Raw genomic sequence first — 72089 nt, 5'->3', positions numbered from 1 at the left:
AAATTTGTTGTCATTTTACTGACAACAAATTAATTAAAATATTATTAATATTTTTGATCCTTTTCTTTTTCTTAAGTAAGTCCCTTTAACATTTCATATAATAAGTACTTCATGATGATGAACTCTTTTAACTTGACCATCTCTGGGAAGCACTTTATCTGCCCTTCCATTCAAAATGATAGCTGTGCTGGATAGGGTTATTTTGCATGTAGGTCCTTGACTTTCATGAGTTTGAGTACGTCTTTCCAGCCCTTTTATGCCCATAAGATGTCTTTTGAGAAATCAGTTGATAGTCTTACAGGAACTTTTTTGTAGGTAACTGTCTCCTTTTCTCTTGTTGCTTTTAAGATTCTCTCCTTATCTTTAATCTTGGATAATGTAATTATGAGGTACCTTAGTGTGTGTTTCCTTGGGTCCAACTTCTCTGGGACTCTTTGAGTTTCCTGGACTTCCTTCCTGGAAGTCCATTTCCTTTGCGAGATTGGGGAAGTTTTCTTTCATTATTTTTTTCAAATAAGTTTTCAATTTCTTGCTCTTCTTCTTCTCCATCTGGCATCCTTATGATTCAGATGTTAGAACATTTAAAGTTGTCCCAGAGGTTCATAAGCCTCTCCTCATTTTTTTGAATTCTTGTTTCTTCATTCTGTTCTGGCTGAATGTTTACTTCTTCCTTCTGCTCCAACCCATTGATCTGAGTCCTGGTTTCCTTCCCTTCACTGTTGGTTCCGTGTGTGTGTGTGTGTGTGTGTGTGTGTTTAATTTCACTTTGCATAGCCTTCACATCTTCCTCTTTTTTCCAACTATACTGAACCATTTCTGTGAGCATCCTCATTACTAGTATTTTGACCTTTGAATCTGAAAGGTTGCCTATTTCCTCTTTACTTAGTTCTATTTTTGGAGCTTTGATCTATTCTTTCATTTGGGCCATAATTTTTTTGTCTTGGCATACCTGTTACATTCTAAGGTGCAGAGGCTTAGGTATTCACCAGGGCAAGGCAACCCAGTTACTGAGTTGTGGCACTATATGTGGGGAAAGGGTCTGAAAGGAAACAATGACACTTGCTCAGCCCTCAGCTAGTTTTCAGTCACCACCCCCCTTACTACTCACAAGCAAATTGGGCTCTTCTGTTGCTAATTCCCAGCTGGGTGGGCTTGTTTATGCTCTAGGGCCCCATGGATCCATCCAACAGACTCTTCTGTGAGTCTGGGAGTTTCTCCCTCTGCTGCAATTCCCACATGTCTTTACAACCAGAGGATTTTGTTCATTTGTTTACTTGTTTGTTGTTCAATTACAGTTCTCTGTTTTTCCCCCATAGCTCCCCACCTACCCCAGCCAAATCCACCTTCCTCCTGTGCTTCTAACCTCCCCCTGGGTTTTGTCAATGTGTCCTTTGCAGTATAGTTCCTGAAAACCTTTTCCTCCATTGTCCCCTTCTTCCATTGTTAGCAGCCAGAATTTTTGAGGCTTAATTTCCCCATGCTGGAATCCTGGGTTGTGCAGTCTGTCTCACTCCCTAGTTGTTCCTCCTGGTTTGTCCACACATGAATATGGGACTGCTCAGTCCACCAGCTACCACCTCACCCACCCAGTTTTCCAGCCGCTGCTTCGCCACGCATCCTCCCCACCCAAGCTGCCTGTCTCTGCCCCTCCTATATGTCTGAATGAATGTTTCTTCTTTAACTCCTTGGTTGTTGGACTTCCATATAGTTCAATTTTCTGGAAGTTCTGGTTATTTTTTTTTGTTTTCATATTTGCTGTTGTCCTTTGGGTTGCGTAAGGAGACAAAGTTTATCCACCTACTCCTCCATCTTCGGTGGAAGTGAAATACAGGATTTCTTGAGCCCTAAAGCAAATAAGTGGAATGAAATACATGACCATTTTGAGTTTAAAACGTCTTTGTTCCCTAAACTTGTGTTGTGTGTGTGCATGTGCAATGCTGGCACATAAGAAACATAGAGATAGCAATAGCGATAGAGATGATAGATAGATGGTAGAGGTTGTCGGGGGGAACAGGGTAAAAGAAAGAAAGCTCTTACATTTTCATAGACATTTCCTCAGAAGTTAAGATCCTGTCAAGTGCTACAGTAGAAAAATATGAAGACCATAGGGTTGGGATCATAAGTAAGTTACATACAGCTCAAGCTCAACAGTTTTAATATTTGCCATTTTCTTATCTGAGATTCTATTTTTTCTCCCATAAAATGATGACAAGTAATAATTCCTACCTGACAGAATCTTTATGAGAACCAGATGAGATGACGCCGTTGAAAGCATTTTGTAATCTGTAAATCGTTTCACCTAAGGATTTGTGACTTAGTTTGTAGTCCCCTTAACAAATAGCACAAGAGTTAGCACATAGTAATATGAACCATTTTCTCTTTGCTTTTGACAATCCTAAATAATGCCAAAGTCTAACAAATAAAATCATGTAAAATCAAATTCCTAATTTTTCTGTGATAGTTCACTCTCTCACCTCCCTCCCATAGCCAGCCACCACCCTGAGGAAGATTTATTTTGTGGGAGAAGTCATATAACCAGTAAAGAGATGGAGCAACGTGTGCACACTTTTTTAAGTATGAGAGCTAATAGAGTAGCATTTGCTATAAAGAGTAGGTGAAATAAAGCATCTATGTGCCACAAATGATTGGATCACCCTGAATCTATTCCCTTCAATGAATCCATGAATTGCTTTCAATTTTTGGTTCCACTGAGCTACAGAGGTTTCCAGACTAAAATACAGCTACTGCCTTTAATAGGAACAGAAGATGGAAAACCATTTCTTTAATAAGAATGTGGTAGGAAAGAGTTTCTTTGTGGCTCCTCCTCCCACATCAAATAGATTCTAGCATTCAAACAGAAAGTAGACTCACTCCTGCAATTTGTCCAAACCAAGATATCTTGCAATGACAGATAATGCACAATTTGCTTTTCAGATATAGAGTCCAATATCACAAGCTCTGAAGGAGGAATAACTGAATTGACTTGTGAGAAATGAAAAGAGGAATAAGAAAAACTTTCCAATCTTCCAGCAACACAGGAAAAAAATATTTAACTTACTGCAAAATCTGAGTCCTATCACAGGTCATAGCTGAGGCTTTTTTCAAATGAAATTCATAACATTCTAATTTAATTACCTCATCTAAGTGTTTATTTTTTAATATATTTTATTGATTATGCTATTACAGTTGTCCCATTTTCCCCCCTTCACTCCCCTCCACCCTGCACACCCTCTCCCATTCACATTTTCCCCTTAAGTTCATGTCCATGTGTCATAAGTTTTTTAGCTTCTACATTTCCCATACTATTCTTGCCCTCCCCCTGTCTATTTTCTACCTACCATCTATGCTACTTATTCTCTGTACCTTTTCCCCCTCTCTCCTCCCACTCCCCTGTTGCTAACCTTCCAGGTGATCTCTATTTCTGTGGTTCTGTTCCTTTTCTAATTGTTTGCTTCATTTGCTTTTGTTTTAGGTGTGGTTGTTAATAATTGTGAGTTTGCTGACATTTTACTGTACATGTTTTTTATCTTCTTTTTCTTAGATAAGTCCCTCCAACGTTTCATATAATAAGGGCTTGGTGATGATGAACTCCTTTAACTTGACCTTATCTGAGAAGCACTTTATCTGCCCTTCTATTCTAAATGAAAGTTTTGCTGGATAGAACAATATTTGATGTAGGTCCTTGCCTTTCATGAGTTGGAATACTTCTTCCCAGCCCCTTCTTGCCTGCAAGGTCTCTTTTGAGGAATCAGCTGACAGTCTAATAGGAACTCCTTTGTAGGTAACTGTCTCTTTTTCTCTTGCTGCTTCTAGGATTCTCTCCTTCATTTTAATCTTGGCTAATGTAATTATGATGTTCCTTAGTGTGTTCTTCCTTGGGTCTAGCTTCTCTGGGGCTCTCTGAGCATCCTAGACTTACTAGAAGTCTATTTCCTTTGCTGGAATGGGGAAGTTCTCCTTTATTATTTGTTCAAGTAACTTTTCCACTTGTTGTTCTTCCTCTTCCCCTTCTTGTACCCCTATAATTCAGATATTGGAAAGTTTAAAGATGTCGTGGAGGTTCCTAAGCCTTTCCTAATTTTTTTGAATTCTTATTTCTTCATTCTTTTCTGTTTGGTTGTTTCTTTCTTCCTTCTGGTCCACTGCATTGATTTGAGTCCCAGTTTCCTTCCCATCACTGTTGGTTCCCTATACATTTTCCTCCATTTTACTTATTGTAGCCTTCATTTGTTCATCTAATTTGTGACCATATTCAACCAATTCTGTGAGCCTCCTTATCACCAGTGCTTTGAATTGAGCACCTGATAGGTTGGCTATCTCTTCATCACTTAGTTGTATTTGTTCTAAAACTTTGATCTGTTCTTTCATTTGGGCCATTTTTTTTTTTGTCATGACACGCCTGTTACATAATGAGGGGTGGAGCCTTAGGTGTTCACCAGGGCAGGGCAACCCATGTCACTGCGTTGTGATGCTATATGTGAGGGAGGGGTCTGAGAGGGAACAAGGGTGCTTGCTGCCCTCTCTACTGGATTTCAGTCCCTTCCGCTGCTTCCTCCAAACAAACTGGGCCCTTTGGGTGCTGATTTCCATGTGGGTGGCTTGTATATGTTCTAGGACCTTGTGGGTCTCTCCAGTGAATTCTCCTGTGAGGCTGGGAGTCTCTCCTGGCACCTCAACCCTGACAGGTGTTTTCAATTGGTGTTTTGAGGCCTTATTTTCCCATACTGGGACTCTGGGTTGCATGGTCTGTCTTGCTCCCCAGCTTCACCTGGTTTATCTAGGTGCAAATGTAGGACCCTCCGCAATCCACCACTTTGCTGGGTCCACCGGCTGCCACCCCAGGCCCAGGGTCTGCCAGCCACTGCTTTTTTACCACGACCCCTCTCCTCCAGGCTGCCCAACTTTCCCCCTCTTACCAGTCTGGATGAATGTGTCTGTTTTAACTCCTTGGTTGTCGGACTTCCATACAGCTCAATTTTCTGTCAGTACTGGTTGTTTTATTATTTCTAAATTTTTGTTGTCTTTATTTTGGTTGTGTGAGGAGGCACAGTGTGTCTACCTATGCCTCCATCTTGGCTGGAAGGCTCATCTAAGTGTTTAGATATTCAGTTTCATTCTAGGCCTGAATGTGTTCACAGAAATTTTAGAAAATGAACAAGATCATCTCAGCATCTTGTAACTCAGCATCAGTTTTTTTTTCAGTTAAACTTTTTTATTTTTATATAATTAAAGATTTACATGCACTTGTAAGAAAAAATTAGATATATGCCTTCTTTACTTCATTTCCCCAGTGGTAGCATTTTTAAAACTATAGTACAATATCACAACCAGAGTATTCCCACTAATTCAATCTACTTATCTTAGATTTCCCCAGTTTTACTTGTGTGCATGTGTTTTGTTCTATGAGATTTTATCACATGAAAATTCATATATCCACCAGTACATGAAGATAACAAACAGTTATATCACCACAAGTATCCCTTCTGTTCCCTTTTATAGCCCCTCCCATCTTACCCCTTGCCCTTGTGCACCCCAAAATCTTTATGGGCAGATTTTTATCCTACCTCAGAAAAATCCTCTTAAGAATTTTTAAGTTGTTGCATGTATCAATAGTTTTTTTTTTCCTTTTTACTGTTAAGCAGTGTTTTATGGTGCATATGTACTACAGTTTGTTTAACCATTCAGCCACAGTAAAATGACTGTTACCCATTTGAGCTGTTAAAAATAAAGTTAAAGTTATAAACACTCAAGTACAAATTTTTGTGTGAACATAAATTTTTATTTGTCTGGGTTAAATGTCCAAGAGTGCAATTGCTGAGTCACGTGGTAATTGCATGTTGAGTTGTATAAAAAAAACTATGCAACTGTTTTCAGGGTAGGTATACCATTTTACACTCCCACCAATATTGAGTAACCACATTTCTCTGCAACTTCGCTAGCACTTGGTGTTGTCACTAGTTTTATTTGGGGCATTCTGATAAATGTGTATTCATATGACCTTGTGGTTTCCATTTGCATTTCCTCAACAGGTAATGATACTGAATGTTTTACATATGCTTATGTGCTCTTTTTTATATTCCTTTGTTTCTCTTTTCTTGCCTTCCTGTGGGTTGCTTGGGCATTTTTTTAGGATTCCATCTTGACTTATTTATTGCATTTTTACATGTATTGCTGTGTATAGTTTTGTTGCAGTTGCTCTGTGTGTTACAATGCACACCTATAACTTAGTCCACTGTTATCAATGTTATGCCACTTGGATTGAAGTGTGGAAACCTTATTTTCATTTAGGTGACTTTACCTATACCACTTTTAAATACCATGTCTTCAGTATCAGTGTTATAGTTTATTATAGTTTGTGTTTCAGGTATTACCTATGATTTATAATACTCAAGAGAATCTGTTTTATTTACCTATATATTTGTTCTTTCCATTTTTCTTTTTTTCATTCTAATGCTCTGAGACTCCTTTTTTATCCTTTCATTCTGTTTGAAATAAAATGACAGAAACTCTGTTATCCATTTTTTAAGGATCATTTTGCTAGTGACACTTTTTATTAGTTTTCTTTCATCTTGGCATCTTTATTCCCACTTTATTTCTAAAGAATGTTTTTTGTTGGATATAGAATTTTTGTTTAACAATTCTGTTATTTCACCACTTTAATAATGTTACAGTATTTTTTCTAGCCTCCATAGTTTCACATGGAAAATTCAATGTTATTCAAATTGTTTCCTATACAGGTAATGCATCACATCTCTCTACTTTAAAGATTTTTTTTTACCTTTGACTCCTTTCAGCTATTTCTTCCAACCCCCACCTTCTACCACTGGCAACCACCAATCTGTTCCCTATATCGATGAACTTGGCTTTCTGTTTTGTTTTCATTTCTGTTTTATTCCACATATAAGAGAGATCATACGACATTTGTCTTCCTGTGGATGACTCATTTCCCTTTGCAAAATGCCCTCAAACTCCATGTATGTTGTCACAAATAGCAAGATTTTATTTTTATGGCTGAATCATACCATTGTATGTATATATATTTATATATAAATATATGTACATATATTATATAATAGTATGTACATTATATATTATATGTACATATATAATATGTGTGTGTGTATATGTGTATATGTATATATAATATATGCATGCATATATTTATATGTGATATATAAATATATGTGTATATATAATTATGTATATGTGTGTATACATATATATATATATGTATATATACATTTTTATACACCCATCCATCAATAGATACTTAGATTTTTTCAATGTATTGGTGATTGTAAATAATGCTGCAATGGTGCATATATCTTTTTGAGTTGATGTGTCTTTTTTTCAGATAAGTACCCAGAAATGGAATTGCTAGATCATATGGTAGTTCTATTTTTTAATTTTTTGAGGAAATGCCATACTGTTTTCCATAGTGGCTGCACCAATTTCCATCCCCACCAATAGTACACAAGTGTTCCCTTTCTTACACATCCTCACCAACACTTGTTATTTCCTATCTTTTTAATAATAATTGTAGCAGGTATGAGGTGATCTTCTTGTGGTTGCAATTTGCATTTTCATGATTATTAATGATGTTGAACATTTTTTCATATACCCATTGGCCATCTGTATGTCTTCTTTAGAAAAATGTGTACTCAGATCTTATGCCCATCTTAATTGCTTTTTTTCTATAGAGTTATATGACTTCTTTATGTATTTTGGATGTTAACTCCTTTATCAGATATGTTATTTTCAACTATTTTCTCCCACTCAGTATGTTGCCATTTAATTTTGTAGAAGATTTTTGCTCCACAAAAGCTTTTTAGTATGATGTGGCCCTACTTATTTATTTTTTTATTTTGATGCTTTTACTTTTGGTGTCAGATTAAAAAGAAAACATTGCCAAGACCTGTGTAATACAGAAGCTTACAGCCTATGGATTCTTTTAGGAATTTTAGAGTTCCAAGTCTTACATTTAAGTATTTAATGTATTTTGAGTAAATTTTTTGTGTATGATGTAAAATGGTGGTCCAGCCTCATTCCTTTGCATGGGATTTTCAATTTTTCCCATGCTATTTATTGAAGAGATTTTCCTTTTCTCATCACATATTCTTGGCTCTTTTGTCACAGTTCAATTGACTATATATAAACGGGTATTTCTAGGCTTCCTATTTCTATTTGTCTGTTTTTATGCTGATACCATACTGCTTTAATTACTATAGCTTTGTAATAGAGTTTGATATCAGGGAGAATGATGCATTCAGCTTAATTCTCCTTCCAGAAGCTTTGGTTGTTTGCGGTCTTTTGTGTTTCCATATAAATTTCAGTTTTCTGTGTTCCATTTATGTGAAACACACCATTGGAATTTTGATAGATTTTGCATTAAACCCATAGATTACTTAGGGTTGTATGAAGATTTTACCAATATTATTTCTTCCAATATATGAACATGAAATTTCCATTTATTTATGTCCTCTTCAATGTATTTCCTTAATGTCTTGTAATTTTCAGTATTCAGATCCCCCATTTTCTTGGCTAGATTTCTTTCTAGGTATTGCATCTAGCATCTTTTAGATGCAATTGTAGATGGAATTATTTTTTAATTTCTCTTTATGACAATTTGTAATTAATGTATAGAAATGCAAAAGAGTTTTTGTTTCCATTATGTATGATTTTTTAAATTATATTTTATTGATTGTGCTATTACAGTTGTCCTGATTTTTCCCCTTTTCCTCCCCTCCAACCAGCAACCCCCACTCCTTCAGGCAATACCCCAACCATAGTTCATGTCCATGGGTTATGAGTATAAGTTCTTTGGCTATTCTATTTCCTATACTGTACTTTACACTCTCATGGCTATTCTGTAACTACCTATTTGTGCTTCTTAACACCATCACCTCTTCACCCATTCCCCCAAACATGCCTCCCCATCTGGCAATTATCAAAATGTTCTCCATATCCATGATTCTGTCTCTGCACTTTGTGCTTGCTTAGTTGGCTTCTTAGGCTCAACTATTGATAGATTTGTATTTTCTGCCATTTTCTTATTGATAGTTTTCACCTATTTTTTCTTAAATAATTCCCTTTAACATTTCATATAATAATGGTTTGGTGATGATGAACTCCTTTAGTTTTTCTTCTCTGAGAAACTCCTTATCTGCCCTTCAATTCTAAATGTTATCTTTTCTGGGTAGCGCAATCTTGGCTGTAGGTCCCTAATTTTCATGAGTGAATATTTCTTGCCAATCCCTTCTAGCCTGAAAAGTTTCTTTTGAGAAATCAGCTGACAGTCTTATGGGAACTCCCCTGTAGGTCACTAACTTCTTTTCTCTTGATGCTTTTAAGATTCTGTCTTTATCTTTAACCATTAGCATTTTAATTATATTTCTTCAAGTGGGCCTCTATGCAACCATCCTGTTTGGGATTCTCTGTGCTTCCTGGACTTGCATGTCTATTTCCTTCACCAAATTAGGGAAGTTTTCTTTCATTTTTTTTTCCAAAGAGATTTTCAATTTCTTTCTCTTCCTCTTCTCCTTCTGGCATCTCTATGATGCAAATATTGGACCTCTTAAAGTTATCCCTGAGGCTACTTATTATATCCTCATTTTTTTAATTCTTTTTTCTTCTTTGTGTTCTGATTGGTTGTTTTTTGCTTCTTTACTTCCCAATCATTGATTTGATTCTCAGTTCATCCATTCTACTGTTGTTTCCCTGTAAATTGTTCTTTATTACAGTTAGTGTATCCTTTGTTTCTGACTGGATCTTTTTTGTGATGCTGAGGTCCTCAGTAGGTTCCTTGAACATCTTTGTAACCAGTGTTTTGAACTCTGCATCTATTAGATTACTTACCTCCATTTTGTGTAGTTATTTTTCTGGAATTTTGATCTGTTTTTTCACTTGGGCCATGTTTCTTTGTCTCCTCATTTTGGCAGCCTCCCTGTTTTTGTTTCTATGTATTGGGTAGAGCTGCTTTGAATCTGTTGCTTAGTAGTATGGCCTAATACAGTCAGTATCTTAAAGGGTCCAGTGGCACAGCCACCCCTATCACCCAAGCTGGGTACTCAAAGTGCTCCTTTTGTGTGGGTTGAGTATCCCCTCCTCTTGTAGTTGAGCCTTGATTTCTGTTGGCAGGTCAATGGGAGGAATTTACCCAAGCTACTCAGCTGCAAGTATTGGCTGTGAGCATTGACCACCAAACTCCACCCTCTGTGGAGGAGAAGGATGGTGGTGTTCCAATGTGGTCTGTAGCTGAACACTGGGTATGCTGGCGCTGGGGTTTCTCAAGTAGTGCAAGCCAAGTTCAGCCCTCACTTGCATTTTCCTAGGGTCACCTTGATTTATAAAGCAATCTGAGAATGCTTCTATTTGTGCTGGGCTTGGGGATTCCCAGATGATGCTAAGCTGTGACCTACACTGACTGCTGCTAGTGCTGGGCCTGGGGTTCACTAATGCCAGCTTTTCTGTGTTTGAGAGGACTTAGGAAGTTATGAACCATAAGCAAAGACCAGCCATTCATGTGAGAAAGCAACTTCGGTGGGCCTATAAGTTGGGTGCAGAGGAGTCTCTGGGGTCTTCAAGGTAGGTCAAACAGTGTTAGCCAAATTGATGGAATCTCAGGTATGGAACGAGCTTGCTAGCTCTGTGTGGGAAGGGTTTAAAAAAGGGACAATGGCCTCTGCTCTCCTTGATGGCAGACACTTCCATTTCCCTCTGTGTACCACTGGTACCTTTTAAGTTGCTACCCCTGTGCTGGAGCTCAGAGGAAGTAAGTCTGAGTAGGTCAGTCCTTGTGTGAGCTCTTTAAGAGGAACTCCTTAGGGCTCCAGCAGTTTCTTCCACTGACTCAATTCCCACTGTTTTTGACAGCCAGAAGTTGTGGGGACTTAACATCCTGGGCCTGGAACTCTGGGATGGGAGGCCTGGTGTGGACCTGGGATCCACATGTGAATCTACCAGCCTGTGAGTAGGCTGGTAGATTCTACCACATGTGAATGAAGGACCAGCCTATTCTGTCTCTGCACCCCTTCTACCAGCCTGGATGGATGTGGTTTCTTTAATTCCATAGTTGTCAGACTTCCATTCAACTCATTTCCTGATGGTTCTGAGTGGTGGTTCTTCTATGCTTTAGCTATATTTTTTATGTGGTTGTGTGAAGAGACAAATCATGTCTGCCTATGCTTCAATCTTGACTGGAAATTGACCACAAAAGATTCTTTGTATTGATTTTATACCCTGCAACATTACTGAATTTATTCATTCTGACAGTTTTTGATGGAGTCTTTAGGTTTCTCTATATATAAATCATGTCATCTACAAATAGTGACAGTTTAACGCCTTCTTTTCCAATTTGGATTCTTCTCATTGCTTTTTATTGCCTAAATGTTCTGTCTAGGACTTCTAATGCTATGTTGAATAAAAATGGCAAGAGTGAGCATCATTGTTTTTCCTGATTTTAAGAAAAAAAATTTCCATTTTCATCACTACTTTCAAAAATATTTTGTTTTTAAATTTCATAAGTTTAATGAAGATAAGTCTTGGTATGCACTTCTTTGGTTTTATTCTATTTGGGTTTTACCAGCTTCTTAAATCTGTAATTTTGTGTCTTTCACCTAAATTAGAGAAGTTTTTAACCATCATTTCTTCAAATACTCTCTCATTCCCACTGTTTATTGCTCTTCTTCTGGAACTCAAATGATATTAATGTTGACTATTTATTTATTGTTCCTCAGGTCCCTGAGGCTCATTTTTTTTTTCAGTTTATTTGCACTGGGTAAATCCTATCGGTCTTTCCTCAAGTTCACTGATTCTATCTTCTGTTATCTCTGCTCTACTATTGAGATCAGCACTTTGCTAAAGTGCTGATGTGCTCAATAACTAAAGATATTTTTTAGTTATTCTATTTTTATTTCCATAATTTTATTAAGTTCTTTATAAAAATGTTTATTTTTTCTGAAATTTTCTGTGCTTTTCATCTGTTTAAGAAAACTTGTAACTAATCTTTGTCAGATAACCCCAGCATCTGGTTCATTCAGTGTTAGCATCAATTGATTTTATTTTCTCCTTTGAATTGTAACTTTCTTGGTTCCTTGTATGATGGGTAATTTTTATGGTATCCTGAACATTTTGTCTCTTATGTTAGGAGACTATGTTTTCTAATTAAATTAATTACAATCAATCGCCATATAATAATATTTCAGTCAATGGTGGATCATATATATAATGGTGGTCCCATAAGATACAATGGAGCTGAAAAATGCTTATCATCTAATGATGTAGTAACCATCATAAAGTCATTATAATATATTTTTATATTCAGCTAAGTGTTATTATAAAGTTGTTTAAAATTTTAAAGACTTATAAAATAAAAAGTTATACTAAACTAAAGTTAATTTATCATTGAAGATAAACAATTTTATAAATTTAGTGTAGCCTAAGTGTACAGTATTTAAAAATCTACAGTATTATACAGTAATATCTTAGACCTCCACTTTCATTCACCACCTACTCATTGACCCATCTAGAGAAAATTCTAGTCTTACAAGCCCCATTTATGGTAAGTGCCCTATACAGGTACACCATTTTTTACCTTTTATACTATATATTTATCTACCTTTACTATTTTTAGTATGGTTAGATACATAAATACTTACCCTTGTGTTATACTTACCTATAATATTCAATACATTAACATGTTTTAGAGATTTGTAACCTCAGAGCTAAAGGCTATACCATATAGCCTAGGTATATAGTAGGCTATACTATCTAGATTTGTGTAAGAGCACACATGATGTTCATACAATGAGGAGCTTACCCAATGATGCATTTCTTAGAACATATTTCCATGATTAAGCAATAATATATGACTGTATTTTAATATGCTGTCACCCTGTTTCAGGGTCAGCTCATGAATCCTGGCCTCACTTTATGGACTGCAGGTCCAATGACATTTCAATCTTCAGAGGATTTGGGGGTGCTATTTTTGTCTACTTGGTTTATCTGGGGCTGATAGCACTTTCATTGTTCCCTGCTGGTGCTGCCTGAGAAAATGGAAGGAGCTTTCCCAACTTGGGCTACCTAATGCTCATAGGTTGGGGAACAAAGAGTACTTCCTGAGCCAGGAACTTGTTCTGTCAGGATGGCCTCTACCAGAGCCACAATCTGCTTGAAGTCTCTGGCAGGAGGAAAATTTCTACATGTGCAGAATAGAGAAGCTTCTTAGGCCAGCTGCTTATTTTAGCAGGACTCCCCTGCCAAAATGACCAAGCCACTTCATGTCTCTAGGTTAGGAAGGGAAGTGTCAAGTCCAGCATGAATAAAAAGCATTTCCTGGGCCAGCCAATCTGTTGTGGCAGGACTCCTCCACTTGAAGGTACTGCTTGGCCATCCAATGTCTCTAGGTGGGGAGGGAGTTTCAGGTCTAGTAGTAAAGGATCTCTATCAAAGATCCCTGCCGACCTTCGTCAGTGCCACTGGTCTTTCAGGTGGGGACTCCCATTCAGTTCAGGAGAGGAACTAAACTACTTTAGTCAGTCACCTTCTGTTGTTAGGTTGGGGTGGGGGACACCTGACCTGGGTCCCTTTCTGATATTGGATAGAAGTGGTAAGGTGCCCTACCACTATGTTTTCTTTCTGTCTCAATCCACATTCCTCTGGTCAGAGTTCTCTTTTTGTTGCCTTATTTCTAGGGCTTGTAGTTGTACTTATCAGAGAGGAGCAGGAGAAAAATGGTTTCATGCCATCTGTATACCTTCAGCAGCATTTTTGAACTAAATTTTAAATCGGCAGTGTATAAGAGAAAGACAAGTTACAGAAGTATTTGTTTGTTCCAAGCTATGTTTATATATGTGTGTATATTTATTTACTAATTAATAACAACCATTTAAAAATAAGAAAGGTCCATATAATGTGCTGAAGCTCTGGACTCTCTGAGAGAATCAAATCTGGCCACCTAGCCTGAACTTGGCAACAGTCAGCTGCAAATGTGTAAAAATATCCTTCTTTAGACATGGCACTTGTGACATTCCCTCTCTTTTTAGGGTTAGGTTTTTTCAGTGATGTAAACCAACAGTCTGGTCCTTGAATTAACAATCCTGACTTAGCCTATTTAAAGAATCACAAACCTTTATAATTGCATTATATGAACACTTTACCATAAATTCTTTCATTTAAACCTTGCCATAAGAAATTCACACTATTTAAATTATTTTTTAAATAAAGGGTTCTATTACTATCATTTTATAGCTAAAACTATGTTTTAGAATGACAATATGACTTACCAAGGTCAAAGCACTGTTAGGGGGCAGAGTTAGGATTCCACCCTCGTGTACTTTACTTACCCCTTACAGAAGAGAAGGCCATGGAGATGTTTCAGACCCTTGAACAACATGTGTTTGAACTGTGTGCATCTGTTATACACAAATTTTTCCTCATGATTTTCTTAATAGCATTTTCTTTTCTCTAGCTTACTTTTATGTAAGAATACATGTCACATAAAAATTATGTGTTAATAAAATATTTGTGTTATTGGTAAGGCTTTCAGTCAACTGTAAGCTGTTACTAATTTTCAGGGATCCAAAAGTTACATATAGATTTTTGACCATGCAAGGGTATGAGTACCTTTAACACCCCCATTGTTCAGGGCTTAACTGTTGTGCCACAAATCATAAGGCCACATTGCTTTGACACGTGAGTGTCATTTTTGAAAAGAGACTCATGAGGTTCCTCAGCTATCATTATTTTACACATAGGTTTTACATTTACTTCATTAGGCAATTAAACAGACAAACAAAACAAAAATCTAAAACACATTGAAGAAAACTTGAGCATGATCTTTCCAATTAATTGTACTTATTAATATTAATTTCAAGCAGACTGCTTTGCTAGCACTGAGGTTGGTGTGGTGAGTATAAACAAACCACAGTACATTCTTCCAGCCTATAAATTTTAATATAGTATAGGTGGAGCTTAGACAAAGACACATGCAAACTATCAGAAAAAAAATTGTGCCATGTATGATAAAAATCTGTTATTTAGATTTGCATGGAGAAGGGTTATTGGAAAGCAGGAAAGTTGAGATACTTAAGATTTCATGATTTATTCTGTAATCTCTATTTCCTATAAAAGTATGACCTTTGATAATACTACTAGGAGCAGAGGAGGAACCAGAAACATCTTAGAAACACCCTGCAAATAATCTCTCTGGTATCACTGCTGCAAAGTCAGCCAAATGACAGTTTTTCCTAGAGGATAAAGAGTAACCCCATCACTGCAACTATACAGCAAGGACAAACTGTAAAAATGAACAGATAAGCACAGATGACAGACAGTGCTGTCTGAATAGGGAGAGGCCTGCTTAAGCAGAATGAGAGGAAAGCAAGCAAAGTATTAGAAGAAGCAAAAATCAAGCAAATACAAAGTCTAAAGGATATAGTGGTTTTAAATCATGGCCTCAAATTCTGTGATGCTCCTCATGTTCCTTTCCCTTAAAGTTGGCAGACTTGTAGGCACTTCAACCAATAAAGTATGGCAGAAGGCATGTGTGACTTCCAGGGCCATGCTCAGACATTTGTTCCTACAGTCTTGATCCACCATACTAGCTGGGCTTCACATAGGTTCTCTAGATGAGACTGAGCTGGGTCCAGCCTTTCTGCCATTCCAACTCAGGTGGCAGAAATATAAGTGAAAAAGTTTCCAGATAAGTTCAACCCCTAGCCATTTAAATCACCCCAATCCCCAACAAGTCTTCCCAGAAGAGGCCTCAGACATCATGGAGCAAAGAAAACCCCTGCAGGTTACATTCTCTCTAAATTCCCAACCAACAAAATCCAATAGCAAATCAAAATGTTATTGCTTTAAGTCACTCAGTTTTGAGGCTGGTTGTCTTACAGCAATAATCAGAACAGGGAATAAAAATAATAGGCAACATAGGAAAGAAAGAGGTAAGCTTAGAGCAGAGTTAGTGCATGGTAGGAAAATTAAGCCTGACCAGAGAGTGCAGCAGAAATGTAAAAGGAAAAAACAATGGTAAGAAGTATTAGCTTTTAAGGACTTTTAGTCTATGCTGCAAATCCAATTTCGGATGCCAGCAACACATAATGCTATAATTGCATTTGTTTGTGACAGTATGAGATTATTCTCCAGGAAAATGACAACTGGCCTTCTATGTTTTTCATTCTGTATAAAAAAGACAGCTTCCTATTTTGCCAGATCCATCCTGCTCAGCCCCTCTTCAGCTTGCTGCTCCAGGTTCACAAAATCTCATGGCAAATGCTACCCAAGGCATTAGCTTATTAGGAACCTGGAATTCACCAGTAATGAGGGGGGCCCTTAGTTCTAGTGAGCCTTTGTGTCCCAAAGCTAATCTATACCTTGAGGTCTCAGTCAGTCTAATATCTTGTCTAGCACTCCAGCTTCAAACAACTATTCTTGTGTCTTAGCTCCCTGCTGAGATATTGGCCCCTACTTCACCTGCCTGGGCTGGACTCCAGCTCACTGCAAACCTCAGCGAGCATCCTGCATGCACCAGGCACACAGCCTGACTCTATGCTTCCACAGTCAGACCACAGTCCTCATGTCCTGTTAAATGTCTGCATAGTGAAAACCTGGTGACCCTGCTTTGGGGAATTGACCTGAAGCTCAGTTAGTTCTCCAAGCCCCAGGACCAGTTTCCTATATCTCCAGAGTGACCTAGCCTGCCCTGCAGCTAAGCCCACCTGAGCTGTGATAACTCTAGCAGAAAGTGCAGAATTCTTACCATTGACCAAACAGCACCCACCTGGATTCATTGTGAAATGGATCCTTTTCTTTTAAACACTTCCTCCTGTGATTCCCAAACACTGTTGAGGAAAGTCAAAGATGTATGTCAGCTCAGGGCTTCTTTGATTCAACCATATTTTGTTATGTATAACACACACTTTTTGCCCAGGTTTCTGAGGGAAAAATGAGGATGTGCATTATACATGGGTAATACTAATCCTGTATATATATAAATGTTTGTGATTATTTTATTTATGCTTATTCATTAAAAGTATAACTCTAGAAAGCAATAATAATATCTGTTTTCAAAATAATACTCTGGAATATGATCATTGGCTTTGTTTCTAAGTATAAACAAATTAAAAATTGAATTAAAAAGTTAAAACAAAAGATTTTTTCCTGAAAGTTTGGAGCAAAAACGGGGGTGCGCATTATACACAGCAAAATACAGTACTTGTGACTGCCTACAGAGCAAGATCTCCTCTGTAGAGCTGTTTGCCTAAATGGGACATAGAAGTTCAGATTGCCCGTTAATACCAGTGGGGCCAAACCCCTCTTACTCAGCTCTGAAACTAGAGGAAATATTTTATGAACCTCAAAGTCTCACAGGTTGGCAGTTTAAGCAGAAATTTTCCAAAGGAACAGCTTTCTTGCTTCAATTACTAGAAGGTAGAACAGAGCCAGAGAATGTGACAACCTAATGAGCCCCTCCCCCCACCATCCGATGCCAAGGAAACTTGGTTGCAAGGTTACAGAGCACCACCTCAATGGTCACAAGCATCAGCAAATACCTCCTGTCAGTCAATGATAGGCATCAGAGAAACACCCAACAATTGGCTCATTCTTTCTTCCAGAAAGAGTAAAGCAGGGGCAGGTCTGAGTGGATGGGAGGAGAAGTTCTGAGCCTTGATTGAGTCTCATTGTTGAGTTGTCTGGGAAGATTGCACAGTTGGACTAAAGTGTTGTATTCAGCAAAGCACATGATGGACAGTGCTTTTGTGCCAGGGACACTGCAGTCAGCATGGAGCCTTAGATGGCTGAGAAAATTAAAGCTTTTTCAGGCCCTTTCACAACATGCCTGATTTCTGTATTAAATTTGAGGGTAGATGGGCATTGTGTTGGGTAATTGCCCGCCCTAAATGTCATGATAGGCAATGGGCTGGCTCTAATCTTCTCAGACAGTGGAGGAAAGACAGCTCCCTGATATTTAGGCAGCCCCAGGCATTAGTAGTAGCATGTGAGCCTTAGAAGAGAGATGACTGGCTTCTGGCCTCAATTTACAGCCCCACTTCACCTAGTATTGAAGAGTAGAAGCCATACATTTTTTACTCCAAGTCACAGAACCTGTCAGGGAAGCCTCCTGATTTGACAGGAGGCCTCCTCCTAGGCAGCAAACATTAAGCACCAGGCAAGAAAATGGAAAGTTGAGTCTGTTATTACATCTGGGAAACAGCCAGGGTGGCCCTAGAGGCCATCATCATAGCTACAGGATATATATTATTTATATTCTGATCAGGTTAATGGTTCTTTTGTGGGAAACTGGAGACATTCTCAACAGTTAGCAGGGTAGCTTGGGTGTTATAGCAGTGGCCTGCCCATGGCAGGTGAAGTTATGTCTAGTCACAGCAGATGTGTGTGCTAGGCATGGCACTAGGTGGCTCACACACATTAGGTAACTCAGTTCCTTGAAATCCTCACAGTAATCCAATTTACAGAGAAATACACTGAGGTTCTGAGAAGTTCAGTTACATGTTCAATGTCACACAGCTACTTTCAAGGATGATACTCAGGCTCAGGTCTCTCTAACTCCTCAATGATATTTGGCTCACATATGAAATCAAAGAAAGATGGTGATATTCATATATTGCCTGGGCTCAAAACTTTAATGCAATCCTACTGATGACAGACCTGAAATGACAAAGCAGGACTCTAGGCAAGAAGAATCTGGCCTGGTGGCAATTCCCTCTAGAGGCCAAAACCAGAAGTGTCTACTGGTCCCTGGGGCCCATTTCATTCTGTCACAATAGGGAGAGCAAGTATCTCAACTCCCCATCATCTTCAATAACATCTTCTGCAATATAATGCAACACAAGATAGCACCTTCCTTGGCTCAGAGAACTTCCCCTCCCAGTGAGCCTTCTGTGTACAGTCCCCAGTACTCATAGCTAAGACCAGGAGGCAGGAGTTTCAATCTGCTCACTGCATGCTTTGCAAAACTCAGGAATTCATGGAAATCCCTCAAGGGTATAGTGTGTCTATTCTCACCTTTGCCCCTGGGTATTCCAAATCAATATCAAAGAAAAGAAGTAACAGCCCAATTTTTTATGGGTTTCTAAGAGATGAGAGTGTTGGTTCTTCTATTGTTTTTAAGTTATCCTTATCTAGTCATGTCTTTTTAGCAGATACCTTTGGGAATGAATCTTGGGAAGAAAACAGTGTCTGCCAAAGAACACATAATTGAACCCCAATGCCTGTGACTGTCTCAGTGTTCTCTTCCTAGCATGTCAGTTCACAGCCTCCTTTACCCTAGGTTTGGGTAAGGGCAGGGGGCTATCAGCCCTCAGCATCATTGGGGAAGGCCAACAAGCAGCAGAAATTAGGAAGTGAAATTCCTAATCCCAGATGCTGCATGTGCACAGACAAGGTGGGGTCTTTACAGACATGATGGCCAAGAACAGCCTCCAGCCTTCCGAGATCAGTCCCACCTTAGAGGATTTTCACCTGCTCTACCCTTTTTCTGGGCCATTATTTCTAGATCTTAGCTCAAGTGACTCCTTTTTTTTTGTTCAGATCATAGCCAAAATATCACCTCTTGAGGGAAATATTTCCTAACCACCTGAAGCACAAAACACTCAGTCACTCTTATCATAAAAGTACATCTTATTTCTCTTCTTAGCACTTATCAGTATCCAAATAATCCTGTTCATTTGTTTGTGTCCACGTGCCTGTCTTTCCCTGTAGCATCAGTTCTATGAATGCAGGGACCTCATCCCTCTCATTCATTATTGCCTCACCAGGACCAACAATAGTGCTGGCCCAAAGTGTTGATCTTCAGTAAATTCATGGGGAATTAATTCAGGTCAGCCTAAGATGTCACAGGCACTGTGGAGTTTCTACTTCTTCCTTTGGTCACAGAAGTGGAGATAGGGGCTAGCTCAGCAGAAGGTTCAATGGCCCATCCCCATGGAAAGTACAAAGGTGGGTGTGCAGCAGAAAGCATGGTCCATGGCACAGTGACAGGTTCTGTGGAGAGGCCCTTGGCATCAGTAGATATGCCTGGGGTGATGGGGCTAGAAATAAATAAGGCCTTAAGAGTGAAGCTCCTATCATAGAGTCCACACACACAAAACACTAAATTTCTGGTGCACAGGAAGATTGTCTTAGCTCAAGTTTCTGCAGCAAAATAGCATAGACTGGGTACCTTAAATAACAGAAATTATTTTCTCACAGTTCTAGAGTATAGAAGACTGAGATCAGGGTGCAGCATGGTCAGAGTCTGGTGAGAGTTCTCTTCCTGCTTTGCAGATAGCCTTCTCACTGTGTGTTCTCATGGGCAATCCTCTGCCTATGCATGGAGGAAGAGAAAGTGCTGGTGTCTCTTTCCTTCACATAAGAACACTAATCCTGCTGGATCAGGGCCTTGCCCTTATTACCTCATTTAAAGTTAATTATTTCTGTAAAATCCCTATCTTCATATTCAGTCATATTGGAGGTTAGCGCTTTGATATATGAATTAGAAGAGTAACAGTTCAGTCCATATCAGTGGCTATTATTGTCTGGATACTTGGACTATGCTGCTTCAGCACTGACCTCCCAGCTGTACTGACCATGACAGCTGAGCAAGATAAGGTCCAAATCCCAGGAGACAGCTGTTACCATGGTGTATGCTGGGTAATGCTGAGACACAGGCAGCCACCACAGTCCCAAATGGATGTTATGGGCCTCCTAAGTAGGCCTACAGATCAAGACATACTGCATTTGATCATCATTGTTCAATATCAGTGTCCAATACAATGTGACCTTCATTGAGGGCCAGGACTGGCAAGACTCTAGTTAGCAGCACCATTGGAGGTTTTGCACAGGGCTACATGGCTTCACCCAGAATGGTGAGCTGCTGGCACTACTGCAGAAACTTCTTCTGCTTATAGGGCAGTAGGACTGTGAACAACAGGCAGTGATAAAGGAAAAGCTTGGCTTCCCCAGTCATGCTCACAAATGGCAGTGGCAAGACAGTGACAGGGAACATTTCCAGACCTACCAAAGCAGCCCTGAGGAATGACACTTTGTCAAACATTTCCTGATAGAAGCCATACATGACATGGGAGGAGAAACAGTGCCCCATATAGGGCAGCACTGGTCTGCATTCTTCTTCCAGAGCCAGTTCCTGAAGCCGTGGCTGGGGTGGGGAGGACTGAGAGCCTGTAAAGACATTTTGACTGAGCCAAGAGTGATCTCCTTTCTCACATCTGAGCACCTTTCAGCTGCCCAAGGTGGAAGACACAGAAACCAAAGACAAAGGAGTCTCATAGCCACAGTGCAATTCACCTATGGGCAAAGGGCCCTACAGAAAAGGTGAGGAAACTAGGTGGTGGTGACATGAACACCCTCATTATTCTCCTCCCCTTCATCTTCTTGACCTAGTAGATAATATCAGGGACTCTTTTCTTTAAAAAGATGTTATTTATTTAATTTCAGACAGAGGGGAAGGGAAGAGAAAGAAAGGGAGAGAAACATAAATGTAAGAGAGAAACATCAGTTGGCTGCTTCTCACATGCCCCCAACCAGGGACCTGGACCACAGCCCAGGCATCTGCCCTGACTAGGAATCAAACCAGTAACCTTTTGGTTCTCAGGCCAGCACTCAATCCACTGAGCCACACCAGCCAAGGCCAAGAGTAGGGACTCTTGAGTGTGTGAGTTTGATGTGAGCCCTAACACTATAGTTGGGTGAGCTATAGAAGATACATAACATTGCCTGTGTCCTCATCTGTAAAATAGAGCTAATAATAGAGCCTAAGTCATAGGCTTGTTGTGAGGGTGAAATCTATTAACATAGTACTTTGTAAGTAGTTGTTATTATTGTATTTCTTACTATGTACAGAACTAACATGTTTAGGACACATTGTGTATTAGACATTGTCCTGAGGACTTAAAAAAGTCTTATATTTATCATCTATCTATTGACCAATCAACCAACAGTTAGAAATGCAAAATAAATACATATATATATATATATATATATATATAAAGATTAGATAGATGTATATATGTATAAACATATAAATATATAGATTAGATAGATGTGTGAAAAATCAATAATATCAATGATATTAAAAAATTCAAAGTTGCTCAAATATCAGAGCAAAGCTTCAAACCCTCCTCTGTCTTACTCCCAAGCTGGAATTTTTCACCACAGCAGAAAAGGATCTGATACTTTCCTTCATGACTTGGACAGCAGCTTGGTGCTCCTAGGCAGGACACAGTCTGTCCTCTATTCATGGCCTCTCATGCTCAGATGTGTATGGACACAGGGGCTCTGCAGGAATTGGAGGACTCAGTTTCCACAAAGCTTTGTTGTCCTTGCACATTCAACACTTCTGGAAATACTATGTCAGCAATGTTGATGCAAGCCACAGTCATGCTCTGAGGAAAGACCATCCTGCAGCATCTGGTGCACGGCAGTAGCAGAGAAGCAATGTGGACATCAAACACACAAACCCCCCTTTCTCTTTGAACTGCCAGTATCTGTACCAACTCACCTGCACCAGGGCCTCTGCCTGTTCTTAACATAGTCTTCTAAGTACTTGGAGTAAAATTAAGCATTCAGGGAAATGGGACAGGAACAATCACCTGAGAATGAAGGAGTTTAGAAGGTCACCGTGTTGGTTAGAATAGGTTTAGTGTTCTGACAAGAAATCTCAAATTTCAGTGGCTTAATACAACAAAGCTTTACTTCTTGCTCACATCACAGATCACAATGAGTCAGTAGGGAAGGAGGAATGAGCAAGACTTTCTCTGCTCCATACAGTCCTTCAGGGACCCAGGAAACTTCCACTTAGCAGCTTCTCTATCCCCTGGATGTCTCAGAGCCCTCTGGGGTTTGAAGCTCTATGCTGGATCTTCTGCATCTGACTGGCTAAAATGGCAAGAGTGAGCCATCATGGCATATCTGTTACATAGAAGGTATTTTAGATGCTGGGCCCAGAAATGGCTCACATCACTTTCCCCCACAATCCACTTGCCAAAATTCTCACTTAATTGCAAGGGGGGTTGAGAAATGTTTTAAGGCTCTGTGTTCTGTGGGGGAGGTGGGTAAACAGAATTGGCTGAAAACCTGAGATCTTGAGATTCTTTGCTATAGTTTCCACCTCTTTAGGTATTGTTTGACCTTGTATAATTCAAATGGTGGCAAGGACTAACTGCCCACCCTCTTGTTCTGAAACAAATAGAAACAAAGGGAGACAAATTATTCAATAGCCTACTCAGCCTCTCTGGATCCTGTCAAGTTTAGGAATGAGACTGGCCTGGATGTCAGTTCCTATTACACATCCAAGGCATTTGGATGTGGATACAGCCACACTTAGAGACTCTGCAAATCAAGGTTCACCTATTTGACAATGCTGCCGCTCACATGCCCTCCCCTCCCCTTGCACACTCTGGCAGCCTTAGACAAAGTTGAACTTTCTCAGCATGCCCATATGGCATGAAATCTCAATGTGACCAGCTACCTAAAGGCTCTGAAGATGACAAGACATGGGAAACCTCCAAAGTGTTGCCATTCTCCTGTGGCAAGCGCAACAGCCAGTAGGGTGTTAGAAACCTACTATCAGTCCTGCAATTCTGCAACAAATTCAATTTGTTGAACACCAGTTACATGCCAGGCACGCAAGTAGGCAGGGGGATCCAAACAAACAAACAAACAAACAAACAAACAAACAAACAAGAAACAATTAGAAGAAAGCTCCTGCCCCAAGAAAAAACTGATGCTGTGTTGGGGCATACCAGAAAATGAGCAAATACAATGTGATGTGATATCTACTGTGATGGGGAAGGCAAACTCTGCCTCCAGAACTTAGATGTGGTAGCTAAGCTAGGTCTCAGGGACAGGAGAGGCTTTTCTGCTAATGTGATGTCTCAGCCAAGACCTGCAGCATGAGAGTAAGCTCCTCTCCCAGGTGAAGAGGGCAGGGATGTCCAGTCAGACAGGGCACTGAGCATGAGCAATGGCCCAAGGTGGGCAAAACCAAGTCATTCTGTGAGCATGGAGAAGAGTTTAGAAGGGAAAAGGAGCAAAACAAGCCCTGAAAATGCTTGGTCACAGTGCTGGTGGGCCAGACAGGAAAGCAAGAGAAGGGTCAGCAGGTTGCAATGACACCTGGGGATGTAAGAGTAAGCAGTTCATAGGCCTCATTTCCTAGGAGGAGCTCCACAGGAGGACAGCCTTACAAGGAAATAGGTTGTGTCACTGCCCAGCTGCAAGGGATGGCATTCCCACCACTGCTGTGGTGTTCCTGTGGTACCTGTGTGCAATGGTCACTGCCAGATCAGCACCTTCCTATGGTCACTGGGTGAGGAAAGGAATCAAGTGGGAAATGGAGAAAGGGTGGCCCCCTGCTATGTGAGCTTTGGGAAGTATGGTGCTTAGAGCAGTCTTCCAGGAGAGGACTGGTAGACCTCTGGGGACATCTATGATGGCATTTCATAGACCCCACCCAGGGCTTCCTGTTCTGACACTCAAGTATGGTTGTGAGGAGCTCCAAAGGGTCCAATGAGGACAGGGCTCCAGGTAGACTATGGTGATCTTCTCAAGCAGCCAAGCTAGCTTTTTTGGAAGGACACTTGCAATGCAGGCAAGTTCACTAGGAACATGGGAGGAAGTCAGGATTCCTTAATTCTCGAGATCTGCTGGCATTTCTTGCTGCTGCTTTTGATTATGCTTTCTGTTTCTTTACTCTTAAAGAAGACATCCCTTGTGTTTTTCTTCCTCCTTAGCTAAGCCCTATTAAGTAAGTTCATCTACCTTTTCTGAAGACTTTCTTGTTTCTGAGGCAGTTCAGGTAACAAGTGCTTCTCCTGGTGGATAGCCTGTATTGACATAATTTTCTTCTCAGGGAAGGTGGGAACACCTATTCTCATTCTGCTTCTCCCTTGGGCACAATGATAGTCACTCTATATAATGACTTCTCACACATAAACAAAATGATTGTGATTAAATTATGAAATGTTTTCATTTGTATCAATGTCCATATTATTATAATCACATTTTCATTTCATCTTTCATCCAGTAGTCATTCATGAAAGTTATTTTTATGCCATTTATTTTGAATTTTTAAAATTTCTATTGCATCCCAATCAGAAAATGTGGCTTGTGTTATTTTATTCTCTTGGAAACATACTGAGATTTTCTTTGCAGCATGCGCTACACTTTCATCCACTTTTGGATCCTTGATTTGATTTATCTCTTACTCAGCTGAAATACATCTTAGAGCAGTTTCCAGGAAGAATAAGAAAGTGGTGTACTTTCTAAACCATTGCATTTCTGAAAGTGTCTTTTTATGTCTTTACACATGAACAACAATTTGCTGAACATGGAATTTGGGGGTCATCACCTTCTTCATTTAAACCTCTGGAGATGGCAGTTCTGTATTGGAGTGAAATCTTAGGTGAGCAGTGTTTCTTCCTTTGTAGGTACCCTATTCTTCTGCTGAGATGGGTTGCAGGATGATTTTAGGTCCTCTAAATCATGCCACATTCTCCTCTTTTATCCTTTCCAGCACCAAGTGGCCCTGGGAGCACAGGGACCTCTGAGGAGATGAGACGTCTTGTGGAGGGATGAAGGAGGAACTACTGCATGTGCTGGGTCTTCTGGGAATCATTCCCCACAGGAATGTGGGGACAACATACTTTCTATGGTAATTTCCTAAACTACTCCAAATATTAGCAACAAGTATAATAACTCAGTCATATGCTCCTGCACTCTCATTTCCCTTCCATGAACAAAGCTTTATTATGAATCAGCAGGATTTCTATAGCAAAGGGAAAAATTACATGTATGGAATTGAGTAAATAATAAGGTAAACCTTAAACAGAATTTTCCTAACTATGTAATACTATCTCCTCCAGGGTGCTTGTCTCAGTGACAGATGCCACTGTTCGCATCTATGACCTACTTCTCTCTGAGTGCTGCCTCTGTCCTTGACTGAATTAAATAGATTCTATACCCCATAACAGAACTGTTAGCACTCTGAGAAACTCCCCCAAACTCAAGTAAGTCTTATTCTAAAAGGACATGTGACTATCCTCCAGAACCTAGAAAGTGTATCCCAGGTAGAGGACCAAGATGTCACAATGCTGAGGGAGGAGATCCTACTAAAAATGGAATTGGCCCTTGGAGGTTGGGCAATAAAAGCTCATACAAGTGTGTGTATATGAAAGCAAGCGGGACATTGGCTTCATTTTCCAGAAGGAGCTCTGCAGAAGGGCAGCCTCACAGCAAAATGGGTCATGCCACTGCCCAGGTCAAGTAGGGGTCAATCCCACCACTGCCATGTAACTGCTCTGCAATGTACTCCTATGAGAACATATATGGCGGCCCTTCCAGAGGGAACCCCCATGCCTGGGGTGGTGAGTCAGAGCAGACCTGAAATTGCTACATGGCATTCCTAGATTAAAAAGCAAGGATAAAAAACTTAACCTCTCAATTAATATCTGTTATGGACTGAATGTTTGCACCCTTCCAACATTCATATTTTGAAATCTAATCTCCAATGTGAGTGTTTGGAAGTGGGGTTTGAGGGCATTAATTAAGTCACGACAGTAGAGACCCCAGGATGTTACGGTGCCCTTATAAGGGAATGAAGAGCCCAGCATTCTCTACCCTAAATTGTGTGAGGATACAGGAAGAAGACAGCTATCTGTGAACTAGAAATTGGATTCTCACCAGACCTGAATCTGCCAGTACCTTGATTTTGGACTTGCCAGCCCACCAAACTATGAGAAATTAATTTCTGCTGTTTAAGTGACCCAATCTATTGTACTTTTGTTATATCAGCTTGGACAAAGACAGTATCTCAACATATTATCCCGTCACACATTTGTAACTAGAAAGCACGGTTCTAACATACTAGTACAGGGAGGTGTGCTAGCATGTTAGAGAACAAACTAATCATCTCAAATATTTCTGGAGATGCTAGACCTAAGAGATAGTCATCAGAAAAATTTATTTAGATATCAAATGAGTTTCAGTTGAGAAAGCCTACCCTAGAAATATACAATTCAAAATAGTCTTTTAAAGGCTCTGAGGGCCTAGCTGGGTAGTTCAGTAGGTTAGAGCATTGTCCCAATACACCAAGGTTGTGGGTTCGATCCCTAGTGAGGACACATACAAAAGTCAACCAAAAAATGCATGAATAAGTGTAACAGCAACTCTCACTCTCTCTCTCTCTCCCCCTGTCTCTCTCTCCACAAATAAATTTTTTTATTAAAAATAAGACTCTGAGAAGGTCTGCAGTAAATAATATCATTGAACTCTAGCCCAATGGTTCCCAAATTAATTGGCCACAAAAAACACTTTTCAGTTTATACTCATTAACATCAGACAGAACAGGGAAGAAACTTGGGAAAGTACTATGCTAAGAAAACCTTCCAGGTTAAAAAATCTTGCCACACTGCCTTCTGTCATCAGTGTGGCCCCAACAAGAAACTAACACAAACAGAAGCTGAGTGTAACTTGTTTATTGAATGGGCTGGACTCAGTGGGGTTCAAGAAAAAAATCTTTTTTTTTTTTTTGCTTTTCATCAGGTCTCCTCTTAACCTCTTCAGCCAAATCAAATTTGTATGTCACTGAATGAAATCCCAAGCAGATCCAAGATCTTTCTCAGTCATTCTCAAGTATTAACAAGTGGCTCATATTCAAAAGCAAAAGTATCCTGAGCATTTCAATGTCAAAACCTCAATTTCTCATCCAGTTTAAAACTTCTCTCCCCAAACTGCCACAACAGGGACAAAAAAAAAAAAAAAAAAAAGCCTACATTTGGGAAAGGGAGAGCAATTAATTTGACATTTGTTTTCTTTTTTCTTCAGCCTCCCCCCAGGCTTGTTTGTTCTGCCTTATACATTATGCTTCACCTGTCTCCTCTGATGTTAGGGAAGGAAGAAGGTTCATGGGAGAGATAAGGAAAGACAAAGTGTCTGATATTCCTGGTGCTATCTCTGGTCTTTTCTGGGTTTTTTAATGCCCTTACTCATGGAAGACACTCAAATACTGACTTTTTTTTGTTCTATGGGGCATTCCTGATGGTTCTTCAGAGACCCCCCCAATGTCAGATATCCTGCCTGCACGTCATTGGCATGGATATTGTCTCTTCTAGCTAACCAATAGGACTGTGCCTTAAGTCCCTAAGAATCCACCAGAGAAGAATCATCTCACCCCTCCATGACAGCTCTTGGGTGAAGAATTTTCAACATATCTGAATTCTGTCTCACTTCCAAGGGACCCGAGTCTGAAACTCATTCTCATTCCTATTTCCCTACACAGCCAACAGAGGTAAGCCCCGAAAGCCACCTGTAAGCTCTTTCAGGTGTGGGTTTGATCTTCAGTCTTCATCTTCTCCAAATTCCAGTGGACACATTTTGTGCTTTCTGTGTGGTTCTCTGAAGGTCCTCTCTGGGTTCAATGGGGAAGACCTCCCCTTCCCATTCCCATGGGGTGAGGATAATGCCTAACTCACTGACAAGTCTATGTAGGTTAGGTTCCCTGGAAATAAACTCTAAAATAAAGATTTTCAGCAAGGAAGTTTATTGGGGAAACCAGGCAGAGTGATTCCTGTAAAGTAGTGAAGGGAAAGGATTGGTCAGAGGAAGAAGCTGAACCCATACAGTTCCATCAGCCATCAATTGATAGGGATTCTGAAGCTGGATGAACCCTTCTCAGACAAAGGCAATGGTGTGATGTCTCTATCCCTCATCAACCAGCCCTGGACGCAGGCTTCCCTCAAGGAAGAGGCATAAACTTGGGCAAGGCACCTCTCTCAGTCAAGTGGAGTTCCCTGGGAAGGATGCTTCTGTGAGTCATAGGAGCCAGAACTTCCAACAGCTATTGAACTGAGTGACTCGGTCCCGAAAGATAGACCTGGGCACAGCACCCTTAATGAATATCAAAGACAAAGAAGGACCTATTTAATATCCTGCTCCAGAAATGAGAACTTGTTATTTTGTATTGATTTGTTTTGTGTTTAATTTGCCTCTTGTCAAGGGGTAAAGTTGGTTGTTTGTTAAGCTAGTCGTTTAGCAGCAGTGTGATCCTCAAGAGAAGAAGTGATGAACCTCTGTTGTTTCCTGGCTCTATCCTTCACTATCTGGGTCCAGCTCATGTCAATCTGTAGTCTGAGTTTCCTTAGCTATAAACCAGAATGACAAAAGTCACCTGCCTACCTCTCTTAACCACAGGGAAATACACATGAGACATCTGATACTTATAAAGAAAGGGCTTTGGAACCTGCTAAAGAGATACTGGCCCTTCTTCAAAGTTAAACATATTAATAATTGTGCTGAGCTTTTTTTTATCAAGTCCCAGTAGGGTTAGGTAATCAATGTCCTAAGAATATAGCACTAATGAAAGAATTTTAGTGGAGTCAGTCTTCATCCCCAGGGAAGTCAGGTACCATCTTGAGGGTTATGGAGAGAAATGTAGGACTGCATAGCAAGGTAGGTCAGATGGCACAACAATGTCACAACCTATCATAAAGGCTGTGTCATCTGGAGAACTAGGATGATGACCCAGTTGCAGCTCTTCCATTCACAAAGATGTGAGATCTGTAAGTCATTGCACAGGCTAGCTTCAGTTCTGCATTGTGAGTTGCAAGCATTGGCCCAGGGCAAAATTTTCACTTTTTTCGGTATCAGGACTGTTTTCAATTAGAAATTCTTTCCAGTTCCTAGGATATGAAAGTGTTAGAAAGGTTCCTCATGATTTTTAAATGTCAACTAATAGTGGAAAATTATTTCCAAATCTTATAGTCTTCTGAAGTACATTAATGCAGTCACTCAGAAAATGGATCCTGTGTGTCTTCCATGTGCCAGGTACATACTAGGCTCAAAAATGTGCTATAGGCTGATGACCATAATAGTCTCTGCCCTCCTTGAATTTCTAATCAGTTTTTGGGCCAGACAATACATGTTCAATTACACAGCAAAATAGTAAGTTCTTAGGAGAATATTAAAGCACATCAGAGTTTTAATCCAACTTTGACAATGTGGCTAAGTCATGGTTGATGTTCCAAAGAAACTGAATCTAAAGTGTGTATTAGAATTCACTAGCTCCTGAGGAGAGAAGATTCTTCTAGTAAAAAACCTTTGCTTTTCAGGGACTCTGAACTAGATAGGGGGAGAGGGGGAGAGGGGGAGAGAGAGAGAGAGAGAGAGAGAGAGAGAGAGAGAGAGAGAGAGAGAGAGAGAGAGAGAGAGAGATTTGAAGAGCTGAACAAATTAGATTTGCCCCAATATAGAAGAGGAAACAATTTAAGGCAGGATATGAGACCACAGAATTAAGCACTGCATACACCACAGAATGTCATTTGTGAAATGCTAAGAAAACTGAAAACTAACTGGCTTTTATCAAAAGTGCCATAATGGATTTTAAGCAAAGTTTAAAAATCACTAGTCTAAGTGACTTCTCAGAGCACCTCCAACACTAATGCTTACAATTACAGATTTCATTAAGCTCAACCAATAAATTCTTGCACATTAATTGAGCCATTCAACAAATGTTTGCTAAATGTAATTAAAAGGTGATATTTAAATTGTCAAGACTTAGTGAAATATCTCTGAGGAAAAAGAAGAAGACAAAGGCAAACCCAGTTTTGGCAGAAAGCCCAGATTATATTCTCAAAGGACAGCATTGCATCACCAGTGCAGGAGAAAAGGAAGGGAAAAGATTCTGAAGGATACAGCCAAGGAGAAGAAAGAAGCTGCCCCCTAAAACAATGCAGTTCAAGACTTGAACACTTTGGGGCTGGAAGATGATAGAAGAATAAGGAGGTTAGAAAGTATTCAATGAGAAGATTAATTGGGAAGCTGAATTCAAGGCAGCTAGAGCCAGTTAGCAGGTGATAGAAACTTTCCCCAAGGACTAGATCAGAAAGTACAGGTCCCTTGGGATTCTAGGCAGTGTTCCATGTAGGAATTAAACCTCAGAAAGACAGTATAAATCTTGCACTCAAAAGATGAGCTATCAGCACCCCAACTTTGACTGACATTGTTGGCCTCCAAAAAACCCTACCTCTCAGCTTTTATGCCATTGTAGATTAATTTTCCACATTGATTCAGGCTCAGCCATGTAACTTGCTTTGGCCAATGCAACATTACCAAACCTACAGGCAGAGATTTGTCCTCTTGGAATTCTGTCTCTTGAAATGCAACTGCCAGTCTATAAGGAAGTTCAGGCTACTCTGTTTGAGAAAAGGACCACCTGGAGAAGCTCTGGAGGGTGACACCACATGGAGAAAGAAGCTTCAGGGAAAGAAACTTGGTGTCCCTGCTGACTTCCCAGTTGAATGTAGCAGGTGGGAGGTGGGGTGGAGGGCTGAGGGGAATAAAGGTGGGGGGAGAAGAGGATAACTGTAGTAGCATAATTATTAAAATACATTTTTAAAAGAGGAAGTTCTACTGTCAGTTCAATAGCTGTTCCAGAAAGATAATGCCTGCAGAATGGAACAAATGAAGTAATCAAACAGAAGTAAAGAAAATATCTCAGAATTGAAAAAAAAATGACATTCAGACTAAAGATTCTCAGCAAGTGAAAAGAAAAGACACACACTTAGAACACAACAAGTGATGTATCATAATACCAATAATAAATACTAATAATATCTTCAAAAACTTCCACAATTTGTTTTAATTATAGATTTATTTATTTGTATTTTAGTAAAATAGAGCCCATAACAAGGTATTTGGGCAACTAGTAGAGTGTCTTTTTGTTCAGTGTAATTAACAATATAATTTAATTATATTTTACTTATTATGCTACTTCAATTGTCACAATTTCCCCCCATTGTCCCACTCTACCCTGTACCCCTAAACCCTGAGGCAATCCCCACACCATTATTCATGTTCATGGCTCATGCATATATTTTCTTTGGCTACTCTACCTCCTATACTGTATTTTACATCCCCATGACTATTCTGTAACTACCTATCTGTACTTCTTAGTACCCTCACCTCTTCACCATTCCCACAAAGCCCCTTCCCACCTGGCAACCATCAAAACCCTTTCTGTATCCATGATTCTGTTTCTGCTTTTCTTATTTGCTTCATTTGTTTTTAAGATTCAATTGTTGATAGATATGTATTTATAGCCATTTTATTATTTATAGTTTTAATCTTTTTCTTAAATAAGCCCCTTTAACATTTCATATAATAATGGTTTGATGATGGTGAACTCCTTTAGTTTTGGGGGAGTTTTTTTGTCTGAGAAGCTCTTTCTCTGCCCTTTGATTCTAAATGATATCTTTGCTGAGTAAAGCAATCATGGCTGTAGGTCCCTGCTTCTAGTGACTTTGAATATTTCTTGCCAATACTTTCTAACCTGCAAGTTTCTTTTGAAAAATCAGCTGACAGTCTTATGGAAACTCTAAACTACTAACTGCTGTTTTTAAGATTCTCTCTTTATCTTTAATCTTTGGCATTTCAATCATGATGTGTCTTGGAGTAGCCCTCTTGCATCCATCTTTTTTGGGATTCTCTGTCCCAAACTTTCCTGGACTTGCATGTCTATTTCCTTCATCAAATTAGAGAAGTTTTCTTTCATTACTTTTTTCAAATAAATTTCCAATTTCTTGCTCTTTCTCTCTTCTTTCTGGCACTCCATGATGTGAATGTTGGAATGCTTGAAGTTGTCCCAAAGGCTCCTTACACTATCCTTGAGTTTCTGAATTATTTTTTCTTCTTGTTGTTCTGATTGGTTGTTTTTTGCTTCCTATTTCCCAATCATTGATTTGATTCTCAGTTTCATCCATTCTACTGTTCTTTCCCTGTAAAATGTTCTTTATTTCAATTGGTGTATCCTTTGTTTCTGACTAGATTTTTTTTATGCTGTTGAGGTTCTCATTAAGTTCCCTAAGCACCCTTACAAACAGTGTTTTAAACTCTACAGCTATTAGACGGCTTACCTCCATTTTGTTTACTTGTTTTTCTTGAGTTTTGGTCTGTTTTTTTATTTGGGCCATGTTCCTTTGTCTTCTTACTTTGGCAGCCTCCCTGTGTTCATTTCTATGTATTAGGAAGCGATGTTATGACTCTGTATCTTAGTAGTGTGGTCTTATGTAGAAGTGTCCTTTAGGGTCCAGTGGCACAGCCTCTCCTATCATCCAAGTTGGGTACTTGAGCTGTTTCTTTTGTGTATGCTGAGTACACCTTCTTCTTGTAGTTGAGCATTGATTGCTGTTGACAGGTCAATGGGACAGATATACCCAGGCCAGTCAGCTGCAAGTATTGGCTATAACCACTGACCACCACCCTCTGCCCTCCATGGATGATCAGTTGTGCAGGGGGCAGGGTGGTGGTGCTCTGACATGGTCTATATCTATCCACTATTATGTGCAATTTTTCATGTTTCCTGGGTGGTGCAGGCCAAGGTCAGCCCCATGTGTATTCTGCCTAGGGCCACCCTGCATGAATTTTAAAGCAGTCTGAGATGGCTGCTACTTGTGCTAGGGTTAGAGATTCCCAGGTAAAACGAAACTGTGAGTCTAGTCTGGGTGCTGTTAGTTCCAGGTCTAAGGCCACTTAGCAAGAAGTATGGGGGCTGGGGGCTTATTGAGGCTGGCTGTTGCTTGTTTGACAGGTTTAGGAATTTGTGAAGTTTGAGCCAAGACCAGCCATTCATGTGGAAAAGTCATGGTTAACAGTTTGGGTGGGTCTTTAATTTGGTGGGGCAGAATCTTGGGATCTCCAGGGTGGGGTACACAGTGTTAACCAAGTGGATGGAGTCTCAGTTATGGCACCCACCTTCCAGCTCTGTGCTTCTGTCATGAGAGGTGTCAGAAAAGGGACAATGTCCACTGTCTACCTTTATGTCTGAGGAAAATCTGTACCCCCATTCCCACCTTGGTGCCAGACATTTCAATTCCTCCCTATATATGGCTGGTGGCTTTCTAGTTGCTACCCAGTGCCGAAGCTCAGAGAGAATGAGTCTAAGTCTATGTGTGAGTTCTTCAAGGTGTTGACCTTGGGACTCCAAAAGTTTCTCCCACTGACTAAATCCCCATTGGCTTTTATTGCCAGAAGTTAGGGGGACTTACCTTCTTGGACCTGGAACCTGTGCTGATGGGTCTATTATGAGGCTGGGACTCATTTCCAAGATGTTCCTCCCAAATTTTTATCCACTTCAAATGGACATGGGACTGGCCCATTTTTTGTCTCTAGCCCTCTTACCTATCTGGATGGATGTGGTTTCTTTAATTCTGTCATTGTCAGACTTCCATTCAACTTGATTTTCGATGATTCTGAGTGACAGTTTGATGTGGCTGTGTGAGGAGATGAGCTGTGTTTACCTATGCTGCCATCTTGACTGGAAGTTCCACAAATTTTTTTAAATGTCACCCAGAGTAGAACAAAAATCTGGTTGGCATTAGATTTCTCATTGGAAACACAGGATTCCAAAAAAGAAAGTCTTAAAATTCTGAAGAAAATTATTTTGAACCTAAAAGCCTATATCCACCCAAACTAATACAGTAAGTAGTCCTTCCTTATCCAAGGTTTTGCTTTCAACAGTTTCAGTTACTTGCAATCAACCATGGTCTAAAATTTTTTAATGGAAAATTCAAAAAATAAACAATTTGTAAGCTTTAAATTGCATGACATTCTGAGTAGCATGAGGAAAGCTCATACTGTCTGTACCTCTCCAGCTTGGTACATGAATCTTCACTTTGTCCAGAGTATCCACACTATATGCACTCCCTGCCCATTAGTCACTTAGTAGCTGTCTTGATTATCAGATCAGCTATCTTGGTGCTGTGGAGCTTTTGTTCAAGCAATCCTTATTTTACTTAATCATGACCCCAAATCACAAAAGTAATGATGATGGCAATTCAGACATGCCAAAAAGAAGCTGTGAAGTGCTTCCTTTAAATCAAAAGGTATATATGTATATAAAACATTTGGTATGTTTAAGGTTCAGTGCTATCCACAATTTCAGGCATCCACTGGGGTCTTGGAACATATCCTTGCAGATAAGGGGGTACTGCTATATTCAAGAGTAAAGTAAAATATAGAATTATCTTGGAATAAAATGCTTCATAAATTTATTTCTTCACCAAACATCTGTGAAAAAAATTGAGTATACACTAGAAAAAATTAATACAAACAAGAAAATGATCTGCTATAAAAGAAATACCTGAAGACAACAAAATCATTAAAACTTATTGTTTAGTATAAACAATCATTGATTAAATATTTTTTCAGTTAACAAATTATCATTTGAAATAAAAATCCCAGACAATCTCAAAAGGAAATTTGGGGCTGTGAAGGAGATGATAGGCTGTGGGGAGCACATTAAGAGTGAGGTGGTGGTAGATAAAGATTCTGAAAGACAACTCCAAAAGGAGGGAAATAAAACAAAGACCGCTCAATCAATTCAAGGGAATTAAAGGGGAACAGGGGGAAGAATAAAAAAAGAAAACAAAATAAGATGGCAAGAACTAGTTTAGACTCTGGGAATCATAAAATTTGCCTGACTATACTTTTTCCATTAACTCATTAGTTGGGTTAAAAAATACCAGCTACATATATTAACAGTGGAACACAAAAGAAAGAAATACAGGATGTTAAAAAAATAAAGGCACACAGAAGTATGTATCAAGCAAGTATTGTACTAATAAGTGTATCAGCCTGTGGATCTAGGTCCAACAATGCATAATAAGTGATACTGGAATGTCACCCAGTGCCAACATTTTCACTTTGTCATTTGTGTTGTCAAAACACTTAGGTATACAAACAAAAAAACACAGATATAGTTTCAAAATTGAGGAAGCACATCATGCTATTTCACTCAATTTAGAATATTGTGAGGAAACTTAACTCTGACCAAAAAAAAAGAAAAAACAAACTGCAAACTTCATGTGGCTGGCCACATCTTTGACTTCTCCTGACAGAGACAGGAGCCCCTTGGAGGCAAGAGAGGCTCACTGGGGATCTTCCCCCAAAGTCCACTGAGTCTGTGTGCCACAGATCTTGGAGCTGTGATAGGAGTCACAGACTTGTCTGAGAATAACATCAAGAGTCAGAAACACCTATTCCCAGTCTACCCTGGGTCCCCAGACTAGCATTTACAGTTCACTGCTTGACATCAGGAAGTGCAGTGATCTTTGGGCCAACTCTGGTCTGAGAATATTTTGTTTGGCTCTCACAGGGCTTTTTTAAAGTTTTGAATTAATTGCCAACATTTAAAAATTGGAAAATTCCACTTTAAAAAACATGGGTGTCTGGCTTTTTTTTTTTTTTTTGAGAAATCAGGAGTTTTAGCCACATTGGGCCAGCATTTTCACAAGTCAGCAATCAGGTCAAAGAGTCTGTGGGCCCCTCAGAAGGGACATGCACTCACCCACGTGTCTCTGCACTCTGTGTGGTCTCATAGCCAGGTCTGACATCTGCTATATGACTCAGATAGTCTCTAGTCCATGAGCCAGTATCCAAACTCAGCAAATCTGGAGATTCTCCAGCTCTAGACCTCTCATGGAAATGACACAGACATTTGAAGTAGGAAGGGGTCATAGATACATTCTAGCCTCAGCTCTATCAGAGGCCCAGAGAAAGAAGCAACTCTTCAAATCACACCATGCAAAACACCAAATATGGTCAACACCCTTGTCTTCTCACTATGGTCCACATTCCCTCCCATTTTTCTCAATAAAGTCTCCAGAGAGACTCTTTGAAGGCAAAGTCCAGCTGCTCTAGGCTTTTGTCACAATGTGATTTATCAGGATATGCATGGTGCATTTTCTTACTTCCTTTTCTTTCCTCCATATGAAAAGGGAAATATATCTCAGCTACTAAAAGTAATCTTCAAAATTGCCCTCTTTCAGTGTTGGTGAGCATGTGGAAAAATTAGAACCCTTGTGTCCTGCTGGTGGGCATGTAAAATGGTGAAGCTATTTTGGAAAATAATATAGTGGTTATCCCAAATTAAAAATAGAATTACCATGAGATCTAGCAATTCTAGTTCTGAATATAAACCCAAAAGTCATGAAAGCAGAGACTCAAGCAGATATCTGTACACCCAAGTCTACAGAAGTGTTATTCACAACAGTCAAATGGTGAAAGTAACAGAGGTATCCATTGATGGATAAATGGATAAACAAAGTCAGGTGTATACATACAATGGAATATTACTTGGCCTTGAAAAGGAAATTCTGACACATGACACAACATAGATGAAACTTAAAGATATTAAGTGAAATAACCCAGTCACAAAAGAACTCCACTTGTATGAGATTCCCAGAGTAGCCAATTTTATTATAGACAGAAAGTAAAATGATGGTTACCTGGAGCTGGGAGATGGGAGAATAGGGATTATTGCTTAATGGATATAAGATTTCAGTTTTGCAAGCTGTAATCTGCTTTGTGGATGGATGGCGGTGATGGTTGCACAGCAATATCACTGTATTAAATGATACTGAATTATACACTTAAAAAAAGGTTAAAATGGTAAATATTATGCATATTTTACCATAATTAAAAATAAATATTTTTAATTGCCAATTTCTAAAATCCAGCAGTTGCATGCCTCTGACTGAGTTGTGCCTGATCCACCACAGAGCACAAATCATACCGTGTTCTCTAAAGAAAAAAGTAAAGGAGGATGGAGAGAGATTCCTACATACTATGTACTAGATCCTAGTTGGATTAGGTGCATTCCTCCTGAAAAAAACTTTCAAGATCTTATTTGGATTAGTTTAAGGGTCCTCATCTTAGTGAAGACATCACTTGCCTAAATTCATGTGGCTGACATGGGGCTGAGCCAAGATTAGAAGCAGGAGAGGCAACACTGTCCAGTGGTTAGAGCACAAACTCTGGAGAAAGACTGTCTGGGTTCAAATTCTATCTTCCCCAGATACTCTGTGTGAACTTGGATAAGTCACTTAAACTTTCTGGGCTTCAGATATAAAACAAGGACCCCCACAGATATGAAGCATGGATAGATAATAGGCACATCTTGTTGTAAGGATTAAATGAGTTAAAAGTGCTTAGAAGAGTATATGGCCCAAAGTAAAGGTAAAAATACGTTTACTCTCATTCTTTATACTATCATTGTTATTTTGTTGTTAGATGTTTCTGGTATACTTCTCACAAAGAAGAGTAATCTTTAAGGAGAACAAAACTGTTTTATTCTCTTGTGCTCAAAATCCTAACTCTACATGTCAAAACCTATTTGTCACATATGCAAAAACATGTTTATTAAAGGAAATTGTAGGGTGTTATGACACCACTATTGTGATCATAAGCTCAATGATATTCTTTGAAATACTCTCCTCAGCAGACTGAGGAGAGGGGACAAGAAGTGTCCAGATGAATGCTTCCTGAGGACTTGGTTTTGAAAGGCTGATCTCTAACCTCATTGTTGTTGCCCTTGTCATTTCTATCTTCCAAGCCTACCTGTCTCTAGGTGTTTCTCTCCCAATATGCCCTGGCATGATGAGTCATGTTTACTCCCTCCTCCTCTAGGTGCACCCTGAAGGGTATGAGCATCCTTTCCTGGACAATCTTGAACCCACTCATTTCTTCTTCTTGAAAATGAGCTAAGCACTGCTGCCCATCAAGCTTCTCCAGTTGTTCCCATGTACCCCATATGCTGCCTTCTCTCTTCACTCATATTATGCTAATGGTCAGCTCTGTGTCTGGTTGATGGAACAAGCACCAGACGATGCAGTAGTGTTTACCTGACCCTCTGTCTTGTCAGATCTCTGATTTCCAATGATGCAGGGACAGAGGACACTGATGATTTTTTCCTCTTGGAATACTGGGTTGGGAAGCTCATTCATCAAGCCTACTACTCACCCTGAAAATAAATCTGTTTCCCCACAATCACTTACAGATGCACAACAGCTACTGCCTCATGACTCTGCAAATAGGAAAGAAAATTTACCAATAGTGGACCACTCTGGCCTGCTTCCCTCCTCTAGTGGACCTATGAATATAGGCAAATCAAATCTGTCTAAACCCTGTGCACAATCCTGGATTTGCCTCTCTGGTCTCAGTTCAGTCTGTACCCAAATTAAAAAGCTTCAGACAGTAAGAAGCTGTCCACTGCAGAAACAGCCAGAGCTACCAAGTAGCAGCCAGAAGGAATTTACTTCCTATGTACCCAGAGTGTCTAGGGGGTACAAATCTAATAACATCTCTAACCTGGTTCACAGAATGACTTACAAAAATATTCTTTGCCATGGCTCTGCACATTCCCCCTGGAATTCAGAACTATTTCTCTGTCTTACTGAGCTTTTGTTGAGTTATTGGCTCTATCCCCTGGATTCCCAGTCAGGTTCAAGCAGCCATTCTGCCTCCATAGCAAGCACAGCAGGCTTCTAGCCTCTTATGTTAACCATGTCCACCACCTGAAAGTCACAGTCCCCCATATGAAGGAGACACTCCCAGTCCAGCCTGTGTTCCATCTCTGGTTCCCTCTGCCAGAGCCCACATGGCTATGTGGGATGGAAGTGGATTCTCTCACTGACCAGCTTAACAAAAGTCAGCCTGCTTCTCAGGAGAGGTTTTAGTAGTTGGAGCAAATTATAGGACCACCTCCAGATGGCGTCCTTCTCGGATCCATGTCCAGGAGAAGCACCCTGCCAGAAATCTTCCTCCAATATCTTTAATATTGCTAGATAACTGGAGTCACACTATCAAACTTGGGCTTCCCAGATTTGACTAAGACACAATGGTGCTTACTCCAATGTCCCTATCACTCCTTCTCTGATCACGTGTAAAATAACTACAAAGAAGCAAAACAAAAATACTGGTAATAATTAGTAAGTTGTATTTAGAATGATCAAAAAAGGCAGGAAGGAGCCCTGGCTGGTATGGCTCCATGGATTGAGCACCAGTCTGTGAACCAAAGGGTCACTGGTTAGATTCCCAGTTTGGGCACATGTCTGGGTTGCAGGTCAGGTCCCCAGCTAAGGCCATGTGAGAGGCAACCAATTGATATACATTTCCCACAGTTATGTTTCTCTCCCTCACTTTCCCCTTCCTTCCCCCTCTCTAAAAATAAATAAAGATCATTAATAAAAAAATGAATTTTTTTTAAAAAAGTCAGGAAAGGGACTTCTGGCCAAGGCGAAGGCATAGGTAAACACCTTTGCTTCCTCACACAACCAAAAGAAGGAAAACAACAAATTTAAAAACAAAAATAACCAGAACTACCAGAAAATTTAACTGTATGGAAGTCTGACAAGCAAGGAGTTAAAGAAGAATTATGCATCCAGACTGGTAGAAGGGGCAGAGACAGGCAGCCAGGGTGGAAAGGACTCGTGGCAAGGTAACAGCTGGCAAAACTGGCGGTCCCACATTTGCATGCAGATAAATCAGAAGGAACAACTGGGGAGTGAGACAGACTGCACGGCCCAGGGTTCCAGCACAGGGAAATAAAGCCTCAAAACCTCTGACTGTAAAAACCTGTGAGGGTTGCAGCAGAGGAGAAACTCCCAGCCTCACAAGAGAGTTCATTGAAGATACCCATGGGGTCCTAGAATGTACACAAACCCACCCATCTTGGAATCAGCATCAGAAGGGCCCAAGTTGCTTGTGGGTAGCAGGGGGAGTGACTGAAAGCCAGCCAAGAACTGAGCATTGTTTCCTCTTATTCCCCTCTCCCACATACAGCACCAGAACATAGCAAAGTAGGTTGCCCCACCCTGGAGAATACCTAAGGCTTTGCCCCTTAATACATAACAAGCATGCCCAGATTAAAAATATATATATGGTCCAAATGAAAAAACAGATCAAAGTTCCAAAAATAGAAGTAAGTGAAGAGATAGCCAACCTCTCATATGCAGAGCTCAAAACACTGGTAATCAGGATGCTCACAGAAATGGTTGAGTATGGAGGAAGAATTGAAGGCTATGCAAAGTAAAATAAAGGAAAATGTACATGGAACTAACAGTGAAGGGAAGGAAACTGGAACCCAAATCAACGATTTGGAGCAGAAGGTAGAAACATTCAACCAGAACAGAATGAAGAAACAAGAATTCAAAAAAATGAGAAGAGGCCTAGGAACCCCTGGGACAACTTTAAATAAACATTTCAACATCCAAACCATAGGGGTGCCAAAAGGAGAAGAGGAAGAGCAAGAAATTAAAAACTGATTTGAAAAAGTAATGAAGGAGAACTTCCCTAATCTGTCAAAGGAAATAGGCTTCCAGGAAGTCTAGGAAGTTCAGAGAGTCCCAAAGAAGTTGGACCCAAGGAGAAACACACCAAGACACATCATAATTAAATTATCCAACATTGAAGATAAGGAGAGAATCTTAAAAAAGATAGTTACCTACAAAGGAGTTCCCATAAGACTACCAGCTGATTTCTCACAAGAAACCTTACAGGCAAGAAGGGGCTGGAGAGAAATATTTAGTCATGAAAGGCAAGGACCTACATGCAAGATTACTCTATCCAGCAAAGCTATCATTTAGAATGGAAGGACTGATAAAGTGCTTCCCAGAGAAGGTCAAGTTAAAGGAGTTCATCATCACCAAACCCTTATTATATGAAATGTTAAAGGGATTTATCTAAGAAAAAGAAGATGATGAAAAATATGAACAGTAAAATGACAACAAACTCACAACTATCAACAACTGAACCTAAAAATAAACAAAAACAAACTAAGCAAACAAATAGAACAGGAACAGAGTCACAGAAATGGAGATCACATGGAGGGTTATCAGTGGAGAAGGGCATGGGGCAGAATGAAGGAAAAGGTACATGGAATAAGAAGCATAAATTGTAGGTGCAAAATAAACAAGGGGATGTTAAGAATAGTATAGGAAAAGGACAAGCCAAAGAACATATATGTACGATATGTTTGCTTACAAACATATATGTTTGTAAGCAAACATGAACTAAGGTGGAGGAATGCTGGTGGAAGAGGGGTGCAGAACAGAGGGGAATAAAGAGGAGAAAAAAATGGGAAAACTGTAATAGCATAATCAACAAAATACATATTTTCAAGAAGGCAGGAAATGTTCTGAAGGAAATCTAACACCTGAAATGGATCTTCCACCAAAATCAAGATCATATATATATGATCACCACACCAAATTTACTCTTGCTTTTCCTCTTTTCCTTTATGTATATATAAAAGCTATCATATGTAATAAGTCATTATCAGCTACTATAAGGGCCACTGCAACCATAGAGCTAGAAGAATAGAAAAACTACCTGTTTGGTAAAATAAATAAAAATTAAAAGCAATAAGTAGTAGAATTGAAGCTACAGAAAATCAGATTATTAATGTAGAATATTAAATCAAATAATTAAGTATGAGAGAAAAAAGAAAGAAAAGTAATATTAAGAGAAATTCACGAATTCTTTAATAATTCAATTATCATATAGGTCAGCTGGAACAGAATCAACATTGAAAGATATGACTGGAAAATGTTTAAGAAATGAAAATAAATAAATATTTTTTTCTTTTTTTTATTTTAATCATTGTTCAAGTACAGTTTTCTCCCCCCACTCCCATTCCAGCCCACCCTCCCAACCCTAGTTTTTGTCCACGTGTCCTCCAAATTTGTTCCTGTAAACCCTACCCATTCCCCCCTGAAATTCCCTCTTCTCTCCCCTCTGGTCACTGTCAGACTATCCCCTATTTCAGTGTCTTTGGTTATATTTTGCTAGTTTTTTTGTTTTGTTGTTTAGATTCCTGTTAAAAGTGATATCATGTGGTATTTGTCTTTCACTTCCTGGCTTGTTTTGCTTAGCATAATGCTTCCCAGCTCCATCCATGCTGTTGCAAAGGGTATGAGCTCCTTCTTTCTTTCTGCTGCATAGAATTCCATTGTGTAAATGTACCATAGTTTTTTGATCCATTCATTTACTGATGGGCATGTAGGTTGCTTCCAGCACCTAGCTATTGTAAATTGTGCTGCTATGAACATCAGGGTGCAAATGTTCTTTTGTACTGGTGTTTCAGTGTTCTTAGGATATAGTCCCAGCAGTGGAATTGCTGGGTCAAAAGGCAGATCCATTTTTAGTTTTCTGAGGAAGTTCGATACTGCTTTCCATAGTGGTTGTACCAGTCTGCAGTCCCACAAGCAGTGCACTAGGAACCCCTTTTCTCCACAACCTCTCCAACACTTGTTGTTTGTTGCTTTGTTTATGATGGCCATTCTGACTGGTGTGAAGTGGTATCTCATTGTGGTTTCAATCTGCATCTCTCTGATGGCTAGCGATATTGAGCATTGTTTCATGTGTCTTTGGATTTTCTGTATGCCCTAAAATAAATAAATATTGAAAATTAAAGTGATTCACTGGGCTCTGGGAAAATTATGATGATGAAATCATTACCAAAATATATTATTGAATAGTATTTTAGGGCTTCCTCTATTAAGATAAAAATGAATGAACCAAGACTATAATATCAAACTTTCATTAATGTGTGAGTTATGTAGATTTTATCAACATGAAAACTTTCATAATAAGAAAGAAGCTATTCTCAGTAATAGCCATAGTAATTAACACTTACCAAGCAGCTCTATCTACCCTACTCTGTCATGAAAGTCAGTCATTATTACCCTACTCTGTGCCAGTCATTATTCTATGATCCATCCCATATTAACACATTTTATCTTCACAATCCATGAAGTAGTTACTATTATTATCACCATGCCAAATTTATAAATGAGGAGACCAGGCCACAGAGAGGTTAAATAATCTCTCTAATGGGATAGCACGAGTTAGTGATGGAGACAACATTCAAGGGTTGGCAGATGCAAATCCCAAGGTCTTGATCATTGTGCTATGTTGGATCTAAAGATGGCAAAGTTAAGTCTACAGCCACAGTGGTTGTTATGGTTTCAGAATGACATCAGACTCAGGACACACAACAAGCTTTCATCTAATGACAGACTGACTGAGTTTTTTTAAAGGACACAAGATAGTAGATGCAGCAGGTATTAATTTTTGACTCACAGAGGTGCCCAGCATCTACCTTTACATCTCACCTACATAGCACAGGTTTCATTGCCCTGAAAAAGGCCAAGCTGTGTGGGAATCACACTGACACTGAGAGCTGAAGCCTCAGTTTCTCACCAATCTTTTTAGTCACGTAGGTCCAAGGCCTGCATGCCAGCTCATAGGTCCCCAGGTCAGGGGCAGTCCCCATAACAGACAAGGCAGTTATGACATTTCACATTTATCCTATGTAGCTTCTAAGAGAATCAGGCAGGGAGAGGACAAGTTTGGATAGAGGTCATTCTCCCAGACAGGCATGGACCAAGCCAGGCCTGATTTGAGCTTTTTACTTACAGCTACATGCTTTTTTTTTTAAGGGATGTTTGAGCTTCCTGAGAAGTATAGGTCTTTGTTCAATGTTCTCACATTGTATAAACCCTTTTCTTGCCTCAAATGTTAAAGCAAATGTCAAAGAGAGAGAAGAAGAAAAAGGACCAGGTATCCAGTTATACAGACCAAATGCTCTTGGTAGAACTCCTACCAATGTCCCCTTGGAGGTTTTTTGGTTTTGTCTTTATTTTTGTTTTTGTTTTTGCAAATGTGTAGCCCCCTGGAAAAAGATCAACACCTGAAGGGGCTGAGTCATCAGGCCAGCACCAGGGACAAAAGCAGACCCCCATGGAAACCAGCAGGCCTGGCCCAGAGAATTGCCTGCAGCCAAGTTCTGATATGGGGAAGTGAAAACACATTCATAAAAAATATTCCAGAGTAACTACAAAGGCCTCCCTGAAAACTCAATAGAAGTGACAAGACCTGTTCTTAGAAAGCCAACAAGAGCTAATCAAAGGCTGACAGGCTTCTGAAAGGATCACCGTGTGTGTTTATTTCAAAAGTGGTCTTTGAAGGCATTTCAGAAGTCAAGGACACTTACAAGGAAAATCAACACAAAATTACCCTGAGTAAAAAAGAACAAAAACTAAAAGGCCTTTTCTTCCCCTAGAAGTACCCTGGAAGGAACAGTCTGGGACGTGTTTAGGGCAGAACCCGTTGCTGTTACCTTGTTAGTTTTTAGGTCCCAGGCCACCCCTCCCCAAGAGACAATTCTAGGTTAAAAACCAGCATATGGACTTTTCAGCCACGGCACATAAATGTGGGAAAATTGTGGGATGGGTAAGTAGGCAAATCAACAGTATGTACTTATTCAGAACCTTTTTAATTGATCAAAGATAAATGCTATTATTTGATTCTTTATTGTTGGAGTCAGGAAACTGCCCCAAACTGCCCCATGGGCCAAATTCAGCCCTTAATCTAGTTTAGTAAATAAAGTTTCATTAGATCACAGCGAAGGCAGGCTTACTGGAGGGACAACCTGTGCAGTCACAGAAGGCCCCATGCTTACAAATGCCCCACATTTGGTTTAATGTGCTGCTATCCATGTTTTGAAATTCTTAATAATTTTTAAGAAGGAGCCCTGCATTTTATATTTGCATTGGGCCCCACATATCATGTAGTTAGCCTGAAAATAGGTATGCCCATTTGTTTATAAATGGTCTGTGGCTCTTTTAACACTGAAATGGCAGAGTTACATAGTTGCAACAGAGACCTCCTGGCCTACAAAGCCATAAATATTTACCATTAGGCCCTTTGCAGAAAGAATTTGCTGTCCCTGCTTTATCAGATTCTGCGTTAGTACATGCCCTGTACGGAATGCAAGGTGGTGCTGTATTTGAGAGACTTTAACGCAGAGATTAAGACCTGTAGGACAGATGAAAAAGGACAAAAACTATATGATTTCACTTATATGTGGAATATAAAACAAAAAAAGTGGCACAAAATTAACAAAACAAAATAAAATGAAGTCATAGATACAAACATCAGAGAGAAAGAAGGGTGAGGCAGTACAAAATAGGGAAGAGAGGTCAAATTTATGATAACAGAAGGAAACTAACATTTTGGTGGTGAGTATATAATAGAGTACACAGATACCAAATTATAATGTTGTACACCTGAAATTTACATAATGTTATTCACTAATGTTACTGCAAGGAGAGAGAAGACGGGGAGTCAAGCCTGGCTCTGACTTTGGTAGGCTCCTTGTTTCTATTTTATTTCATTTCTCACCCTAAACTTCCCCATTAATATGTAAAATCTGTCTGCCTTACGAACTGAAGTTAAAATGATCTCTACTCTTATTTTCAAACTATAGAAATGATCCCTGAAAGTATAGTCTTTACTCTTGTTTTCTGTATGAGACTTTATACTTATGTAAAAATCAAAGATATGATTTAATAAAAACTTATGAACATATCACTAAGTACAAAAAATAAGAAAACCCAGCTGATGCTCATTATTTGGAACATCTCTGGAGAGTCTACACACTCACTGTGCCTTGGAAAATTCTCCAGGGAGAAGGATGACTAATTTATCAGCTGACTCCTTACCATCTTCTGTTCTCACTGGTTAAATGCCAAGGGGCGTTAATTCACCCTCACTTGCAGATTGTTGTTGTTGAACCTGGCATTGGAGCTGCCCTGGCAATGGAGGAATGGGGAAGCCCAGTCTTTGCCACCAGGGGTGAGGCCAACCTGGGACTCAAAAAACAAGTTGCTAAAGACATTTCCAGGACAGCAACATAAACCCAAGAGGCACACAGGAACACATGCATCTGGGAAGTTGCATAAACTGTATCTGATTGAAGGCAATTAGACCATGATTTAGTTTTTCACTAACCTGGATCTGTTAGTAATTTAGTTTTGAAAAGACCCATCCAGCTTTTTAAAAAAGGAGGAGGGGGATCACGCCCAAGAAAATGGCAGCCAATTCTGCTACTTAGACTCAAAATGATAGAATAATAATGCCCTTTAAGTATTAGAATAAAAAGCATTTTAAAATTTTACTGAGCTATTCACTAACATATGAACTGACTATTTTAGTAATTTCTTAACCTACTAATGTTCAGGATTGTGCTTGTAATGTTACAGACATTATTTCATTCATTCCATATGTATTAACATATAGTTATTATTGTTATAGTTGTTTCACAGAAGAGGAAACAGACACTCAAATCAATTAGTAGTGTACTAGCTATTGAGCTAGGAGACAAAACCTATTAATGACTCTAAATATTGTTCTTTCTAAATTTTATGCCATTGCTTTTTTATTACATGCTATATTGAAGATCTTATGAAGGAAAAAAAAATAAAATGATAGAAATAAGTTAAAACTATTTCTTTGAAAGTGTTTGCTGGAGTTGATTTCTGTTTGTTTGTTCCAGACACTTATCAGAGTTTTGGTTTTTTTGATCTGGAAAATCTGAATCTGGGTGCTTTTCATAATATAATTACTGGCGTTTATCAACCCAATGCTGCATTAAAACCTGGAATTTCACAGGACATGATTGAAAGGTTGGATCCTACTCTTAATTGCCTCACACTGAACTGATAATATATTAAAGGCTTTGAAATTCAGAAGTCAGTAAGGTGAAATATTGAAAATGATTCCTGCCATACATGATCTCCTCCAAGATGTCTCTTTAACACTTTCCTTCCATCCTATCACTAACCAAAACTTTATAGAGAGAAGGGAAAGACATCACCTAATCTCTTACAGGGTTCAACACAAAATATCTTGGACTGAAAAACTTGAAATACCTGTAATAGATTTTCTAGTTGACTTTTTAAAATAGCTTTATTAAGGTAAAATTAATATAAAAGAAGGGATTATTTAAATATGTATAGTTTGATGAATTTAAATATAAGCAAACACCCATTTGAGGGGATAGACATAATTCAACACCTCCCAAAGTTTCTTGTGTCCCTTTGTTTTTCTTTTTGCTTTTGCTTTTTTTTGTGTGTGTGGTGAGATCTACTCTCTTAACAAATTGTTAACTATAGGCACTATGTTGTGCAGCCAATCTTTAGGATGTGTTCCTCTAGCTTAACTGAGACTTAACACCCATGGCACAACAACTCCATTTCCCCCACCTCAGCCCCAGACCCTAGAAATTACTATAGTATTCTCTGAGTCTTTGAGTTTGATTATTATAGTGGAATTATGCAGAATTTGGCTTCCTCTGCCTGGCTTATTTCAATAAGCATATTTTATTGAAGGTTCATCCATGTTATCACAAATTGCAGCATTTCTTAGTGTTTAAGGCTGAAAAATATTTCATTGTGTCTACATATCACATTTTCTCTAGCCATTCATCTATCAATAAACACTTAGGTTCTTTCCATAACTTAGTTATTGTGAATAATGTTACAGTAACATGGGAATTCAAATATCTCTTTGAAATCCTGATTTTAATTCTAATGATAAATACCCAGAAGTGGGATTTCTGGATCATATGGCAATTTTATTTTTAATTTTTTAAATCCTTATTGTGTTTCATAGTAGCTGCATCATTTTACATTCCTACTAACACTGCACAAGAGTTTTGATTTCTCTACATCCTCACCAACACTTGATATTTTGGGGTTTTGTTTATTTTTTTATTTGTTTTTTTATAATAGTCATCCTAGTGGGTGTAAGATAATATCTCATTGTAGTTTTGTGGCAGGAAAAGAAAAAGCATGAAAAAGTTTACTCTCTGTATCACTTGCAAATGTCACAGTGCCTTTGTTTTTGTATGACGGGGAGCTGACTAGCAGATGTCACCAAGGTAACAGTTATCTCAAGGCCAAAATACTGACCTTCGCTTCTGCTTCTGCATGCCTGCTTCTGCAGATGACTCACCCCCTGCCCCCTCCCTTTATGCCTGTGTAACCAGCATATAAAGAAGACTCCAGCCCAGCCTTTTTGGGGCTCAGAATTTGGGATTCTCCTCTGAGCCCACCACGTAATAAAGTTTGTGCTTCATCATCTCTCTACAAGTGAGTGATTTTCCGCAACAGTTTTGATGTGCATTTCCCTGATAACTAAGATGTTGAGCATCTTTTCCTATGTCTGTTGGTCATTTGTATGTCTTCTTTGAAGAAATACCTGTCCAAGCTATTTGTCCACTTTTAAATCAGGTTATTTATGAGTGAGAAGGCATTTTTGTTTATTTTTTTATTTTGTTTTTACCATTAAGTTATATATTTTGAATGTTAACCTTTTATCAGATATATATAGTTTGTGAATATTTTCTCCCATTTTGTAGGTTGCATTTTCATTCTGTTGATGGTGTTCTTTGCTGTGCAGAACCTTCTTAGTTTGATGTAGTACCCACCTGATACTTTTTGCTTTTATTGCCTGTGCCTTTAGTGACATATTCAAGAAATCATTGCCAAGATTAATGTCAAGAAGCTTTTCTCTTATGTTTTATTCTAGGAGCTTTAAAGTTTCAGGTCTTACATTTACATCTTTAAATCATTTTGAGTTTATTTTTGTGTATAGTGTAAGATAGAGTTCAGTTTCTTTTTTTTTACATGCCCAATTTTCTTTTCTTTTCTTTTCTTTTTTTGTATACCCAGTTTTCTCAACACCATTTGTCAAAGAGACTATCCTTTCCTCATTATATATTCTTGATATCTTTGTGAAAGATCAATTGACCATATATGCATGAATGTATTTTCTGAGCTCTCTATTCCATTGTATTGGTCTTTTTATCTGTTTTTAGAACAGTATCATACTGTTTTAATTATTATAGTTTTGTAATATACTTGGAAATCAGATAGTGTAATATCTCCAAATTTGTTCTTCTTTTTCAAGATCGCTTTGGCTATTTTGGGTCTTTTATGGTTCCACACCAAATGTAGGATTGTTTTCTCTATTTCTATAAAAATGTCATTGGAGTTTTGATGTGAATAACATTGAATTTATATACCAGTTTGGGTAGTATAATCAATTTAAGACTAAGTCTTCTAAATGTCTTAAAAATGGAATGTTTTAGTTATTTACATATCTTTTAATTCCTTTCATTGTTATTTTTTTAGTTTCAGTATACAAGTCTTTCACCTTTATGGTTAAGATTTTTCTTAAATGTTGTATTCTTTGTGATGTGATGATGTTGTAAATGGGATTGGTTCTTTAGTTCCTTTTTGGATGGTTCATTAGTGTATAGAAACACGACTGATTTTTGTATATTGATTTTGTATCCTGCAACTTTACTGAATTCCAAAATATTTTAGACTTTGCAGCTATACGCAAATCAATAAATGTAACACACCACACTATCATAATGAAAAATAAAAACTCACATCATCACCTCAATACATGCAGAAAAAGCACAAGATAAAATTCAACACCCTATCATGATTAAAAAGAAAAACTCAGAAAACTAAGTATAGAAGGTATGTAGTGCAACATAAAAAAGGAAAGATATGGGCTCCTTCACATTCCTCCTTGGTTTCCTATCACCATGAGGTTGGCAGTCTTGTGGGTCCTGGAGCCTTTCCTAGTTGTCAGTGCTGCTGCTGCCCAGGGGCCCATGGCCTTTTGCGGGGGCATGGCCTGGTGCTGACCTTGCAGCCTGCAAGGCAGAGCCTGCCAGGGCCAGCGTGGCTAGTGACAGCCCTGGAGGGAACAGGCACAGGAACCTAACAGCAAGGTTCTAGGCCTCTGCAGCTGCTGTTTAGCAGTATACTGTTCTGGCCCTGACTGCTCTGGGCACAGGAACCTAAGAGCAGGGTTCCAGGCCTCTGCAGCTGCTGTTTAGCAGTGTACTGTTCTGGCACGTGGGTGCAGGTGCAGCCTGTGTGGCAGCCCCCAGGTGCTGGGCTGGGCATTACTTGACACCTCACCCCACGAATTGAGCTGCAGCTAGTGAGGTGCGGACGGGTCCTACCAGTGCCCAGACTGTGGGTGCTGGAGACGCAACCAGGTTGCAAGGACTGCTGGGCCCAGGGATGCAACTAGCTGTGACTGAGCTCTGTGGGTGGTTCAAACTGGACCTGGAGACAGGGGACAGCAGCCACTCCCCACCCCCACCCTTGGTGTCCTTCTTTGTGGTTTCCAGTACAGTCCAGCGACCTCAGGGAATTCTAGGATGGACTGGAGATTCACTGGAGGTGAGCTGGAGTTGTCCCCATAGCCTCCGCCCCTTCCAGGGTGAATGGGTGTGGGTTACCCGGGCCCGAGAGTCAGCAAACACTTCCCAGCCACACCTGGCCATGGTGCATGTTCTAGAGCCTCGCTGGGACCTCTCTGAAAGGCTGGCACCTGACTCTGGGCAATTGGCAGAGCCCTTCGCTGATGGACTGGCCCTTGTGTCTGCCACTCTGGCTTTCAATCTCAGCTGTGATCTTCTAGAAGTGGGAGAGTCCAGAATTCAGGGCAGTCCAGGAAGGGGATGTTCTGCGTGTGCCATCAGTTGGAAGAAAGCCCAGAGAAACTGCCCAGGTATGTTCTACCCTGAGCCCTGTTCCAAGGGTCCCTTAAGGAGAATCCAGTCTCTGGAGCAGCTCATCTCCTCTGGGCCTGGAGGCCTTGGTGACAGAGCTGTGTGCTGTCCTGAAACCCCACCTCCAGCCAGGGGGTGACCTGCTGACCAGAACTGACAGTGTCCTCCTATGGGACACCAGGCAGTGGTAATACCACAGCAGTTGCTGCTGCCTGTAGCTGCCTTGGGCTCCACTTACTGAAGGTGTCCTGTTCCAGCCTCTGTGTAGATAGCAGTGGGGCTGTGGAGGCAAAACTGCAGGCCACCTTCTCCCAGGCTCAGTGCTGCGGGCCTGTGGTTCTGTTGCTCACAGCCTTAGACCTCCTGGGCTGAGACTGTGATGGGCTAGGTGAGGGCGCCCGTGTGGTGACCATTCTGTGTCGCCCCCCTCTTGACGAGGACCTTTTCACCAGCTCCCCTTCACGAATGGTTGTGGCCACCACAAGCAGGGCCAGGACCAGCCTACCAATGTGCAGACAGTGTTTCCTCATGAGATGGAGGTGCCTGTGCTATCACAGGGGTAGCAGCTTGGCATTCTGGGACCCTCAGTGTCCATTTGCCCCTGGGCCAAGAGGTGAACCTGGCACAGCTGGTTCGGCAGTGTGCAGGCTTTGTGGTAAAAGATCTCTATGTCCTTTCGACCCACAGCAGCAGGGCAGCCCTCACCAGGACCAAGAAATCTGGTTTGTCAGGTGGCTTGAGTGAGGAGGGTAAGAGGGAGCTGGTTGCTGCTGGCTGTCCTCTCCTGGCTGTGGACTTCACACAGGCTTTGCAGCAGCTGCAGTCTCCTCACTTCCAGGCCATCAGAGTTCCCAAGATCCCCTCAGTGTCCTAGCATGATATGGGTAGGCTGCAGGAGGCAAAGAAGGAAATTCTGGAGATCATCCAGCTCCCTCTAGAGTACCCTGAGCTGCTGATCCTGGGCTTGCAGCATTCAAGCCTCTTGCTCTATGGGCCCCCAGGCACTGGCAAGACCCTTCTGGCCAAAGCAGTAGCCATTGAGTGCAGCCTTACCTTCCTCAGTGTGAAGGAGCCAGAGCTCATCAACATGTATGTGGGCCAAAGTGAGGAAAATGTATGGGAATTGTTTGCCAAGGCTAGGGATACAGCTCCATGCATTGTCTTCTTTGATGAACTGGATTCCTTGGCTGCAAGCCACGGGTGAAGTGGAGACTCTGGAAGGGTGATGGACCGGGTAGTATCTCAGCTCCAGGCTGAGCTGGGTGGGCTTCATAGTACTCAGGATGTGTTTGTGATTAGAGCCACCAACAGGCCGGACCTCCTGGACTCTGCCCTTCTCTGGCTCTGCTTAGGAAGAGGGGTGAGAGCCTAGAGTTCTGGGAATTGGGCCCAGAGGAAGCTTAGTCTGTGGCTGAAAACAAAGTGTATACTGCCCTCTGAAAAAAACAAATAGGCCAGATATGACAAGCTCACAACCAATATCAGATTCAGTGGTGAAAAAATGAAAGCTTTTCCTCTAAGATCAGGAATAAGGCAAAGAAGCCCATTCTCACCATTTCTATTCAACACAGAACTGTAAGTCCTACCCAGGAAAATTAAGCAAGAAAAATAATAAGAGGAATTCAAATTGTAAAGGAAGAAATAAAATTATTTCTATTAGCACATTATATACTCTTGTATGTAAAAAACCTTAATTGACTTTTAATTAATAAAACCATAAATGCCCTGGCTGGTATGGCTCAGTGGATTGAATGCCAGCCTTCTAACCAAAGGGTCACCGTTCTATTCCCAGTTAGGGCACATGCCTGAGTTGCAGGCCCAGTCCCCAGTTGGGAGCATTCAAGAAGCAACCACACATTGATGTTCACCTTCCTCTCTTTCTCTCTCCCTGCCCCTCTCTGTAAAATTAAATAAATAATTTTTTAAAAAAAATAGAAAGTTTAAGAAAACGTAAAGCTGCAAAATGGCAGAATCAATATTCCAGTCAAGATGGCAGAATAGATATATGCATTATTCACATCCTCTCACAACTACATTTAAATTACAACTAAACTGCAGAATAACCATCATTCAGAACCTCCTGAAATCTAGCTGATCAGAACTCCTTCAACTAAGGATATAATGAAGAAGCCATGTTGAGGCTGGTAGGAAAGGCAGCATTGAGGAACGGTCTTGTCCCATACCCATGTGTGGTGGTTAAAAATTCAGAAATATCTAAGCTCTTGATGATCTGGAGCTAATGCTTGAGGAACAAGGGGTCCCAGACTGACACTAGAACCCCATCTCAGGGTTCCAGTGCCAAAAAAAAGAAGTCCCTATAACTCTGGCTGTGAAAACCAGCGGGGATCATGGCTGAGTGAGGCAGAGAGCTTCTGGAGTCCCAGGAGATCCTCTTAAAGGGCTCTTGCATGGACTTATTTGGACTTACTCGGACTTACTCACTCTGAGTTCCAGTTCTGGGGCAGCAGCTTGAAAGACACCAGGGATATATGGGGAGGAACTGAGTTGTCTTGTGGAAAATCCACCCACACTCAGGAGATAGCGAAGCACAAACTTTATTACGCGCACGGGGCTCAAGGGGGTTAATTCTCAAATCCTGAGCCGAAAAGGCTGGGTTAGGGGTCCTTTTTATATACCAGTTACACAGGCAGAAAGGGAGGGGGAACCAGCTGCTGAAAGCAAGCATTCAGAAGCAGGGGCATAGTGACCTTCAGATAACGTTACATAGCAACATCTTGCTAGCCAGCTCCTTACCCAAAAATAACTTTTACTCAGCTTTTGTCCCGACAAAACTTGCAAGTGTTACAAAGAGCAGTTTCTTTTCCTGCCACAGTCTGGCTTCAGGTTAAGGAGTAGAGGGGCAGTCTCTCACAAAAAGAAATACTGGCAGAGACCATTGTTCTCCTTTGCTGAGCCCTCCCCACACAGAGTTCGAAGATGAACACCATATCTGAGACTCCATCAACATGGCTAACATGGTTAGCCTCACCCTGGTGATTCCAAGATCCTGCCATAGCAAACTTTTGGGCCCACCCAGTCAACTTGCAATGGCTTTTCCATACAGATTATCTTGGCTCCTACTGAAGGCTTTTCTAAAATCTCTCAAAGGTTCACAAACCCCAAGCAAGAACCATCTGGCCTCAGCATGCCCATACCTTATGCTGAGTAGCCTCAGGCCTGATACTAGCTGCAGCCAGCATTGGTTTACAGCTTGGCCTCTCCTGAGCACTTGCAAGCCCAGCATAAGTGGCAACCATCTGTGTATCTATCAACATTTTTTAATTAATATTTTTGATTATTGTTCAATTACAGCTGTCCCCACTTTTCCCCCATTACTCTCCCCTGCCCTATCCACCCATCTTCCATATTCAATCCTTCCCCCCATTATCTTTGTCCATGGGTCCATTATACAAGTTCCTTGACTTTACTTTTTCCCTTCTTTCTACCATTATCCCTCTCCCCTCTCCCCTCTGGTTACTGTCAGTTCTTCATTTCCATGGTTCTTTATGTCTCTGATTCTGTCTTTCTCACTTGCTTGTTTTGTTGATTAGGTTCCACTTATAGGTGAGATCATATGACATTTGTCTTTCACCACCTGGCCTATTTCACTTAACATAATACTCTCCAGTTTCATCCATGCTGTGGCAAAGGGTAGGAGTTTCTCTCTTTCTTTCTTTCTTTCTTTCTTTCTTTCTTTCTTTCTTTCTTTCTTTCTTTCTTTCTTTCTTTCTTTCTTTCTTTCTTCTGCTTTGTAGTATTCCATTGTGTAAATGCACCACAGTTTTGTGAGTCTCTAGTAGATGGCATATGTAGGGGTTTCATTTTTATCCATTCAGCCACCATATGTCTTTTAACATATCCTTCACATAGAAAGACACACACAGCCTGAAAGTAAAGGGATGAGAAAAAATAGTTCATGAAAATGAAAACAAACAAAACAAAAAAACCTGAGGTAGCCTTACTTATATCAGACAAATACACTTTAAACAAAGGTGATATTACAAGAGATAAAGAAGGACCCAGTAATTTGTTTCTTGATATTTATCTGAAGAAACCCAAAACACTAAATGGAAAAAACATACACATACATATGTTCACTATAATATTATTTACAATAGCCAAGACATGGAAGCTAAGTGTCCATCAATAGATGAATATATAATAAGTGGTACATACAAACAATGGAATACAACTGAGCTGCAAAAAATAATGAAATCTAGCCCTGGCTGGCATAGCTCAGTGAATTGAGTGCGGGCTGCAAACCAAAGTGTCGCAGGTTCGATTCCTGGCCAGGGTACATGCCTGGGTTGCAGGCCATAACCCCCAGCAACCACACTTTGATGTTTCTCTCTCTCTCTATCTCCCTCCCCTCCCTCTCTAAAAATAAATAAGTGAAATCTTTAAAAAAAAAGAAAAACTAAAAATATTTTTAAAAATAATGAAATCTTACTATTTGCAACAATATGGATGAACGTAGAGGGTATTGTGCTGAGTGAAATATGTCAGACAGAGAAAGACAAATGTCATGTGATTTCACTTAGGTGGAATCTAAAATACAAAATAGATGAACACAATAGAGACAGACTCATAGATATAGAGAATATTTTGACAATTGTCAGATGTGAAAGGGGGTTGTGAGATGAGTAAAAAAAGTGAAAAAATTAAGAAGTAAAAAATGTTAGTTACAAAATAGTCATGAGGATGTAAAGTGCAGTGGATATAAAGTAGGGAACATAGTCAATAATACTGCAGTAACTATGTAAGGTATCTGACAAGTACTAGGTTTATTGGAGTGATCACTTTGAGGGTCATATAAATGTCTAACTACTGGGTCATACACCTGAAACTAACAAATATTGAACACTAATTATAATTTAAAAATTAAAATATTTTTAAAAACATAAAGATATAACACCCCCTGAAATTTGACCATTAAAACTTCAAAGACCTATTGTATAATTTATCTTCTAAATTAAAAGGATAAAAGGAAGTTTTAAGGTTCCTTTTAATAACATCTTGATTCTCTTTCCCTGTTTAAAATATATATGTTTCTTGCAGCCTTAGTGAGAAAACAGGGACTTTGTATTCATACAAACTCTGTGATTAGAGGTGCATGGTCCACAGGAAGTCTGTGATCTGGGCTTGAGGTCTGAGAGACACAGTATTTCTGGAAGATACAACATACTTTCTTTGTATTACCTGGTGATCCAAAGTGGATACTCTAGTGCTTGCCCTCCCCACTCCTAGCACTACACCCTTACATGTATATTCAGTGCCTAGAAGCCAGAGGTAGGAATTAGGCTTGTGTCAAATTGCAGCAAGGTAACCAAATGGTACTAAGCCTTCTGTATATAGAAATTGGTGCATGTGTGAATGCTGGAGGGGAAAAAAGTAGTTATATGCTGCATCTTTACCAAAAAATCTAGTTCTAAATTGGCTATGGTATGTGACTGATGAAGCTTAATTTGTTGGAAGGATGGATCCCTAGGTATTTACCCAAGACAGCCAGGACAATTTACTGAGGACTTAAGCTCAAGAGGTCTTAAATTTTGACTGCTGTTCAGGAACTAAATTTGCATTATGACAGGATGAGTTTTTTTATCACATGTGCTGATCCTAACTGAAATCCATCAGCATTCCTTTCCCCATAATATTTAAAACTCAGGAAATGAAACTGGATATAAGGTAGGAGTCAGCAAACTTTTTCTGTAAAGGACCAAATATTTTAGGTTCAGCAAGGTACAAGGTCTCTGATGAAATTACTCAGTTCTGTCCTTATAGAATAAAAGCAGCCATATATAATTTGTAAATGAATGAGGATGGCTGTGATCCAATAAAACAAACTTTTGTTTTAAAAATCAGGCACAGCTGCTGGGATCTGGCTCATGGGCACAGTTTGCCAACATCCCAGCATATAAGGTAATTCAGAAGCTCACAAACCTTATAGCTGCCCTCCTGGAGGAACTTGCCATCCTAGTGATGGATGTGGGAGGGTTTCTCATCAGAAACATGTGTTTCCTTCAGAACGCTGCCCCACTTGGTCCTAAGTGTCTTCCTCTTGTTTTCTATCCTATACAAAATCTTTGTGTTATCCGAACTCATCAAGCAGAAGAGTGCTGTCCCCAGGCTAAAAGCCGTTATCCCACTTCTGTCAGTGGCAGCCAAGTCTACAATGGCCCCGCACCCACCTCTCCCATTTCCAGCAGTGACCAACAACAGGAGGGGCCTTTGTCTGCACAAAGATAGCTGGCCCAACAAGCTTGTGAGAAAATTATTTTCTCTTTCAATAGAAAAAAATGGTTAAAAATACCAATCTTGTGTTTGTAGTATATTCATTCTGTTAATCCTGACCTTGAAAACAGAAAATCAACCACCATATAATCATAGCATAAAAGTCTGGTAATGTCTGTTCTTGAAACTAGAACAGTGGGATCAATTCTCAGAGCTGAGATTCACACAGTAATTAATCGTATACTCATGAAACAACTCAGATATGGCAAACATATGTTCTTTAGTCAACTCTGGATGAAGATATTGTGCATTATTAAGGTGTCTGAGGTTTGGGGGCCACAGAAGGCTTACAGTAAAGGAAAGTAAACATGTACTTGTAGAGGCATTTATCACAGGCATTTCCTGACAGCCATAAACTGGTAAAGCAGAGTTTAGATAGAAGCCCTATATATTTTATCTAGTCTGAGCCCCAGATTAACCAGCCTCATAAGTATAGGGGCCAATCAGGTAATTAGTTATCTGTAACAATACTGAAAGGCTTTATGAGACAACAAACACTATGTTATCCAAGACCTGAATCACATGCAGTTGACTTGAGCAGAATAGCAGACAAGAGGCAGTCAGTGGTTTCTAGTTCCAGGAACTCATTCTGTTTGAAGCAGGATCCTAAAAGTTATATGGAGGAGGGAGGGGGAAAGTGAAGGTACAGAGCCCAAACAAGGACACTGGAGTGTAAAAGAAAGGAATCTGCAGGTTGCAGATCAGTGTTTATCTAATGTCCATATGTGTATAAATCACCTGGGGGTCTTATTAATGTACAGAGTTTATTTCAGTAGGTCTGAGGTGGAGGCAAATGTACTTCATTTCTTATAAGCACCTGGGAATGATGAAGATGCTGCTGATCTCAGGACACACCTTTTGCACCTGAGTAGCAAGAATGTAAGTCTTCAGTAGTTATAGTTGGAAAGGGATGGGTAGGAAATAGAGATTCTATTCAACCTTCTCATTACACAGCTGAAGAAATGAAAATCAGAAAGGTAAGTGATTTGCCCAAGGTATCTTAATGATAAAGTCTTTGACTCCTATTTCAATTCATTTTACCTCTCTATAAAATTTCTACAAAGTTTTCCAGGGGACAAGCAATAGCTAAGCTTTGTTGTTTGTTTGTTTGTTTTGAAGAAATTCTTTCTTAATTATGAATATTGCAAAGAGATATTTCCAAATCAGGATCCTTTATTTTATTAATGGTAATTTCATAGCAATTCTATAACAGTTCATTTACTCCTCAGTTAAATCCAGAATTATGCCAGAAAACAAAGAGGTCAGCCTCACAGTAGGTCATGATATTTCCTATATTTTGAATAATTTTTAAACACAAAGATGGTTTGACTTCAAATAATGTGAAAAGCCATGATTTGAAGAATTGTGTCCTTCTAAAGTATGACAGATTTTTTAGTCTTCAAAAGTAATAAGTAAAATTCATGTACTCCCTGACATTTCCTGGAAAAAAACCAATAAAATTGTTTATTTTATCATCATGTACCTAGGAAAATTTCCAATTCAGCAGTTGTAATCATGGTCTCAGCAAGTCTAAAGAATCCAATTTCCTATTCACCTTCCAACTTTAATTCAAAGTTGAATAACCCTAGAAACCTTTGAGACATGCAATATGGTAACATTATCTTAAAAGTCTTTGGGAGAAGGGAATGTTATTTTTCAGAGCCTACTTCATTTTACCTTTTCTTGACATTCAGAGTAAGGGGTGATAGACAATTTCAGAGACTCCTCAGACAATTAAAAAGCCAAGAATCTGAATTCAGCTAAAACTCACCTTCATTTTACCAAGTGCTATACCTCTCTGGCCAAATTTATCACCATCTGGAAAATTGGAGAAAAATGAATGCTTCACCCTAACTAAGTCCTAGCATTCTAGGAAACCTCCACCACAGAGCCCTGCAAACTGTTCATGAAGGTATTTCATAAACATCTCTTGACAGCCCCTCTGTGGTTTTGCACTGAGCTATCTGCCTGGCAGCAAGTTCTGGAACATTTGGTGGGGGTGCTTTAATGCTGGCTTCCCTCCAAATGGGCAGAGCTGGGAGTTTGTAGGCATACATTTAGATAGCTTATTTATCTGTGTGTGGTCCACATTAATTGTTCTTGCCTTCAGTTGGATTTGTGCTTAGTGATTTTCTCCTTGTGCAGAGAATACAGATAAAATTTGATGTGCCATGCTGGCCCTGGGCTAGACATTGTAAAACTTCCTCGCACACTGATGACAAGGAGTGCAGGGAAGAGAAAGGGATGCCACAGATGATGGGGAGAAGTTTGGGCTCTGTGTTCCAGAGTGTGCTGCCTGGCCTTGCCTCATCCATCACTCTTTCTTTCACCTTCTTCCTCTGATTTTGTCAACAGAAGACACAGGACCTACCAAACAAAGGATGACCCCCCAGAGCTTATTTAATGATTCATGATGAGAAGGGAGGGGCACAGAGTAACTATTTTCTATTACTTTCCCTTTACATTCCGTAAACCCTAAACTTCAACAAATGGTTGAAGACACCATCATAGCAATTCATCAACCCTGGAGCATCATTTTCTGCATGTACCTGTAAGAATTCTTAGAAGGTTGGTCAATAGGAGTATTTTTCATTTAAATGACATACATAAAACAAAAATTTATATTTAACAGACAGTGTGTTTTTCCTTCATGCCATGTCCTAGTACAAAAAGTTTTACAATTTCTGTTCTGTGTTGTTCTTGTCTAGCCAGCCCATATCTGTCTGCCTTTCTCACCACAGCTATTCACCCAGACAGGTGCAGAGTGACCCCCAAGAGGACATTTTGGCACATACACTGTCAGTGTTCTAATCACCAGTGGCAATGCCAGGCACTGAGGAATGCTAATTGTCATCAGGGGAGAGTCCACATAACAGCTCTGAGCATTTGGCTTGGATTTATATGCTGCTGTAGGTAGCTTTTTTGAATACTGAGTGATTGTGACTTGGGGACAATGATAAAATTTATTAACAGCAAGCTATGGCCTAATATCACTGTCACATTTCAGTAGAGAAAGCTCTGGCTTGCTTTGGTCGTTCAGCCTGAGCTGTAAACACCATGTGCTGCTGCTCACAGATCTCTGAGGCTGCTGATTAGCTCTGCTTACATCTGTTAGGATAAGGGACTCAGGATAACAGAGCTTCCTCTTTTTTAAAATATATTTATTCATTATGCTATTACAGTTGTCCATTATTTCCCTTTATCCCCCTCCATCCTGTACCTCTCCTCTCACCAGCATTTCCCCACCTTAGTTCAGGGTCCATGGGCCGTACAGTTAAGTTCTGTGGCTTCTCCATTTCTCATACTATTCTCAACCTCCCCCTGTCTATTTGTACCTACCAATTATGCTTCTTATTCCCAGTACCTTTCCCCTCCCCTTCCCTACGGAAACCCTCCATATGATCTCCATTTATGTTATTCTGTTCCCATTCTAGTTGTTCGTTAGTTTATTTTTGCTTTTTCTTTCTATTCAGTTGTTGATAGTTTTGAGTTTGTTGTCATTTTACTGTTCATTGTTTGATCTTATTCTTTTTCTTAGATACGTCCCTTTAACATTTCATATGATAAGGGTTTGGTGATGATGAATACCTTTACCTTACCTTCCACCTTCTCCTCTGGGAAGCACTTATCAGCCCTTCCATTCTAAATGATAACTTTGCGGATAAAGTAATCTTGCATGTAGGTCCTTGCTTTTCATGATTGAATACTTCTTTCAACCCCTTTTTGTCTGTAGGGTTCTTTTGAGAAATCAGCTGCTAGTCTTGTGGAAACTCCTTTATAGGTAACTCTCTCATTTTCTCTTGTTGCTTTTGAGGTTCTCTTCTTATATGTCCTGGCTTGTGTAGTTCAGATGGATTGAGCACGGGCCTGCAAACCAAAGGATTGCCAGTTTGATTTCCAGTCAGTGAACATGCCTGAGTTGTGGGACAGGTCCCCAGTAGGGGGTACTCAAGAGGCAACCACACATGAATGTTCTCTGCCTCTCTCCTTTCTCTCTAAAAATAAATAAAATCTCAAAAAAAAGTTCTCTCCTTACCTTTAATCTTGGGTAATTTAAGTATGATGTGCCCTGGTGTTTTCCTCCCTGGGTCCAATTTCTTTGGGACTTCTGAGCTTCTCAGAAGTCTATTTCCTTCACCAGATTGGGAAAGTTTTCCTTCATTATTTTCAAATAAGTTTTCAATTTCTTTGCTCTTCCTCTTGTCCTCCTGGCACCCCTGTGATTCAGATGCTGGAATGTTTTGAAGATGTCCTGAGGTTCGTAAACCTCTTCTTATTTTTCTGAATTCTTGATTCTTCATTCTGTTTCAGTTGAATGTTTAATTTTTTCCTTCTGTTCCAAACCATTGATCTGAGTCCCAGTTTCCTTCCCTACACTGTTCATTTCTGTATATTTGTATTTATTCACTTTGCATAGCCTTCACTTCTTCATCTATTTTGCAACCATCCTCAGTCATTTCTGTGAATATCCTGATTAACAGTGTTTTGCACTCTGTATCTGAAAGGTTGGTGATCTCTTCTTCACTTAGTTCTTTTTCATTGGAGCCATATTTTCTTGTCTTGTTGCACCTGTTACATTGTAAGGGATGGAGCCTAGATATTTGCCAGAGTGGGGGCAACCCAGTTTGCTGTGTTGTGGTTTGTGTATGTTCTGGGACCCTATGGTACTCTCCAATGAACTCTCCTGTGAGGCTGGGAGTTTTCCCCACTGCCACAACTCCCACAGGTTTTTACAGCTAGAGGTTTTGAGGATTAGTTTCCCATGCTGGAATCCGGGTTGTACATTCTGTCTGCTCCCCAGTTGTTCCTCTCCCAACTTATCCTCATCACAAAACCTAGGCATCACTCAATCTGCCAGCCACTGCCATGCATGCCCAGTCCTGTCAGTTTGCCAAGTGTCCTCTCCACCCTAGCTGCCCATCTGCACTCCTCCTACTAGCCTGGATGAATATTCTTCTTTAACTCCTGGTTGTCGGACTTCATACAGTTTGATTTTCTGGCAGTTCTGGTTGTTTTTTGGTTTTAAATTTATAGTGTCCTTCTTTGGGTTGTACGAGGAAGTAAAGCATATCTACCTATGCCTCCATCCTGGCCAGAAGTCTATGAGACTGCCGGGATGACACAGCTTTCCATGTGGCAGTGTCCTTGTGAGTCCTAGAAGGTGAGTGTAATAGGAGGTAGAAGTCCATTGGCATTGCCCTGGGACAAACTGGTTCTTCATCTATTGTTAACAAGTGCTAGAGAAGACAATGCCTCCAACATAACATGCCCTCTTCCTCTCTCATGCCCTGGACAAGTCCACTCCTCGTCCTATTCCCTTGTCCTTAGTAAAAGACACCCACAATCCCCTCAGTTGACAGATCATTTCTAGCACTTGTGTCTCTGGCCACAATCCCCAGCCCTTCCCTATTCAGTTACCAAGTCCCATTAATTCAGTCCCCAAGATGTCACCTGAATAGATTACTCCTCTTTATTCTCATCACCAAGTACCTACTCAAGGATTCCCATCACCTAAGGAATAAAATTTAGACTTTTTACATTACATTTAAGGTTTATGGCCTTCAATCGCCCCTCACTTATTTTTTACACCTCACTTCTTGCTGTTAGTCCTCCACATCTTTATAATATCTTGATCCAAACTACTCTTTCCCAACCAGATCAGACCCTTTTATCCTCTTTTTGTTCAAGAAGTGTCCTTTCTCTTGCCTTATCAGCATGGAAAATTCATACTCATCCTTTCAATTTGTTTGAAGATAACATCTTTGTAAGACTTTCTCGAGCATCCTTTACCTGTAATGATTTTTATTGTGTTATAGACAGTATTTTACAAAACTATTATCTAAGGTCAACATGGGTCTTTGTAGTCTCTGAATCTCCACACACTGATATTTAGGGATGGGGGAAGGAGAAGAATTTCTTAATGTGTTACTTAGAAAGACAGACTAGAAACTGGAATTTCTAGGTCATTAAATAGTTCTGGTTATATATCCAAAAAAATTCAAACTGCTGATTCAAAAAAGATATGTGCACCCTATGTTAATTGCGGCATTAAGTTACAAAAGCTACAATATGGAAGCAATCAATTGCCCATCAATAGACAAGTGGATAGAGAAGGATGCAGTACATATACACAATAAAATATTACTTAGCTATAAAAAAGAATGAATCTTAAGACTGCAACAACATGTATGGACCTTAGGGTATTGTGCTAAATGAATAGTCAGACAGGAAAAAACAAATATCATATAATTTCACTTGTGAAATCCAAAGGACAAAATAAATAAACAAACAAACAAACAGAAACAGACTCATAAATACGAGAACAAACTAAGGGTTGCCAGATGGGATGGAGATTGCAGGACTGGGTGAAAAATATAAAGGGATTAAGCAAAAAAAAAAAAAAAGGAAGCCTCATAGAGGACAGACAATAGTATAGTGACTACCAGAGGAAAAGGGGCTGGGAGAGGAAGAGAGGGTATAGGAATATAGGAGGGATAAATAGTAATGGAAAGAGACTTGAACACACAATAATAATATACAGATGATGTATTATAGAATGGTATACCTGAAACCTATATAATTTTATTAACCAATGTGACCCCAATAAATTTAATTTTTGAAAAATGAAGGGGTCCTGACCAGAGTAGCTCAGTTAGTTGTATGTCATCCCTCAAAGTGAAGTTTGCTGGTTCAGTTCCGGACAGGGCACATGTCTGGGTTGCATATTCAGGTTTAGTTCCCAGTTAGGGCACATACGAGAGGCAACTTAATCAATGTTCTGTCTCCTCACAAAAATTTTTCCCTCTGTTTCTCCCTCCCTTCTCCTCCCTTGAAAAATAAACAAATAAAATCTTTTTTTTTAAAGTGAAAGAACTAAGAAGTGCAAATTGGGTACTTACAGAATATTCACAGAGATGTAAAGTACAGCATAGATAATATAATTGATAATATTGTAAAAACTATATTTACAACTATATGGTACCAGGAGAATATTAGAATTTGAGGGAAGAACATTTTGAAATTATGTAATTATCTAACCGCTATTCTGTACAACCTGAAACTAATATAAACTAATGTTGAATGTCAACTGTAAATGAAAAATGGTTAAAAGGTAGGCTATACAAATATAGGAAAGTACAATTATATCTTTATATTTTTATGTGGAGTAGATATAGCATATCCTAAAGTAAAACAGGAGTCCAAACTTCTGGGGAAAATAGATATTGTAGATATGTAACCTCTCTTTGGACAGCATATGGAACTTCCAACAAATTGAGCAACTACCCCATGTGTATTGAAGCAACTATTTATTAGAAAAATTACGCTTGCCCACAAATCCAAGGGTTCAGTCAACTCCAGATATAAAAGTTCATTGGCATGATACTACCATCCCCAACATACCAAAATGCTCTCCTGTTGTGTGTCAGGGATGTTCTCTGGAAGATAATCATAGCAATCTAAATAGGGTTCCAAAACTTCAAATCAGGCAAGACCTTGAGGGAAGAAGGTAAAGGTTTAAACATAATCTGCTGGAGACTAAAAACAAGGTTTAAGAAAGTTGAGACACAGATTATATCTTTCTTCAATGTTCCAACTCATTTATCCACAAAGAAAAAACCAAAAAGTTATTAAGATAGAGGTTGGTATTTATTCTCTTGCTGGATAATGACAATTTTAATACCTGTGGATGAAGTGTTAGTTAATACTGCCTAATGATAAATATCTTATACACATACATACACATATCACTTCTCATGAGTGAAGGCTGAAAATATCGAACACACATAGAAACTAGACTGAAAAGAGATGTTGGGGAAGTCGAGTAAGGGCAGGAGATGTCATACCTGATGGAGTCTTTCAAAAATGCCAAGCATTCATCACACTAGTGTCTAAGTGGATACCAATCCAAGCCTGCATCTTGCCCCAAATGGCAAGAGGATCTCTACTTACACTGTTATGGATGAAACAAAAGTTCTTGCAGTAACACCAGAGAGTTTCCTGAGACCCAAACAGGAGGATGTAACCCTGTGGTATGGTTTATTGATGATGTAAAATTAAGGGGGTTCCCCCTCTCACTTCCCAATGTCCCATCTTGCCATAGAAAAGGTCCAATCTTAAACTTCAGCAAGGCAAAGAAAAAAGCCAGTGTCCAGAGTTTCTGCTCCATTTAATACAGTTCATTCCAGCATCCAGCTAGTTCAGTGTGTGTTTCCAGTTACAGTCCAGTGCTGTGCTGTGGTATTCAGGCTTCTTCCTGAAGCCTGCATGTAAAGTCCCCAGGCTCTGGGTCACATGACTATTAAGACCACATGGATGTGGAGAGAGGATGCGTGAGAGCATGTGGCAAGTGCATGTTACCAGCCAGAAAGAGAGAGAGAAACAGAGACAGAGACAAAGAGAAACAGAGAGACAGAGAGTTCTTAGCCCTTTTGGAGCTCATACCATGTGCCTTGAGCCCCAGTAGCTGCTAGACCCATAGGCTTGCAAACTCTCAGGTGAGAGAGCACAGGAATGAACAGGGGAAGTATATCACTGGGTGAGTGAGAGAGTTTTTCATTCCCCTGGGGTTATAACCAGGAGCTTGGGTTTGGAACAGACCAGGTGCTCTCTCAAAATGACCATCAATTTCTCAAGTTTGGGGGGTCTTTGGGTGGGTCCACAACCCCTAGTTAGACCAGCAGCCATCTATAGTCCAACTTCCCACCAGTCTGGTAAGGGAGGGAGGAAGGGAAGAGTGTTAATCCCCACTAAAGAGTGAAAAGTTGTAGCTTCCTGGTGAAGCAAACAAGTTCATGTTCCCCAGTTTATTAAACTCAATGTCTAAGTCCCTTTACTTCCTTTTTCTTAATTAAATACTGATAGTAACAAACCTCATTTCCACATTTATTTTCATGTGGAACTATATATTTATATCCCCATGTATCAGAATCCAGAATATAACACAAGAGATTTGGAAAAACCACATGCATTATTTCTAGGCATGCTTGGCTTTCTCCAAACCAATAACACAGGACCACCAACATCCTTAATCTCTCTGTTTTCATTTCCTTATATAATAAATGGAAAATAAACCACATGGGGTTGTCATTTTATCTGCTGAAATGACAAATAAAAGTAGGGAGCTGACAACTAACTCACAGTAGGTGTGTAATAAATCCCAGTGACCTCCACTTCCTTCCAATGGTAGGCTTATTTGCTTAATGTTTTGTTAGCATCTTTATTAAGCATCCACACTCTGATGAAATGAAACGAAAGCCCTAGTATTTGGCTGAGCCTATGATAGTCAAAAGTCTCATACGTCCTCCTCCATGCATACATAACTGACAAGGCCTGTGCAGGCCACATTGCATGTTGGAAAGTAAAAGGAATTTTAATTTCATCCTTCTTAAATAGAATAAAATGTAATGAATAAACAAAATAAATAAGGTATTTTTTCTTGTAGGTCTTGCTTATTTAGATTACAGTTTGAATACACAGAAACTAATCTCTGCTGAGACTTTTTTTCTTTCACACTTAATGTGAAATAAAGCAGTGAATAGATGGTCAATAGGGGTAACAGATCAGAGAGAGACAGAGAGAAGAAGAAAGAAAGAAAGAAAGAAAGAAAGAAAGAAAGAAAGAAAGAAAGAAAAAGAAAGAAAGAAAGAAAGAAAGAAAGAAAGGAGGAGGGATGCAGGGAGGGGAGGTAGGAGAAGAGAAAAGAAGAAAAAAGAAAGAAAGAAAGAGAAAGAATACAGAAAAAAGAAAAGAAAAAAGAACGAAAGAAAAAAAGAACAGAAAGAAAAAGAAGAAAAGAAAGGAGAAAAGAAAGAAAAAAGAAAGAAAAGAAAGAAAAAGAAAAAGAAAAGAAAAGAAAAGAAAGAAAGAAAAGGAAAAGAAAAACCTAATTTCTTTTCCAGAATAAATAACCCCTTGACACAACATCAGTTGCTGGTAGATCAAACCTGAATTGATTTTCATGTAGTCAGTACTTCTCTTTTTTGCATTTATAGTTAGTAACAATGAGTATGGCGATGTACCAAAATTAAATTATATAGCCATTAGTTATGTCTAATGATACAAGCGTTTTTCAGAGCAAAGAAGACTTAGAAGACAAGTATACACAAGGTATATACAGAAAAAGTCAAGCCACTATTAATATAATGAGAACAGTTTGCATGATATTGACATAACCTGGCATCCAAGGAGAGTGGACTAGATATGTATTCGTGAACAATGACGACTTCACTGTTCTAGTTGATGGGAAATGTAATTGAGTTGAGTGAGCATGTGTATTGTGTAGCCATCACATTCAAAATGACTGAGCAAGTAGAGCAACAAATCTGTGTCAAATTTTGTGGTAAGCTTGAACATTCCTCCACAGAAACTATTAGGATGATTCAGAAGGCCACAGCTATGGGCAACTGGTGACTGGCAGTTCATCACAACAATGTGCCTGCTCATGCATCACATCTCTTGCAGAGTTTTGTGGGTTTTTTTGGTAAAACATCAAAACAGCCAGTTGACTCAGCCCCCCTACAGCCCATATCTGGTGCCCTGTGACTTCTAGCTTTTCCCAAAACTAAAATCACCTTTGAAAGGGAAGAAATTCAGACCTTCAATGAGATTCAGGAAAATATGACAGGGTAGCTGATGGCAAGTGGGAGAACTGTATGAGGTCCCAAGGTGCCTACATGAAAGGAGACTGAGACATCATTGTCCTGTGTACAATATTTCTTGTATCTTCTTCAATAAACATCTCTATTTTTCATATTACATGGCTGGATACTTTTTGGACAGGCCTTATATATACCCTAGTTCTTTAAAAAGAGTTAGAGGATAACATATTAAGAAAAAAAAGTCTTCTCTTATACTGGCAGTTTGAACACATATAACTATATGTGTTCTTTGTTGTTGTACCCACATAACTATATTTTTTGTTTCTTGTTCTTATTAAATGGCTAAAGTCCAAAAAATTAGGGGAAAACTTATCAGTTGTGGAAAAAGAGAAATAGAGATATATTGTCATGTTAGAAATTTTAGAAACTTCTATAAATTATCTTATAGAATGAGTGATCTGAATTGAAGGAAGGTTGATATGGCAGCTTTCTTCACACCAAATGCTGAGAAAATCAGCATAAGAGACCAAGCAGGATCCCTCAAATGCAGCAACTAGAAAATGTGTGGGAAGGAAGTGAGGCTGGGCCTTAGGGAAGTTGACTGACACAGTAGTTTACAGTAGCACTGCTGGGAAGGGGAAAAGGATCTGGAAAAGCCTCCACAGTCAGCCCAGCATACTCAGGGACCCAAATGTAATGTGGGGACTGTCACACCTGAACCCGATCCCAGAACCATCTACATAATCTGTGGGGCCCAGAGCAAAATAAAAATGCAGGACCTCTTATTCAAAAATTATTTAAAAGTTTAAGGTAGCAATAGCAGAATATTGAATCTAGCATGGAACCCTTCTAAACATGGAACCCTGTATGACTACATGAGTTACATGCCCATGCAAGTAGCCCTGCCTTCTATCAACACCTGTTTACCTGAGTGACTACTCAAAATCTCACCTTCTCAGTCATTCAGCACCAACCAGTTCATCTCTCTCAGATCAACCTGGGCATTCTCTATTGGAACCACCCTACCTTTAACTGTACTGTCTGGAACACATGACTTGTGGTGGTCATAAAATCCCCCCAACCCAAACTCCTCCTTCTCCTTCTTTTTCACATTATTTTCTAATTAAGCTAACATTGGTTAATAACATTATAATTCAATATCTGAATACTCAATTGCATGTTCACTACAAAAAGCCTAGTTTCCTTCTATTATCATATATTTGATTCCTTTACCCAGTTTGTCCTCCACATCCACAACCCTCCTAGTCTGTCTGTATGTATGACTTGCTTTTGTTTTTGTTTTGTTGATTTGTTGAGTTGAATCATGAGGTGTTTGTCCTTTTCATTTATACTTATTTCACTTGGCATAAAATCTTCTTCTTCTTCTTCAACCTGGCTATTCCCTGAAGTCACTACTTCCCCTGAAAACTTACAGGGCTACTGCTATTGCCTCTTCCATTTACTTCTCTCAGTGTAGTGGGAGTAGGGGTCCTCCTTTCCCACCTGGCACTGCGTTTCCAAATAGTTCCTCCCCTGCCCTGCTCCAAGGCCATGCCCTTCAAGCATCCAATGCACTCAAGTTTATAATCTACTGGCCTCCTAGTCATACCCTGAACTCATTCTAGACTTCTAGAATCACAACCTACCTTTTTACCCCTGGCGTTGTCTTGGCAAATTTGACATCCATGTGTGGATAACCTACCACAAACCTGCCCTGGCAAATCAGCTCCTTGACCTCCACACTATTGCCTCTGCATCCCAGCTCCCTGACTAATCGCACAAGCATTCCCTAAATGAAGCAGAACCTTCACAAAATCTCAATTTCATGTTTTTCACTCTCACAAATGTTTCCTCTCTTACAGTTAGTCTACTTTAGAGGCACCAATAAAACACTTACCTCATCAAGACCTTCAGTGCACTGACTCTCTCTAAGCCTTCTTTATCCATTTCTCCATGGCTGTCTTTACTTTCTGCTTAGCTCAATTCAGAATTCCACAATTCAGCATCATAGTTGTTCCCTTACAGAGTCCTCATCTCCTTTACTTCTCTCCCTTTTTTATATTCATGTGGGAAAACCCCAACTACCTGCCTCCTCAGTGACAACTGGAGTCAGAAAATCAAAAAGAATCCCTGAGTGAAAGGCCAAAATAATAAAATGATGGCTACATTTTGACCATCCCCATTTTGTTTACTTTTTAAAGCTAAAAAAAATTGTAAGCACACTACAAGAATAGCACTGTACTTCAAAGGGACAAAAATCGGATCGCATGATGACGTTGTACCGAAAGTACTAAGTCAATGAATTCTACATGATTTTTGAGACTAATGATTGTGGCCTCAGAATTCTGATCCTGACAAGCTCTCACTTGTGTACTGGGACAACAGAAACAGTCTCAGCTGTTCCAAGTATGCTCACCATGTTTATCATCCTTCCTGAAAATAGACAAGCTCCATATCACCAAAGATGAATCAAAACCAGAAAATCAAAACTGAGGAAGTCACAGCCTAAAATAACAATAAAATAAGCAAATCAAGTTGTCCAAATAACTATTGTTAATATGGTTATCAACTTATGGTTCTTATAAAAAATAAATCTTGTTGTGAGAGTTAAATGTGAAATGCTTAGACCAGAGTCTGTTACATAGTTTGCTGTTATCATTACAAAGAAATAAATGTGTTAATAATCTCAAACTCTATAACAAAGTCAATGAAGTATGATGGGAAAGAGAAAAATTGAGTAGAAAATATAGAGAGAAAAAATAAAATCATGTTAAATTTTTCATACTCTGCCAAAGTTTGAAAATACCATTTCGTTCTTAAAGGCAAGATGTACGAGCATGGGCACATGCATTTGTGTGTGCTGTTTCATTTTATTCTATGGTCTTCATTCTAAGAAAGTACAACCTATTTATCAAGCAAGTATTGTTTTGTTTTCTAAACACACCAGGCCATCATGGAGTGATGAAATGTAGGGCCCTACACACACCTAGGTCCAAGTTGCATCCCAAACATCCACTGAGTATGTCTGCCTTTGCTGCCCCAGAGAAGAAATGGACAAAAAGAAAGCAGACCTTCTTAACAGAGGGACTTGGGAGCCCAGGCCTCAGGTCTCAAGGCCCTTTCTCTGGACAAGAGATTTGTCTCTTTTACAGAACTTGGTCAGTCTCAACCCACACAGCCCAGGGACCAGACCTTCTAGGGCACAACAGGTAGCCAGAGCTTCAGCACCAGCCATAAGAGTGTCTTCATGATCCCCAGGTCCTGAGCCCAAACTCCACATGGCACAGCAGGAGTATCTTCCCTCATTGCCCTCTGTGATCCTGCCTGCCCTTTCCCCTATTGAAGAGGACTTTCAGTACAATTACAATAAAATAATGCTATATACAAAGCATAATAACAGCAATTGCAGTTGTTTGACTTGAAAGTGGAAATTGCCAGAGCCAAACAGCAGAGGGGAAATATACTAAGAATCATGAGTTCTCAATCGGAGGATCAAAGATATGAGAAGAACCAAAAGGAATTTGAACTAAAAGAATACAAATTATCCTAGGACAAATTTTTTTCTTTCAGCACTTTGAGTATTTTATTGTACTTTTTCCATTACCATTTAGCCCTCCTAAGCCCTCCATCCCCCACATACTATCACCACACTTTTCTCCTTGCCTATGAGTCCTTTTTCCTTCTTTCTCAATCCCTTCACCCCCAACCTCCCCTCCTTAGCCATCATCCTACTCTCTATCTATGAGTCTGTCTCCATTTTGCTTGTTTGTTCAGTTTGTTCATTAAATTCCACATATCAGTGAAATCATATGGTATTTGACTTTCTCTGACTGGCTAATGTCACTTAGCATAATGTTCTCCAGGTCCATCCATACTGTTGAAAAGGTTAAAATTTGCTTCTTTTCTATGGCCAAGTAGTATTCCATTGTGTAAATGTTCCATAGTTGTTTTACCCACTTATCTAT

The 72089-nt window shown here is 39.6% G+C and overlaps 1 pseudogene; it reads left to right on the top strand.

The window, feature by feature from the left end:
- Nucleotides 1–45036: 45036 nt before the first annotated feature.
- On the top strand, nucleotides 45037–52607 carry LOC114497124 (annotated as a pseudogene).
- Nucleotides 52608–72089: the final 19482 nt, after the last annotated feature.

This window comes from Phyllostomus discolor, chromosome 5 (assembly GCF_004126475.2).
Source record: "Phyllostomus discolor isolate MPI-MPIP mPhyDis1 chromosome 5, mPhyDis1.pri.v3, whole genome shotgun sequence".
NCBI lineage: Eukaryota > Metazoa > Chordata > Mammalia > Chiroptera > Phyllostomidae > Phyllostomus > Phyllostomus discolor.
The sequence above is the reverse complement of the archived record's forward strand: the minus strand, read 5'-3'. Positions and strand labels throughout refer to the sequence as shown.